Genomic DNA, 72,089 nt, shown 5'->3' on the forward strand with positions numbered 1-72,089 from the left:
TGTAAGATACTAGATACTGCGATTTAAAACCTTAGTTCTCACGTTAAGAATGGCATCCGGCTGTAAAACAGATTTTTGCGATTTAGAATCTCGTGTTAAGAAGGGCATCTAGCCGTAAAACAATTGTTCGTGATGCGAGACACAAGATACTGCAATTTAAAATTTAAGTTCTTGCGTCAATATGGCATCCAGCTGTAAAACCCCGATTCTCACGTCAAAAAGCGCATCTAGTTGTAAACAGATTCTCGCGACTTAAAATCCCAGTATTTTAACGTTAGCAAGGGCAACCGGCCGTAAAACAATGGTTTATGATGTGAGACACTAGGCACTGCGATTTAAAATCTTAGTTCTTACATTAAAAAATATCCAGCTGAAAAACCCCGATTCTCACGAGTTAAAAGCTTAGGCCTCGCGTTAAGATGGGCACCTAGCCATAAAACAGATTCTTGCTATTTTAAACTGCGATTCCTGCGTCAGGAAGAGCAACTAGTCTTAAAACAGATTCATGCAATTTTAAATCCTAGTTGTTTCAAGAAGGGCATCCGACTGTAAAACAGATACTTATGCCGATCTCTGTGTTAAGGTCATCCGGCTTTAAAACAGATTCTTGCAATTTAAAACTGTGATTCTTGCGTCAGGTAGGGCAACTCGTTTAAAAAAGGATTATTACGATTTAAAACTCCGGTTCTTGCTGAGCAGGAAAGGTGGAAAAGAAGCAGCCGTGACTTTTACAGTCCCAGCATTTGCGTAGTGTAAAATTAGCAGAGCCAACAACCAGATAGTTCGAACCCCGCTCTTTATAACGCTTTAAATCCTGATCCTGAAGTCAGGAAGGGCAACTAGTCGTAAAACAGATTCATGCGATTTAAAATCTTGCGTCAGGAAGGGCATCCGACCGTAAAACATATTCTTGCCATTTAAAACCCCAGTTTTGCGTCAGGAAGGGCAAATAGTTTTAAAACAGATACTTGAGATTTAAAATCTTGCGTCAAGAAGGGCACCCGGCTGTAAAACAGATTTTTAATCCCGGTCATGTTACGTGAGGAAGGGCATCCGGCTGTAGGAGTAGGAAGCAGCTAACTGCCTCTTAAGTGTTGTTTGAGCATTAAGCATTGGGTGTAGGCTATGTGCTGGCACCGGGTTACGTCTTTTGTTGTTAACATGGCAGGTTCGATCCTTGTTCCGCATAACAGGTAAAGCCGCTTAGGTAGGGTACTAGTCCCAACCAAAAGAACACTGTCTTTGAGGTAGTATATGTGTATGTTACAGAGTCAGTAAGAGCGAGGTAAAGAATGCATGCGTTGACTGAAATTGTACCCTGCTTTCCGGCTCTAGTAGCCTTGAGCAAGCAGCGAGGACACTGTGTGTATGGTAAGACACCTGTAACTTAAACAGTGCAATGGTTTTTTCTTGACCGTGTAGGCAATTCCCTTAGTATTGCTCTCCAGCATTTTGCTTGTGTAAGCTCCTGAGATAAAATATTATTATTGTACGGAGAGGGTAAAACCCGGAGCCGGCACATAGCCTACTCCTGTCGAAGGGGTCTGCTCAACGCTTAAGTCCCCATCCGACATGTGAATCACCATCAACAGCATTACATGCCCTCAATCTTTTAGAATTGAATGCAGGCTTTTAGCACACCCTCTAGTTATTAAAAATTGTATACTACTACCTACCCGAGGATGCAATATATAACAGTACGGAGAAGATAGAACCCAATGCCGGCACATAGCCTACTCCTAAATCTTAGCGCCCCCATCCGACATGTCAATCACCATCAACAGCGTTATATACCCTTACTCTTATAGAATTTAACGCAGGCTTTTCCCACACTCTTTAGTTATTCGAAATTGTATACTACCACCTCCCTGAGGATATAATATACGGCAATAGGGAGAGGGTAAAACCCGGTGCGACACATAGCCTACTCCTGTCCAAGAAGCCTGCACAAGGCTTAACGTCCTCATCCGACAGATGAATCACCATCAACATCTTGTACCCGCAATCATTCTTACTACTTCTGTGAATAAAATATAGAGATAGCGGGTTCGAAATCCTACTGTCAGCAGCCCTAAAATTGCGAATGCTAGGGGGTAGTTAACTGCACCTTGTCCTTTCCTGCGCGATCGTCAGTCTTTCTGGCAACGTGTAATTACATGAAACATAAGGATCTGGCCGGATGCCCTTCCTGATGGGAAAAGTTGCCAGGATTTGAATCACGGTATCCATCATTGCGTCTTGCGTATATGTAGGAACAAGGTCGTACGTATTTTTTGCTGAGATAATATGCCACTTCCGTTCACGTTCTAAGCAAGCGGAAACTCACAGTACTCCTTCCATCTGCTCTTACAACTTGGAGGAGACAACATGCGTACAAATAATTTATGATTTTTCATTCTCCTTTTTTTTAAATCATGTAAGTATGCCTGGTGTAGTATCTCGCAACATTCTTGTCCATGTGTGTTTCGAGTAACGTGTATGCGAATATCAGTGTTCTAGTCGTGTTGTGATGTATTTGCAATTACTAAGCGAGTAACCGAGCGAGTTGGTTACGCAGTATGGTTTTTAATTTTTACATAACGTATATTAGTGTTCTAGTGTATTTGCAATTACTAAGCGTCTTAGCAGTGCGATGAGCGAGTTAGCTACGCAGTATGGTTTTTTATTTTCGCACGAGACATAGCAAATCATTTAAAATGTTGCTATATCGTTTACTGAGCGAGTTAGCTACGCAGTACGGTTTTTATTTTCGCACAAGACAAGACAAATCATTTAAAGTGTTGCTATGTCGTTTACTGAGCGAGTTAGCTACGCAGTATGGTTTTTTTATTTTCCCACAAGCCAAGGCAAATCATTTAAAGTATTGCTATATCGTTTACTGAGCGAGTTAGCTACGCAGTATGGTTTTTATTTTCGCACAAGACAAGGCAAATCACTTAAAGTGTTGCTATATCGTTTGCTGAGCGAGTTAGCGACTCAGTATGGTTTTTTGATTTTCGCACAAGACAAGACAAATCATTTAAAGTGTTGCTATATCGTTTACTGAGCGAGTTAGCTACGCAGGAGGAGGAAAAGGAGGTTATAACAATCGCTATCTTACGCAAGCTGTTCAGAATTCTAGTCTTATTGTTATTTTTCTCTTAAAAAAGGTATACCCCAGACATGTTGTATCATGTTCTAAACACATCAGTCGATGTTCTGATCATATGTTGTATCGAGTACAGTGTTCCATTCTGTTCTTAATCACTTCTTTTGTATTATAATCTTCTTCGAACAAAAATATCCCCGGACATGTTCTAAACAAGTGTTGTATCGAGTACATTGTTTGATTCTAGTCTTTATCATTTATTTAGTGTTTTGAACACATCAGTTAATGTTCTGATCACATGTTGAGGTTAATAACATCGAGTGCAGTGTTCGATTCTAGTCTTGTTATGTTCCAATCTGATTTAATGTTCTAATCACATGTTGAAGTTAACAACATCGAGTGCAGTGTTCGATTCTAGCCTTGATATGTTTAAATCTGATTTTCTATATGTTTAAATCTGATTTTCTTAGAACAAAGGTATCCCCTGACATGTTATAAACACATGTTGTATCGAGTACCGTGTTCGATTCTAGTCTTGATCACTTATTTAGTTTTTTGAACACATCAATCAATGTTCTAATCACATGTTGAAGTTATCGGCATCGATTCAAGTCCTGTTATGTTTTAATCTGATTTTCTTAGAACAAAGGTATCCCCTAACATGTTCTAAACACATGTTGTATCGAGTACAGTGTCCAATTCTAGTCTTGATCACTTATTTAGTGATTTGAACACATCAATCAATGTTCTAATCACATGTTAAAATTAACGGCATCGATTCTAGTCTTGTTATGTTTTAATCTAATCTTCTTAGACTGAAAGGTATCTCGTGACAAGTTCTAAACACATGTGTACAGTGTTCGATTCTAGTCTTGATCACTTATTGAGCTTTTTGAACACATCAATCAATGTTCTAATCACATGTTGAAGTTAACAACATCGAGTGCAGTGTTCGATTCTAGTCTTGTTATGTTTCAATCTGATTTTCTTAGAACAAAGGTACCCCCTGAGATGTTCTAGCACATGTTGTATCGAGTTGTATTCTAGTCTTGATCACTTATTTAGTGATCTGAACACATCAATCAATGTTCTAATCACATGTTAAAATTAATGGCATCGATTCTAGTCTTGTTATGTTTTAATCTAATCTTCTTAGACTAAAAGGTATCTCGTGACAAGTTCTAAACACATGTGTACAGTGTTCGATTCTAGTCTTGATCACTTATTGAGTTTTTTGAACACATCAATCAATATTCTAATCACATGTTGAAGTTAACAACATCGAGTGCAGTGTTCGATTCTAGTCTTGTTATGTTTCAATCTGATTTTCTTAGAACAAAGGTACCCCCTGAGATGTTCTAAGCACATGTTGTATCGAGTTGTATTCTAGTCCTGATCACTTATTTAGTGATCTGAACACATCAATCAATGTTCTAATCACATGTTAAAATTAACGGCATCCATTCTAGTCTTGTTATGACCGGGCGAGTTGGCCGTGCGCGTAGAGGCGCGCGGCTGTGAGCTTGCATCCGGGAGATAGTAGGTTCGAATCCCACTATCGGCAGCCCTGAAAACGGTTTTCCGTCGTTTCCCATTTTCACACCAGGCAAATGCTGGGGCTCTACCTTAATTAAGGCCACGGCCGCTTCCTTCCAACTCATTGTCCTTTCCTATCCCATCGTCGCCATAAGACCTATCTGTGTCGGTGCGACGTAAAGCCCCTACCAAAAAAAGTCTTGTTATGTTTTAATCTAATCTTCTTAGAATAAAAGGTATCTCCTGACAAGTTCTAAACACATGTGTACAGTGTTTGATTCTAGTCTTGATCACTTATTGAGTTTTTTGAACACATCAATCAATGTTATAATCACATGTATCGAGTGCAGTGTTCGATTCTAGTCTTGTTATGTTTCTTTTGTAATCCACAAGTCTAAACATGCACAATGATGTTATCGCTGCACACTCTTACCCTCGCGATGCATGCTCGATAAAACTATGCCTTGATGGAGGATGAGGAGGAGGTAGAGGAGACTGAGGAGGTAGAGGTGGAGGAGGTAGCCATAACAGCCGTCGCCATCTTGTGTAGAAACCTCTAAGTAGTAATTAGCGTTCAAAAGGTCATCTTGTCGTATAGTCTCCTTCAAGATAGTAGATGAGAGGTAAGGTTCGCGAATGCACTAATGTTTAATGATGATAGCTAACAGATTTTTTTTTCAAATTATCCACCACCACAATTCAAATGTATGTACCTAAAGGTAGCAGCACGGTACTCAGTAGATTCAAGATGGCAGCTGGATAGAATGTCCAATTGCCGCATCACATGTTAAATGTATGTAGCTAAAGATAGCAGCACTATGCTTTGTTGATTAATGATGGCGGATGACAGCTGTCAAAAATGCATTTAGATTTTAAATTTCCCACCACCGCCACGATAAGGTTCAGTACCGTTAAGATAGCAGCACTGAGCTATGCGATCCAAGATGGCGGATGACAGCTTACGGAATTTTTCAAATTGCCGTCACCACATTTCAAAGGTAACTAGCTAAAGAGTGCAGCACTGAGGTTTGCGATGCAAGATGGCGGATGACAGCTGTCAAAAAAGTACGTGGCTTTGTCTCCCGATTCAAATCTCGCGCTAGTAAGGTTTAGTTGGCAGCACAGGTTTAGGCTGTCAAGATGGCAACAGTGAGGTTGGCGATGCGTTGTCGTCGATGACAGCTGTCTATAACACGTGTCTTTGTCCACAAATTCAAATCTCACGCCAAAATTCAAATCTCTCGCCAAAATTCAATTTTCCCGCGGGAGGAGGCCTCTGCGGAGGGCCTGAGGAGGAGGAGGAGGCCGTCGAATCCCTGACTCTACTACCACGATAAGTTTTAGTACCGTAAAGATAGCAGCACTGAGGTAAGCGATGCAAGATGGCGGATAACAGATGTCAAAACTCACGTGACTGTCGGAAAAGCACGTATCTTTGTTTACAAATTCAAATCTCCCGCTAAAATTCACATTTCCCGCCCGTAAGGTTTAGTGTCCTAAAGATGGCAGCACTGAGGTTAGCTATGCGGTATTGTTTAAAGATGGCGGATGCAGCTGGCAAGAAGCACGTGGCTTTGTTTAGAAAATAAAATCTCGCGCCAAAATTCAAATTTCCCGCCGTGCGGAGGAGGCCTCTGCGGAGGGCCGGTGGAGGTGGAGGCGGCAGAACTCTTCAGTTATACTACTAGAGTCAAATGGTTAGTACCACTTATGTTACGATTTATTTTGGCCTGCGTGATCAACTTTTCTCATCTGCCTCTTGTAAACGGATTTCACCTTTAACCCAGTAATTTGTATATGCGTCTCTTCATTCCTAGAACATCTAGACCACTCTGCAGTGGGGGCACAGGCACAGACTTTGAGGCTACACTCATGATGTTACTATTCCACTAACAAACCTGCCAAGTATTCCAGAATTTCCGTAAACTGTACGGATTTCGAGTGTTTTACGGTTGTACGGATGAACAACGTTATTGTACGGATTTTGAATATCCGCGCTTGTTTTCGCTTTTTGCGTTCAAATAGGTTTATTTGACTTTCGACAGTAGCTGGTAATACGGGATGCAGTGTTCCAAATTTGACCGGTAAATGTATCGATAAACACATTATCGATTACCACCGTGTTTTCTTCACCTGTTCGACTTCAAGTGCTGCTACATTCGCTGAGATATTCCCAAACAAGTAGCAGGCTGCGATTTTGATGAAAAGAAATCAGTGAAAGGTAGCAGGCTATGAATTTATACATAAGAACTTTAGTAACTGCGTCGTGCTTCGTAGCAGCTGAAAACTTCGTTTGTTTGTTGGTGTAACATTGGCGGTAGTTCTGAATCTCGTTGAAATATGTGACGAATTTGTAAGCGATTTAGTACTTTTAGTGGTGTTTATAATGAGTTCAAATAAGAAAAGATTTTATCTATCTTTTAGGGAGGCGTATTCTGCTGAATTTCCTTTTGCTATATGATCAAGGAAAGGCGAAATGTTCGCTTTCTGTTCCATGTGCTCGTGTGATATAAACGTTCCTTAGGAAGGAAGAACAGAATTCGTAAATCACGTTAAATCTGTTAAGCATGTATCCATACAAAATTTAAGGATGACAGGAAATTAATTTTTACCTCTTCTGGAGCCGAGAGTAAGAGCGGAATGCCGGTGCCGATCAAGCTGGTGCTCTGTTTGGGAAAACATTTCCAGGCTCTGAAATTGCAAAATATATGGCTGAGGTCGTACGAGAACCACACACATCTCGAAAGAAATTGCTACGGACTCAAGAAGTGAACTCGATGGTCACATGCAACGTGATCCATTTCCCTTAGCCTAAGATGAGAGCAATAATAGTAATGCTAAGCTTTACGCTGTTGCCATCGCCTGTTTTATGGCAAAGCAGGAAAGGATAGTTAGCTCAAAGTTGTCTGTCTCGGCCTTTGGTGGGTGTTTAAACAGGATGTAATATTTGTAATTTGGTAACTTCACAGTTAGGGTGTTACAAAACACCGATTCAAAATTGTGTTGTTTTAAGGGAAGCACAGTCATCTGTCTTCGTACTGGGTTGCTCATGCCATTTGATTAACTTGGCTGCTGAGAAAGATGCAAGCAGTTTGCCTGTTAAAGTTGATGAACTATTAGTCGACATCTTCTATTACAGTATTTAGAAAAGTGCTGTCAGAGGAAGGATCACCAAAGGAAATTCCAAGAGCTTCACAGCAAGGAAACGAAGAAGATACCGAAATATTTTTGCACAAGATGGCTATGATTAAGAAGGTGTCTGCAAAGGCTGTTACAGCAATGGGATCCACCACCTGGTTACTTTAAAGATGAGGTGCTTGTTAATACTCATTGTGGACGAACTACTAGCTTAACATCATTTACGATCCCAAAAGCCGAGCTTGGTAGTTGCAAAGACCATGAAAAGGAGAAAACTATTTATTCATCTGAATTGGTCGCTCCCAAGTATTTGCATGTGTCTCATAATTGGACAATCCTTGCTAAGGAATAAGAACGTTATTCGAAATCGTAGAGAAATTTATTTATGATTCTGTCATCAGGACTAAATAAGCCATAGTGTGCTGCCGAAGCGATTTCTGCGGGTAGGAGGAGTCTTACCCACTCTATCGCGTCTGGCACGTTTTCATTATAAAAAGGGGGTGCGAAATGAGGCAAGCCTCTTGTTCTATTCTCTACTTGCATGGTGAGGTGGCACCTGATGTGAGTGACTCTTCAGTATTCTTTGCTTCAGTGCTACAAAGTGTGACCAGTCAGTAATCGTTTGAATAGTGTTTATATAGCTGAAGTTCTATCAGTGATATGATTATGTAACAGTGGAGTGAAAGTTTATTGATATTAACAGAGTACGGCATTTACCCTTAACCATGACGGTCATATGATATGCGGAGTGCTCAAGTGTACAAATATGTGAATAAAGAGAACGTAAAGTCGAACGCTAGTAGGCTGTGCAATCGTGTAAGTAAGTTCACGAGCGTATTAACTGCCGGTGAAATAACATGAGAGCTCAATAACCGTGTAATGATGAATGATCAGTTGTAGGAGAAAGTGCGGCTCAGGGGCGATGTCGATATCGGCTAAGAAATTCCAGACGCAGCAGCTAATCTGTACTCCCCGATAAAATAGTGCTGAATTAGGCAAAGTCAAACCACATACGTAAGGGTAGCTTTGGACTTCTAATAACAGCGAAAGTGCGAACGTGACAATTAGGGCCTAAACTGTCGACAGTGGAATAGACAGGCGATAGTGAAAGCAGCGGGCTACAAGATATTACCGGAGGGTTCGAGCCTATGATTCTTTCTGATCGTAGAAATTATAATGTGTTGCCAATTATCACAATTATAATTAAGTCAGATTCCCTGATTGTGTTGTGTGCCAGTGACATCAGTCTCCGAGGAAGAAGAGAATCGACGGGAGGCCCGTACTTAATCAGGACGCCGTGGAACCTCAAGAACTTCCTACAGTGTACGAGAAGTCAAGACATCATGCCATCGACCCAGCGACAGCTGAACACAGGACTTCAGATTGCTGATGCAGTCGTAATGTGCAACTGAACGACTAGATGTGCCTTCTTGGGTGGGCTGTGGGGTGATCCGGACAGATGAGAATTGTAAAAATATTTGAAAGTCTATTTCCTGTAAAAATGTGAATATTTAATGCATGACAATTCTTTAGAAATGTAGGGTAGGATTTCGTTGTTCTCAAAGGGATGGTAGTAGTTATTGATAGGGTTAGTACATATATTTCTTTCACTGTCGGTGACCGTATTTCTTTATTTAATGTGGGAATTCATGCATGATACATTTAAGACCCTAGATTTGATTTACCGTGGAGCACCAAGGGAAATTAAAGGTATTTTTCAATATTCTTGGAAAATCACTCCATGTATCATCGATAATAAATACGAGTAATAAGAGTCATCTAAAAATATCAAGATTTTCTGTAGTAGATGCTCCATGTAATGTGTTCAATTAAGTATGGTGAAGAAGAAACCTCAATGTGACAAGTGAAGTGTGATAATGTTTGAGTTTATTTAGAACGTGAGTGTTAGCATATTTTGTCCCGAATGAAAGGGCTTATCTTTCTTCTATAATACGCGTGTATTGTTATGCCGAGAAGTGGGACCGAGCTACTCTAGCTGATGAGGAATAGATCGAGCGCGGTGTTGATGAAATATAAGCCTCTCCCCATATGAGTAGATGATATGCGCGATGTTGTTTATTCCGCGCCAATGGTATAAATTAGGCTAGATGCAAGCCGATGTGTTTAATTGATGCGTATGGCATACAAGGAATAATGCGATTTAAAGCGAGGCGCCGAGATGGCTAGATAACGGGACTGACAGAGTTCCTTCCCTTGTGTTGAAATTGAAAGTACAGAGCGAGTACAGTGTAAACAGGTGGCCGGTGAGATTTAAAACTCAGCCAGTATGGAGGGGTGTGGGAAACTATCGCCGCTGTGGGAGGAACTTGTTGTTAAAGGGCTCATTCTCCTTCTCCGGCATGAACATTACATGCAACCAGTCAGAAATGAACACCGTTGGGTAGACCTACAATTCCAATAAATGAGATAACTCCCTCATTTCTTTATGTTAATTAAAACGACTACGGATTTCAGAGCGGAAGTCACACTTCACAAATTGTCACGGGACATGAGTTCATGTCTCAACAGCACCAGAGGCAGTTATGCTGCTGCCACCAACTACGGGCGGATGCCTCCGCCCATGATTTATCTTGTGAATGTCGAGTGTATTTATTGCCTTCTATTCACAGGAGTGATATTTATTTGAATACTGTGTTGTTCTCTGGTTCACTAAATATCATTCGTTTGGGGTCCATTGTACTAATGTCCAATTCGTGTGTATATTTAAGTAACATCCCATTGGAACATACGATGTGTAATATTTGCTCATTTCATGCGATAGCGAGATAGGTGTTTCCTTTCTAATAAGTGATACGACTTTCACCTGGTTCATTCGACAGCTAATGTTAATTCTCGACGACTTGCTAATTGAATAGATAACTTAGAATGTAATACAAGATTCGCGATCATCCAGTGTACAACGGTACTAGTGCATAAAGCGTTTTGAATATCTTCAGAATGAATTGCAATTCTAGGGAAAGGTCTAGAGAGGACAGTTACACACTCAAGAAAATTTACAGTGTCTAGTTTATGGGTTTAATATGGTCGCATATCCATGCATTAATTATCCATGTGTTTTCTCAGGCATTAAAATTATATTTTAAAAATTTCATTCTTCTCGTTCTCTAGGCAAAATAAATTCCTCTCATAGTTAAGGCCCCCCTACTGTATAAATAGTTTACTGCCCTTCAGGACGTTTCACTGACCTGTTTACTCTACCGACGCAGTTAGTGTGTTATTCCAGTAGGAGAGATGAGGTTTCAACCCCGGGCCTAGTTCGAAGACCTCATCCTACGTATTCCATTCCAGTGTCATGTGGCAGGACGGTTTTAATCTAATTGATGTACTTACACCACAAAAAGGGTACACAACACACATTAAATTATTTTCATGTCTAATATTTGATAATAAACTTTACTATGGGCATGTGTACAACAATTAAAGCGCCCCGCATTGTGTCGAGAACTCAACTAGTACAGTTTGCGGAAACCTCCCAACTCCTTCTTATCCGGATGTTTCACAGGTGTGACTGACCGTGAGACCCAAGTTTATCTCCGCCAGTTTACAGTCCTCCCTTACCGATTACCGAAAATTAAATCGTCCGCAGTAATTCACAAGAGCTATCTATGAATCTGCTGTCTCTCTATGAGAAGTTCAGGACACCTACAATTATTTACATACGTTTTTCTTCCCCGACCGGGATGGATATCGTGGATACAATGTTATCAATATGTAATTTCTCCCCGTTCACCATTTACCACATGATAATATATTCCTTCCTCAAGCCAACTGCCTGTAAGGATTCTACAAGTCTATTTCGCCATATTAAGCTTTCTTCCTAATGTCGTCTGACGCAGATTGGCACTCTCGGGTAACTGAATGATGACTGACGCACTTGGTTGAGGAAGGAGTATTTATACATGTAGAAGGGACGCTCTGCTTGGCTTATATACTGTTGTGCAATCGTGACCAATGAACCGATTTCTTCGAGACTCACCCCAGAGATTCCATCCATTTTTCCAGTCGTGATGGTGTTTTTGCTAATTTTGCTGTTTCTTTAACGGGCGTAATTAATTAATTTACTGCATGAGGATTCCCGCCCATTTTGACTCAATGGCCTTGACACGTGTACATTACTTCTCCATTATGGATGTCAACTTCTCTCCAGGCGTAGTTAAGTAGCTTCATCAGATATTCTCCAAAATTCTTGATTACGTATTTCTTTGTAAATGATAGTGCTGAAATATCTCACAATGAGGGTTATTAATCTGAATTTCATTATTATTCACCCGAGGTCTTCCGAAATGTTCCGACCTCGTTTGATGTTTGGTGGGCCGCTTTCCGCTGTGGGTTTTCGCGCCACAGAATGCGAGATGAGCTTGCAATGAAAATACGGATGCACTTCATCTTGTAGTTGAAAATTCGTCAAGGTAGACTTATGGGCTTATAATCCACCTACAACGACGAAATGTTTACATATATTGTGGAAACATTTAAGTATTTCTTCAAAATTTGAAAGTTTGGAAGGATTTAGACATCACAACTGAACCATAATTCTACAGCGGATTCTCTTGTCAATCTTGTTCCTGACGTAGGTCTTCAATCCTCTACAATCCTCTCGCGCATTTGTTGCATATTTCATGGACAAAATCTCCTATTAAGGACCTGCACTCTGGACATTCCTGTTTTTTCTCTAAGCTTCTGTTGATATTTATAGTTCCATGGGGTGGCACTTCGGCCGGTTTTCACCTGTTAATGTAGCAATATTGACGGGCCGTAGGACCTTTTATTCTCCGGCGGTCATCTCCGCTGCTGGTATGGCGACGTCATCGGATTGTGTAATTTGTTCTTCTTGGGCATGGTTTACCTTCAGGTTCGCTGAATTAAGTATGACCTCCCTGCTGCCGTTCAAACTTTGAATTTTATAGGAGTTGTTCCTGAAACTCTTATCAATTTCAAATGGTCCAACGTATAAGCGAGCAAATTTTTGCGTAGATATTTCCCCGTGGTTTGGACATCATGGGTATCCTTACGAGCACAAATTCATTTTCCTCTAATAGACGGTGGAATTTTCCGTTTGTCACTCTACGCAACCTGCTGACGTAGGTGTTCAGCCGTTTTTTGTATACATAATTCCTGTCATTTTCGAGGATCACTGGGACACTGAACCATACCATGCCAGGGTCTCACAGGGTTTTAGTTAAAGTGAAGGACGGGTGGAATTCTCCTTATAGGTTCATGTACGGTGTCATTGACACAATTGACTATCAGGGTTAACACCGCAACCCACTTAAAGTGCTCTTTGGTGCGGTAAATACTGCCGAATTTTACAATTACCTGCATTACACTCTCGCTAGGATTTCTCTCACTATATCTAACACTACCGAGAATATGATGAAACTCTAAGTTCTGAATGACTGTCCTAAGCTGTGCGGAATTAAACTGGCGACCATGGCCTGTAAGAGGAAATTTCAGCTTGCCCATATCGGGGATAATATTACGGGAAATACATCTCAAAACAAACTTGGAGTTCGCTTTCTGCATAGGAAACAGTGTCATAAGTTTGGAGAAGACGTCAACGGTTACTAAGACAAACTTGTTGCCACGCTTTCCTTTCTCGAGGGACCCGTGAATGTCCATAGTGAATAGCTCCTTTGGTTTGAAGGCAAGAGAAAGATAGGTGCCGGTCGAATTAAATAAGGGTTTGCCTTAACCCGCTGGCATGTGTCGCATGTAATGATGATTTCACTTACGTTTTGCAAATTCACCCAGGTAAAGGTCTCTTGATGGTTGAAACAACCTTTTCGATCCCTCCATGACCGATAACTCTGTGCACGTGCCAAACTAATGCCTTTGTAGTTGCGTTGGTATTAAAATCCGGTATTTTACATGATCACTGTCTACAAACTTCACAAGTGTATTGTCCACAAACAAGTAGTTATCAGCGATCTTCTGGATGACAAGGTATCGTGGATCCTCAGCTGGAAGTATCCCTCGAAAGTATGAGATCATTTTTCCCCAAAGAAAGTGTCTCTTGATTGTAGATATATTAGCTGTCCCAACTCTATAAATAAATCTCGATTTTCCTGGACCAGATGCAGATGGTTTACCACATTCTCTTCCTCGTTAATGTTCCAGGTAAATAGGTCCGCCAGGACATTTGACTTCCCTGAGCAATGTTCAATCTCAAAGTCAAATTGTAGGATAAACAGAGCCCGCCTGGCCACTCTTTCACTCGCAAAGGTGGTCTTCATTATAAAAGTAAGTGCCTTGTGGTCTGTATTAAGGATGGTATGAAATCTATAAACCATCTTTTCCGGTGCTGCAATGCCTGAACAATGGCAAACATTTCCCGTTGCGTCTCACTGTACCTGGTCTCATGCGATCTTAGTTTCCGACTATAGAAGGACAAATAATTCCTATCGGTGGGCTGATCTGAACATTCCTGATATAAAAGTGCCCCGATTCTCACGGTGAACACATCCTTTTGTAAAATGACGGATTTCTCGCAATCGGGATAACTAAGCTTGACGCTGTTTAGCAGTAGCTCTTTGGTCTTTCTGAATGCTTCCTCACATTCTGGCCTCCATCTCCACTTATTGGTTTTATGAAGCAAGCGATGGGGAGCGATCCGCGAAAAATTGTTACATTCCAAGGAATTGCCTGACATTTTTATTTTGAGTGGCATAGGAAACTTGTCTATGGTCTGCAGTTTCACGGTTTTCGAGCGAACCCCTCGCCATCAACAACATAAACAAGGAACAAAACAGAAGCCTGATGCCCATATATTTTCCAACCGTTTCTTTATATCTTTAATGTTCTCATCAAAACTTCCTGAAGCTGACAAAATATCGTCCACATAACTCGTTGTCTCAGCTTTAATTTCTTCGCTGAGACGTGGATCTATTGCGCTTATGAGATCTGCATCGGCGTTCGTAAGTCCGAAGGGCAGGTGTTTGAAAAAATACTTTTTCTGATCAAAATTTAAGCCAGTAAACATTTTTGAGTTATGCTCTAGCCCGATGTGGTGGTATGATGATGTTAGACCTACTCTGATAAAACGTGATTTTCCTCTAAAATGTCTAAGAGTCTTTAATGGGCGGAGCTTGATCGTGCTCGGGGATCAAACTTTCATTGAGAACACGAGCGTCCAGGCACACACGCTGTGACCCATCAGGTTCCTGAACTTCCACTAACGGATTTAAATATGGTGTTGTGTGCTTGGAAGTTAACCCAATGTCCTCTATTTCCTTTATAATTTTGGCAGCTTGGTTGTAGTAATTATCTGGAATAGGATACGGTTCCCTCTTGAAAGGCGTCCAGTCCGTAACAGCTAAAGCATATTTTAGGGAATTGATCAGGTCTGAAATCGAACACTAATATATACTCCATCAAAAGTTTTCAAAGATGCTCCTCTTTCTCCACGGTTACTGGACATCCACCTACCTTTAAACCCCTCATGGCTTCAAAATTCGTGTGAACATCAACTTCCAAAACGTCATGTAGCTATTCCCGATGAATTCCTTCACCTGTACAACCTTGCTTTTACAAGAATTTGCCTCTATTCACAGGAGTTGAACCTTGGACATTATCTGCGCCATATTCAAATGTTCTGTCTTCTACCGATTCCTCATTTAATTGAACAAATTCATATCCCTCATCCTTCCTGAATTCAGTACTATTTGTACTTTATTCAATCACAGCATTAGTTTCTGGAATTAAATCTGCTCCTAAAATCACACTGTAGTGCATCTTGGACATGACCACAAGAGGATGATGGAACGTGGAATTTCCAGTCTGGAGATCTAAAAATGTTTGTACCTTACAAACAGTTATTTTGTCATGTATGACCCCTCGTATTTTTACATTCGGGACTGGAATTATTGGCAACTTATTTCGTTGTCTCAAATCGTCAAAAAGAGATTGAGAGATGATGCTGATACTGGCACCAACATCCACCAAAGATTTGACCTGAAAGTTCCATATGCATACATTGATTTGGGTAGTTTCTGTATTTTGGTGATATCCTGTTTCAAGTGGTCTTCAGCTAGGTCATCGGATGTAATGATTCAAGAGTCAGTTTGTGCAACCACCCAGTCATCTTTCGCATCGCATTGGGGTTGATGACTTAAATTTCATCTATTGGGATTTTGAAGTTTCTTCTACAGATGACGATTGTGAATCACGTTCGAAACTCGGCGCAAAAGGATTTAAGTTGGAATCCCCCTGATCCTGGTGATTTGCTCCGTGGTTCTCTAACCCTTCATCCCCAAAACAGTCTGCTTACTTCTTGGTGTTGAATGACACCCTTTCATTTTTCCCCTTGAGCTCTTCTCAACACTTCAGTATATCGAACCCGCTCTCGATACCTCTCATCGTTATGCCTAGAATTCCAGCCTCTGTTATTTCCCCAGTCCCTTCGGTTATTTTCATCATTCCTAAAGTGCCTGCGGTTACCTCCGTTTCCATAATACCGCCTCCAGTTAGCGTTCCCCTTCTGGTGATAATTCCAGTTCTCGCTACGCCCATTACATTCCTCATTTCTAGGATGTGAGTGTCCCCAATTGTTTCCAAATTTTCGTCTTACTTTGGTCGATTGTGGTTTTCCCTGGTCTGATATTTCCGGGTCTCCTTCGGGAACCTGACTGGTAGTATTCACGTGGTGTTCGTGGAATTGTCCTCCTCTTTGTGGTCTTTGGTTATTCGTGTGGTCTAACTGTCGGAGGATCATATCCGCTTATATGCGCGACTCTTTGATGCAACAAGCATCCTTTGAACCCCCGGAGGCAATTGATTTTGGATAGCTCGAACTAAATCTTACTCCGACGGCGGTGCTTCATGTTCGCGAAATTTAACAAGCTGAGCTGTAAAATATTCTGAGTACTTGGTAGGACCTACAGCTCTGTACCTATGTGAGTTCAGTTCAAGTCTCAGACTCTGCTGGATCCCTGTGCTCCTACATTTACTTAGAAACGCCCGTTGTAACTCGTCAAAAGTGTCGAAATGGCAACAAAAACATTTGAACCATAATAACGGCGTTCCTTCGTGGTATCTTTTGGCCACCCTTAACTGCCAATCTTCAGGAATCTTAGGATCACGAATATATTCCATAAGATCCTTCAGGTATCCTTTCGAAGTTAGATGTGGGCCTTAATTAAATTTCTTAGGTTGGTCCTCATGTGGCCTAATCATGTTTATGACATTCGTAACCCCTGAGCCTGGAGATCGACTGCTCTCAACATTCTGACTCTGACTACCAACTTTGGTATGATTAACATTTGGCAATTGAAAACCAAAATTTGGATTAGGAACTGTCGTGCGTCATTTAAAACTTTATCATCCTTGGTTTGCATGTCAGCCACACTACCGATCCAACTATTGACTTCATTCTTAATGAATCCGACTTTCTTATCCACTTCTCACAAATCCTGCTCAATACTACTGTTCCCATCATCGGACTCTCTGGTGTGCACGGTCATGTTCTGCCTAGTGCCACGCAAATAATTTCTCATTTCCACTAATTCCTCTTGAATTTCTTTAATAGTGGTTTTGGAATCCTCACTAGACAACTGGAGTTTACCTCGTGAAGTTGCGTTAGTCTCTTGTCCACTGTTTCGGTTTTCATCGTTAACGTACTGTCCAATTCCCCAATAATTTTCTCTGTCTTACAGACTAATAGTTTAATATCAGCTGATGCAACTTCACGCTGCTCCTTCACGACCGTTCAAATTTTCTCCTCATAATCTATGGACGTCCGCATCTCTATAATCTGTTGATTAATGTCGGCTTTAAGTTCCACAAGGGTATCGGTCAGCTGTTTATGTGCTACCTGGCAATCAACGAAACTTTTGTCAAGTTCCTTTTTAATCTCCTCCTGATTATCACATTATTTACGATACATGCCGTAGCTTTATCAATGTCTGTTTTTAAACTATCATGAATTTTGGCAAACTGTTTATAAAAATCATCTTTAAGATTGACCTGAGCTTCCGGAAATTGTTTGTACAGTTCTTTCTTAATTTCGACCTGGCTATCATCGAAACGCTGATTCAGTTTTCCTATCTCACCCTTATCTTCCTCTGAGTTCTAGGCAACTGGCCTGTGTTTCTTGACTAGTTGATCTACCGTGTCCTGTAATCCAACCTCTATACATCACTAGTATCTGGAATCCTTGACATTAAATCATCACTATTATCTTGAATTCTGGAATTGAAATAATCACTATTATGTTGAATCACAGACTTTAAATCATCCCTGGACTCTTTACGACTAGATTGTGTATCATTAATCCTACTCTTAACATCATCACTGTGAATTTTCATGTCCTCCAACTGAATTTTCATGCACCCCGCTCGCACTCTCTACCTTCTGAACTTTCATATCTTCCATCTTCTGCTTCAACGGATACATCGTCACCCGACTTTCCATCACAACAGCAATAAATACAAAAACGAGTATACTGGCTGTTCTTTGCAGCCAGGATACCCCACATCACTATGGAAATAATTCACTACTGCGTTTTCACATAAAAACGTTATTAAGTTATTGTACCGGGCGGTACACCTCCGCGCCGCTAATTCAAACATTGCGCCAGTTGAAACTCCTCTACTGGAGGAAGCTTCAACTTTAACTTCCACATTAATGCTAAGATTTCTCAGAAGATGTCATTACTATAAATTTTGAAGAGTTCTGAACGGTGTCTTTTCGATTTATTTTTGTTTTCCCTGTAGTAAGAAGTGTGAACATTCTCTCCTAGATGCCACTACTGAAGGACTACAATTGTGCACCCTAGTGCGAAGTGAAAGAACTGTTTTTTGGAGAAATTTTGTGTTCATAAGATTGTTCTATGTTAAATTTCTTTCAGTCATTTGTTTGGGTTGGCAGTCTAACCCTTCTCTTTCCGCTTGTTTTGAATTTAGCCAATCCCGAATTTCTTTAATTAATTTTCCACCAATAATGTGTTTCTTCCTCATCTGGTGTAGTGGTTTTCGTTGTTAGCCAATAAAATTTTGTCGGCGGGTTGTAATCATTCATGAAACGTCTCGAATCTTCCGCGAGGGTATATAAACTGCTGATTTTCTGGTCTCCTCGCCACTTCAGTAACATCTTTCCTTGTGTGATTATATAGCAGGGGGCGGGAAGCGCCTCTTTCTTCGGGCAGCAGTTCAACCATCAGGTAATGGCCTTTTAATAACTTCCTTGTTTGCTAGCTCAGCAGTTTAACCCTCGGGGCGGGTACGAAACTTTTATCATGTAACCTTCCTTTAAAATGTAAAAGACTCTTAGTATAAAGTTCTGTCTCTGTAACCACAAATTGGGATAGAGAGTGCCTAACCCTCTCGAGCTCCCATTCATTTTGTTTTGAGGTGACTACGTTTTTATAACAGTTTCCTTTATACTCGTAATGTCATAACTTTTTCAATTGTGTCACCTCCGTAGTATGGGATTAGCCCTTGCATAAGTGGCCTAGTGCCAAATAGGTTTTAAGAAGTGTATTAGGAGTGCAGTTACGCCTCCTCTCAAGTTGGTATTTTGAGGCCATGTCATTGTCCTGTTTCTTTACTGAATAGGCCTCAGTAGGTTGGGTAATTTTACCCCTGGTTTTATGTGTCCGGAGGACAGCTTGAAGGTGGAGTTTGGTATGTCCGTTGATGGGCTTGAACTTTGAGAGCGGGTTGCTCTTTTTGAAATTTGGTTTCTGTGTGCTTCGAGCAGGCTTTTCTGAGTAATAGGGAGCGAGTGCTCCTGGGCATGATTGGGGTTTTCTGCCCCTTTGTTAAACCTTATGTATAAGTAAAGTTGAGCTCATTGCTCAGGGATTGCGTTTCTGGAACTCGAAGCCCAAAATACATTAATAAACTGTAATTGTACATTCTTACTTTGTTGCTACTGAACTAAGTTCCTGTTGTACTTGTTATTTCTTGATCTCGAAAAAAAATATAACCTTGGTGAAATTTTAAATTAACTTTAATTTCGTAGGTTGAGACCTGTTCATCCCAGCACCTTCTTTCACCCCTGCACATACACAAAACTCCGTAACAAGTGGTAGCAGAGCGTGGTTGAATGGGTCTCAAATTAGCCCCTTTTGATAGCTAAACGCTGCTTTGCTTTCGAACTCTAACAATTTTCTCTGTCGCTGGACTTTTTCATTTTTCAAAGCTGTTAAATTTTGGTCATCATGCCCGGCCGTCGCGATGTCCTCCATCTCAACTATTTGCGCAAGGAGGAGTTGATTTATGAATTAACAATTAGAAATGTGCAATCTGGAGGCACGGTTGCGGTAGACACCAATAAGCTTAGAGAGTCCCTTGATTTGCCCATTTCCATCCCCACTTTGGGAGAGAAAGAAATTGACGACTCTCTTTCCACGATTACTGATAATACTACTGAGCTGGCATCTGTGATTACCTTTCTTGAAGAAAATGACCCTTCTCCTAATCAAATTAAACGTGTGCAAGCCAGGTTATTTCATTTTTCTAATAGAGTTAACGATCTGTTTTTCTGAAGTAGAATGACATTCAGAGGAAGGAAGCTAGTGTGGTTCTTGAAAATCTTTCTGAATTGTCCAGTAAGGTTACCCAATTGTTAACTGGGGAAGTTCCTCCCAAAAATGATCAACCCGCTACGGTAAACGTAGTTCAAGAAGAAGAGTCTTCCAAAGGAGAAGGAAATAGGAAAGCAGTTGGAGCTCAACAAATCTCCGCCCCATTAGACAACGAATCTGAGCGTCGTACCTCATTGAACAATGCACGTTCTGAATTAGCTTCTTCGCCACTTAAACCTTTACCTAATATGTCCCCAGGGTTCAGCAGTTTGCCTCATCCTTTAGCAATGTTGCTCAGAGGTATTTCTAAGTTTTCGGTTAACCCTACCAGTGACGTAATTTCATTCTTACGGTTTTTGGTTGAGTTTCAGGATCATGCCCTCGTTTTTTCTCTTTCTCCGTGTCAAGTTTTGCAGATAAATTACCCTATTCCATTGGTGTCCTCTCAGACAAAATAGTAAGAGCCATTGCTGAACAATCATCTATTGAAGACTTCCACGCCCACATGCTAGCTAACTTTATTCCGCCTAGGGCATGGTCCTCACTAATTCAGAAGTACTATTATCGTGTACAGCGGTTGGGTGAAAACTTGGCAGATTTCATCCAAGATATTAAGTTCTATACTAGGGTATTTGCTCTTCATTTTCCTGAAGACCAGATTGTTCAGGCTATAGTGGAAGGTATTTCTCCATCATACAGGTCATATTTGTGTTTTGCGTCGCGTCCTCAAACGTTTGCTGAATTAGAGGCTATGGCCGTCTCAGCGGAAGGAGTTAGATACGCCAATACCTTGAGTGTCGCGAAAGAACCCCGTCCATATTCTAGCAATTTTCGGCCTCCACCTCGCCGAACCGTCACTGCCCGTAAATATTATGCTTGTGGGTCGCCTGACCATCTTCGGAACAAATGTCCTTTAATTAAAACTAGTAGGACAAGGAATGGAGCAGGGTCGTCTCAAGGTTGTTTTAAATGCGGCGCGTTTTCCCATATCGCCTAGAACTGCCCTAATGCTAACAGCACTCCCTCCTGCTCAACTTCGAACAACAATCATAAGTCACTAGTGGCTTCGGCTGAGTCGGCGAACCCATCTTCCCGAAGCTCAGCCCCAAGTAAACATGCCGAAATTTCAGGGAAACTCAGTCTTCAAATGTATCTTTTGAAGGCCCTAAAGAATGTCTTAGGATTGCGGCGGATACCCCCGCACCTGTTCCATTTCTTAAGATTGAATTGAATAATGAGCCTGTAACGGCTCTATTAGATTCTGGCAGTGTTTCTTCCATTATTTCGGCTGAATGATATTCGAAATTGAAATCTGTTCGTAAATTTCCTGACTATTGTTCGTCGTCGGTTCAATACGTTTCGGCAAATTCTTCTCCATTAGAAATTGTAGGCTCCTTAAAAGCCAAAATTCGTATTTCTAAATTCACTTGGAAAGTTAGATTGTTTGTGGCAAAGTATTTGTCTTGCCCCATTATATAGGGAGCGGATTTCATGTCTTCTACCGGTTTAGTGCTCGACCTCCAGAGCAGGTCGTGCAAATTCAAATTTGCTTCTAATGGTAAAATCCCTTTGTTAAAGTGTAATTCTGTATCGTGTTCATCTATTTCGCCTACCCAGGATGAGATGTTGTTAGACCTTAGACATCTACCTGAGGAGCAGGCTGATAGTATTCGTAAGTTGTGTCAGGCGTTTCCAGAGGTGTTCTCTGATACTCTTGGTGTTATTGACCTTATTGAATACAAAATTAAGATCACGGATTCGATTCCTGTCCGTTTTCCACCTTATAGGCTATCTCCACCTAAAATGAAGGCATTGAAAGAAATCATCGATCAAATGTTAAAGGATGGTATCATCCTGCCCTCTAAGTCGGCGTATTCTTCGCCTATTTTTCTTGTCCCAAAACCTCAAGGAGGCTTCAGGCCTGTCATTGATTATAGGGCTCTCAATCGGAAGGTGGTGTTACAATCTGTGCCCCTTCCTGACCTTCATTCTTGTTTTTCATGGTTTCGTAAAGCTAAGTTCTTTACCATCCTGTATCTGAATCAGGCCTATAATCACATTCCTCTGGCTGAAGAATCTAAACGCCTTACAGCGTTTGCCACGGATTGGAATTTGTATGAATACAACCGCGTGCCTTTCGGGCTCCCCACGGGAGCAGCTGTACTTACGAGACTGCTAGATAGGGTCTTCTCCGACATCAAATTTGAGTACTTGTACCAGTATCTTGATGATGTCGTCGTATTTTCGGAAAAGTTTGAAGAACATCTAGATCATCTAAAGGAAGTTCTCAATCGCATAAGTAAGGCTGGGCTAACTGTGAAGTTGTCCAAAGTCGCCTTCGCTGAGCCTTCAATGTCATTCCTAGGGCATATTGTGTCGCCCGACGGTGTTGCAGTCGATCACTCTAGAACACAGGCCATCCGTGATTTCAAGCCTCCCAAGGACATCAAAGGTATTGCCAGATTCATTGGTATGGTGAATTTCTTCAGGAAATTTATTCCAAATTTCGCCAATAGAGCGGCGCCCTTGAACTTACTTCGTAGGAAAGGCGTCAAATTACAGAGGGGACCTTCTCAACAAGCCGCTTTTGAAGATCTTAAACTAGCTCTGTGTAATGCCCCTGTTCTCGCTATGCCCGATTTCTCCAAAAAATCATCGTCCAAACCGACGCGTCGTCGTCGGCGGTAGCTGCAGTCCTTCTTCAAGAGACTGAACTAGGGAGGCGACCCATCGCCTATGCCTCTAGGACTCTATCTGCTCAAGAAGCCAAGTATTCCATCTATGAGCTCGAAGGTTTGGCAGTCTTATTTGCCTTAGAAAAGTTCCGTCTCTATCTGGAACACGTCAGATTCGACTTGGAGACTGATAATCAAGCCTTAAGCTGGGTCTTAAGTACGCCGCGTCGTACTGGACGTATAGCCCGGTGGGCCATCCGAATTTCTGCCTTCCAATTTGACGTTAGGCATATCAGAGGTACTGAAAATGTTGTTGCAGACGGACTCAGCCGTATGTTTTCCAATGAAGTCGAGACCCATGAAATGGTTGATAGTTGTTCACCTCGTGAGTCCATACGGCCCGAGGTTAATGCCATTTTAACTGATGCTCCCATGTTGTTTAGGGATCTTGAGAAATATCAACGGGAAGATCCGACGCTGGCTCCCATTATGGAAAACATGTTGTCCCTTATGTGCTGAGGAATGGTGTTCTATGTTGCACATCGAGGCATGATAAAAAGATGAAGGTAGTGGTTCCAGCTGTTCTTGTGCCAATGATCTTCAAGTATTATTATGAGACCCCATTAGGGGGGCATTTAAGCATCTTCAAAACCCGGGAAAAGATCCGTGAAATGTTTATCTGGAAGGGTATGGACGGTGAAATTCGTGGACTAGTTGAAGCTTGTATATCTTCTTTGCTTAGTAAACCAACCATGTCCACCAAGGTAGGCCTTTTGTCTTCTCATCAAGCGCCGCGCCCCATGGAACGTCTCTACATCGATTACGTAGGACCCTTCCCCCTGTCAAAGGGGAATGCCAATAAGTTCATCCTTGTATGTGTAGATGGTTTTACAAGATTTTCTTGGTTATTTCCAACTAAACTGGCTACCGCCCAGTCCACCATCACTTGTTTAAATTCCATTTTCGCTTCCTTTGGTCCGTGTCAATATATTGTGTCTGATAATGCTAAAGATTTCACCTCCAATCTCTTTCGTAAATTCTATTTTGATCTGTCCATATCTCATGTGACAACTTCTGCTTATTATCCTCAACCATCTCTAGCTGAACGGGTTAATCGTAATCTGAGGTCCGCGTTGATTGCCTGTCATCATGAAGATCATTCTAGGTGGGACACGTTCCTACATTGCTTAGCTTTAGCCTTGAATTCAGCGGTTCACGAATCCCATAAGTTTACTCCAGCTTCTTTGATGTTCAAGTTTGTTCCAAACACGCCGCTCTCTAAGCTGTGGTCTCTGAGTGACATTCTACCTGAGACAATAGATCCTGATAATATTAAAGATCTTTGGAAGAAGGCTAAAGCCAATCTTAAAGTGTCTCATAAAAAGGTTAGGGAAAGATATGATCGTGGACGGAGACCCACCAAATTGAAGGTAGGTGACCAGGTGGTGGTCAAAAATTTTGTTCCCGTGGGCAAGCTTGCCCCCAGATTTCATGGGCCGTGCATAATCCTTGATTTTCTTACGCCGGTTACGTTGTTATTAAGCAATCCAGCCACCGAGAGGATATTTAGGGACCTGTCGCAGGTGAAACCTGTGTAACTTCCGCGCTAATGTAGCTGATTTTATATTTGTTTTATCGTTTTGAAGGTATTCGGAAGGTTATATTTTTTGGGGGTGTTTCATTTTGAGGCCTTCTGCCCTTGGAATCTGGTTCTTTGTATTTAAGCATTTATTGTAAAACCTTCCCCGACCAGTTAAACTGCCATCCTGTCCTTACCATGGACATTACCAGCCGCTGGCCGCTCAGCCACACCACAAGTACTGTACCCGAAAATCATTATGGTCCAACAAATTCTGCCGCCGAGATCTTAATGTTTCAGTGCCCCCGCAGCCGCGCGGCGCCGTGCCTCTCCTGGAGCAGAGCACGGGCCCGATCTACTTCAGTGAGGACAACCAGTGTACGGCGAGCCGGAGCCCTCTTCCCGGCCAAGGCTGATGTGCGGCGCACCACCTGCTTCTTGCCCGCGGTCTGTAAACATTCGCCGCGTGTGCGGCGTGCTTCATCACCACTAGGCCTCTCATGGTGCGGGCGAGCGGTATCTCAGGGTACTTGAGGTGTCCGAGCGGTCTCCTCTGGACACATGCAGCGGCGCCTGGTCTGGCCGTCAAACTTAATCAACATTGAATGTACTTAATCAGCTACATGGACAGTTCATATCAACAATTACTACACGTTTGGATACTACAATATTTGGTGGACTTAGAATTTTTTTTTCTTTCAAGAAGTAAAAGTTTTCCTTCTGAATTCAACTACTACAAGCATAATGACATTACATCAAAAGTTACTACGAAGAATTTTGAAACTGGATCAAACCAATCTAAGAAAACTTGTTTGTAAATCCTTCTGCAATTAATTTCTATTTCAACGGCATAACTTGGACTTTGTTTTAAAACAAAATTTGGTCTTCTTCTGTGTTACTCCTTGGAGGGACTTTTTGGGGGGGGGGAGGCCTGTACCGGGCGGTACACCTCCGCGCCGCTAATTCAAACATTGCGCCAGTTGAAACTCCTCTACTGGAGGAAGCTTCAACTTTAACTTCCACATTAATGCTAAGATTTCTCAGAAGATGTCATTACTATAAATTTTGAAGAGTTCTGAACGGTGTCTTTTTCGATTTATTTTTGTTTTCCCTGTAGTAAGAAGTGTGAATATTCTCTTCTAGATGGCACTACTGAAGGACTACAATTGTGCACCCTAGTGCGAAGTGAAAGAACTGTTTTTTGGAGAAATTTTGTGTTCATAAGATTGTTCTATGTTAAATTTCTTTCAGTCATTTGTTTGGGTTGGCAGTATAACCCTTCTCTTTCCGCTTGTTTTGAATTTAGCCAATCCCGAAATTCTCTAATTCATTTTCCACCAATAATGTGTTTCTTCCTCATCTGGTGTAGTGGTTTTCGTTTTTAGCCAATAAAATTTTGTGGGCAGGTTGTAATTCATGAAACGTCTCGAGTCTTCCGCGAGGGTATATAAACTGCTGATTTTCTGGTCTCCTCGCCACTTCAGTAACATCTTTCCTAGTGTGATATCAATCAATCAATCAATCAATACTGATCTGCATTTAGGGCAGTCGCCCAGGTGGCAGATTCCCTATCTGTTGCTTTCCTACCCTTTTCCGAAATGATTTCAAAGAAATTGGAAATTTATTGAACATCTCCCTTGGTAAGTTATTCCAATCCCTAACTCCCCTTCCTATAAATGAAAATTTGCCCCAGTTTGTCCTCTTGAATTCCAACTTTATCTTCATATTGTGATCTTACCTACTTTTATAGACGCCATTCAAACCTATTCGTCTACCAATGTCAATCCACGACATCTCTCCGCTGACAGCTCGGAACATACCACTTAGTCGAGCAGCTCTTCTTCTTTCTCTCAATTCTTCCCAACCCAAACATTGCAACATTTTAGTAACGCTACTCTTTTTTCGGAAATCACCCAGAACAAATCGAGCTGCTTTTCTTTGGATTTTTTCCAGTTCTTGAATCAGGTAATCCTGGTGAGGGTCCCATACACTGGAACCATACTCTAGTTGGGGTCTTACCAGAGACTTATATGCACTCTCCTTTACATCCTTACTACATCCACTAAACACCCTCATAACCATGTGCAGAGATCGGTACCCTTTATTTACAATCCCATTTATGTGATTACCCCACTGAAGATCTTTCCTTATATTAACACCTAGATACCTACAATGATCCCCAAAAGGAACTTTCACCCCATCAACGCAGTAATTAAAACTGAGAGGACTTTTCCTATTTGTGAAACTCACAACCTGACTTTTACCCCGTTTATCAACATACCATTGCCTGCTGTCCATCTCACAATATTTTCGAGGTCACGTTGCAGTTGCTCACAATCTTGTAACTTATTTATCACTCTATAGAGAATAACATCATCCGCAAAAAGCTTTACCTCCGATTCCACTCCTTTACTCATATCATTTATATATATAAGAAAACATAAAGGTCCGTTAATACTGCCCTGAGGAACTCCCCTCTCAACTATTACAGGGTCAGACAAAGCTTCACCTACTCTAACTCTCTGAGATCTATTTTCTAGAAATATAGCAACCCATTCAGTCACCCTTTTGTCTAGTCCAATTGCACTCATTTTTGCCAGTAGTCTCCCATGATCCACCCTATCAAATGCTTTAGACATGTCAATCGCTATACAGTCCATTTGACCTCCAGAGTCCAAGATATCTGCTATATCTTGCTGGAATCCTACAAGTTGAGCTTCAGTGGAATAACCTTTCCTAAAACCGAATTGCCTTCTATCGAACCAGTTATTAATTTCACAAACATGTCTTAATATAATCAGAAAGAATGCCTTCCCAAAGCTTACATACAATGCATGTCAAACTTAATGGCCTGTAATTTTCAGCTTTATGTCTATCACCCTTTCCTTTATACACAGGGGCTACTATAGCAACTCTCCATTCATCTGGTATAGCTCCTTCGGCCAAACAATAATCAAATAACTACTTCAGATATGGTACTATATCCCAACCCGTTGTCTTTAGTATATCCCCAGAAATCTGATCAATTCCAGCTGCTTTTCTAGTTTTCAACTTTTGTATCTGATTGTATATGTCATTGTTATCATATGTAAATTTCATTACTTCTTTGGCCTTAGTCTCTTCCTCTATCTCGACATTATCCTTGTAACCAACAATCTTTACATACTGCTGACTGAATACTTCTGCCTTTTGAAGATCGTCACATACACACTCCCCTTGTTCATTAATTATTCCTGGAATGTCCTTCTTGGAACCTGTTTCTGCCTTAAAATACCTATACATCCCCTTCCATTTTTCACTAAAATTTGTATGACTGCCAATTATGCTTGCCTTCACGTTATCCTTAGCTGCCTTCTTTGCTAGATTCAATTTTCTAGTAAGTTCCTTCAATTTCTCCTTACTTCCACAGCCATTTCTAACTCTATTTCTTTCCAGTCTGCACCTCCTTCTTAGACTCTTTATGTCTCTATTATAATAAGGTGGGTCTTTACCATTCCTTACCACCCTTAAAGGTACAAACCTGTTTTCGCATTCCTCAACAATTTCTTTAAACCCATCCCAGAGTCTGTTTACATTTTTATTTACCGTTTTCCACCGATCATATTTACTTTTTAGGAACTGCCTCATACCTGCTTTATCAGCCATATGGTACTACCTAACAGTCCTACTTTTAAGACCTTCCTTTCTATCACATTTATTTTTAACTACCACAAAAACAGCTTCATGATCACTAATACCATCTATTACTTCAGTTTCCCTATAGAGCTCATCTGGTTTTATCAGGACCACATCCAAAATATTTTTCTCTCTGGTTGGTTCCATCACTTTCTGAATCAGCTGTCCTTTCCATATTAACTTATTTGCCATTTGTTGGTCATGCTTCCTGTCGTTCGCATTTCCTTCCCAATTGACATCTGGCAAATTCAGATCTCCCGCTACAATCACATTTCTTTCCATGTCGTTTCCCACATAGCTGACTATCCTATCAAATAATTCCGAATCCGCATCAGTGCTACCCTTTCCCGATCTGTACACTCCAAATATATCAAGTTGCCTATTATCTTTAGAAATGAGCCTTACACCTAGAATTTCATGTGTCTCATCTTTAACTTTTTCGTAGGTTACAAATTCTTCTTTCACCAGAATGAAAACTCCCCCTCCCACCCTTCCTATCCTATCTCAACGATACACATCCAGTGCCGTGAGAAAATTTCTGCATCCATTATATCATTTCTCAGCCATGATTCAACTCCTATTACAATATCTGCTAAATATATATCTATTAAATTACTTAATTCTATTCCTTTCTTTACAATACTTCTACAGTTCAACACTAACAATTTTATGTCATCCCTACTTGATTTCCAGTTCCCTGTTCCCTTATCACCGCTCCCTAGGCCATCCCGTTTCCCTGAATGTACCTCCCTATTACCCTTCCAAACAAATTTCCTAACTTATACGTACCACTGCGGTTTAAATGAAGGCCATCCGAGCACAGATCCCTATCTCCTACCCACCCATTAGGATCTAGAAATTTCACTCCCAGTTTCCCACATACCCACTCCATAGTCTCATTTAAATCCCCAATCACCCTCCAGTCATTATCCATCCTACACACTATTCCACTAATAACAGTCTCCGCTTTCTTAAACTTCACCCGTGCTGCATTTACCAGATCCCACACATCTCCAACTATGTTGGTACTTATATCAGCTTGCCTTACGTTGTTGGTACCAACGTGAAACACTACCACCTTCTCCTTCCCCTCCTCCCTCTCTTCTACTTTCCTCAACATCTGCCTCAACCTAATTCCTGGATAACATTCTACCCTGGTTCCCTTTCCTCCACACACTTTCCCCACGTGTCTAACGATGGAATCCCCCATGACCAGAGCCTCAACCCTACCCACCTCATTTGATCCCCTCCCCTCCTGGTCATCCCTATCTTTTCTGATAGCTGCAGAAGCTACTTCCTCCTCCCTTTTCTCCTTCCCATGATCCTGTTGCACCTGTCTTTTCCTATCCTCTCTCTACATTTCCCTTTCCTACCTTTTCCCTTCCTCCTACTTCCACACATCTCAGCAACAGTTCCCTGTCCCTCATCTTTCCTCTGTTGTTCTACCTGGAGTGACTCGTACCGATTTCACACAGACACCTGTCCTGAATTGTGATCCTGAATAGAGCCCTTGGCCTGCAATCTCCTTCCCCTTAGAACATTAGACCACCTGTCTTCTACAACTCCTCCCTTTCCTCCCCCTCCCTCTTGTACACCTACTGTAACCTGTACATTGTTTGAGGGAGTCCTATCTTCCTTCCTGTCTTCTGTGAGAATCCTAATTATCTCCCTTCGGGAGCAGTTCAACCATCAGGTAATGGCCTTTTAATAACTTCCTTGTTTGCTAGCTCAGCAGTTTAAGCCTCGGGGCGGGTTCGAAACTTTTATCATGTAACCTTCCTTTAAAATGTAAAAGACTCTTAGTATAAAGTTCTGTCTCTGTAACCACAAATTGGGATAGAGAGTGCCTAACCCTCTCGAGCTCCCATTCATTTTGTTTTGAGGTGACTACGTTTTTATAACAGTTTCCCTTATACTCGTAATGTCATAACTTTTTCAATCGTGTCACGTCCGTAGTATGGGATTAGCCCTTGCATTAGTGGCCTAGTGCCAAATAGGTTTTAAGAAGTGTATTAGGAGTGCAGTTACGCCTCCTCTCAAGTTGGTATTTTGAGGCCATGTCATTGTCCTGTTTCTTTACTGAATAAGCCTCAGTAGGTTGGGTAATTTTACCCCTGGTTTTATGCGTCCGGAGGACAGCTTGAAGGTGGAGTTTGGTGTGTCCGTTGATGGGCTTGAACTTTGAGAGCGGGTTGCTCTTTTTCAAATTTGGTTTCTGTGTGTCTCGAGCAGGCTTTTCTGAGTAATAGGGAGCGAGTGCTCATGGGCATGATTGGGGTTTTCTGCCCCTTTGTTAAACCTTATGTATAAGTAAAGTTGGGCTCATTGCTCAGGGATTGCGTTTCTGGAACTCGAAGCACAAAATACATTAATAAACTGTAATTGTACATTCTTACCTTGTTGCTACTGAACTAAGTTCCTGTTGTACTTGTTATTTCTTGATCTCGAAAAAAAATATTACCTTGGTGAAATTTTAAATTAACTTTAATTTCGTAGGTTGAGACCTGTTCATCCCAGCACCTTCTTTCACCTCTGCACATCCACAAAACTCCGTAACAGTTATAATAAAATGAAACTCACAACTTTGCTACAGTTAACTTATTTAAATTTAATGACTGTGTCGTGTATCACAAAGTATTTAACAAAATAAATTTCTGACTTTCTGGTAAAGTAATACGGATAAATATCCAAAATTGTTTTGCATCCATGTAATTAATTAATCAACATGCCATAGCATAAATCCTGAATGTAATTCAACAGGATCACTTCCAAAATTTATAGCTGTGACATGGATGAAAATATGATAAAGCCTTAAGCATCAGCTTCCTCAAATGCATTGTGACTGTTATTATTATTAACTAAGTAGTAACGTATTAAATATTAGAACTCTCATTGGACATAATCTTCATCTGCCTTGTATTATTTATAATGTGGCTTAGGATTCAACATTATTTCGAATTACCGTTATTTTTTCGCGAAACACACTCCTTCATCGTGACGTAGGTTCCTTCATCGTCATCATGATATAGGCCATTTTACTGGCGAACAAGTTGTCAAAATCTCTTCGTCAAGTGACTTAAGCCCCACTGAATCCTTGTACTTACCGTTCCATCGTTGGTCGTCAGCCTCGGCTGCTTCAAGAGTGCGATATCGTTCTCTTGGATCTTAGGGTTATTGCAAGTTCTTTTTTTCTGTCACTTCATTGTCTATACGATACGGTTCAGAGAAGAGCATGAAATGAGGAGCTTACTAAAATATTTATTTAATGTAAATCACGACAATTGTAAAGGCAAGGAAATTCACTTAAAATTTTCACAACATGTTTTAACAATGCATAAACGTGATTGGTAAAATGTTATTGAAATTGTTTATGATTGTATTTCAAAGAATGGAAACGTGGTGTAAAATTCGTGGACAGCAAAATCCAGGAAACGAGAATAAAACCTGAAAATCGGGTACCATTTATCCAAACGGTAACTGAGAGTTATTTCACGCGATCCGTGGAAAATGTGACCTTCAAGAAGTAGAATTCCACATTTACATTTAATTAAGTATATCCACCAGTCGACACTATCCTAACACCTCCCGAAATGGATCCTTTATCGAACCAAGACTACTACCATTTGCTTTGGATAGGGTGCGACTTATTACTTGAAGCACTTTGTTCATTACAAGATAACAGCAATTGTCACAATCAGAAATAAAATTAAAATTCGTTTCGTGACACCCTTAAGTTACAGAGGAATCCCGATGTTGAATACGCATCACCCCAGACAATTGTTCAGAAGGAACCAAGAACACTTGATCCGATGGGATCTTACGTTACTTCGTTGTGAAGGAACCAAACTGCAAAATGCAGGTAATCATTGGTTCATTATGCATTTAGAAGAAAGGATAAATACTGAAGTTAAAGAAACTGATAAATCACTTGAAAATGTTCTTACTAAACCAATTTTCAGGTTACCAAACAGTTACGTCGTTAAATTCGTTAAATACAACTCCCAAATATAAAACAAGCAAAGGGAAATCCCTCCAGTTTTTTATACCTGCAACTACAATTACAAATCTGTCTACCTACACTTGTCCTATTAAACCAAATTATAAGTGATCGGTAGATCAAAGTCCCACTACATAATGTGAATAACGAGAAATGAAAAAAAAATATCAACAGCTGCCGAAGCGGAACAGCATAAATCCTACATATGTGAACTAAGTTTCAACACACGACACTATCAAATATACCGGACAGCCGAGCAATAAATCTTGAAGAAAGGACAAGCAAAGAGAAAATGAAAGTTCATCGAACTTGAACACATTCGGCTAAGCAGCAAGGACCAGTCTCTATTAGCCAGGTTTCCACGTGGGACATCCCTTATATTCATGTCGCTACTGATGCAACGCTATTATGGGAGGACCTTCTAGCTACTAAGAATTATGCCGAAACATGGCCTGCATAATGCCGTATCCACTACTGCAAACACTAACATCGTTCAATGCCTAACCTATGACTTGACTATGTACAGACGACGCCCTAATCCTGCCCTTGAGCCAAAGTTAGAGTGTCTGCCCATCCTTAAATTATGTAATACACGCAGCATCCTAAATCTATCGTTGAGCCAACGTTATGGTATCTACACATAATTCATACTGCCAGGCGAAATGGAACTACTTAACACGATGTCCGGATATTTACGTCTGATCCTCGTTTAAACTCTAGCACATGAAGTAAAAATCGCTACAAAATGAACTCGAACTTGGAAATATTACTGAGTCTGTGTCCTACAATAAAGCGTGAAATCAAATTTAAACAACATGTCCAATTAGTTTAATCTAATCCCCAACACAATCTCAACATATGCAGTGAAAGTCGCTAAATAAAAATAAACTCGACTCTCGTTTGATATTACGTAATATCACTGAAAACAGTAATCACTACCATCACGATATTCACGGCATAACTCGAGTGTGAGGCTCCAACTGACCTGCACTGTCAACACTTCAAACCGGTATCACCGTGAACTGTCCAGTGAAATAACTCCCCATTGATCTACGCAAGCTAAACTATCATTCTAATAAAATTTCTTTTTCACACCCGCAATGTTTCCAGTCTGCGATATTTTCGTCTCGTAAAGGTACAGAATAGAATTCAATTTTGACTAATCGAGTATTACCGTGACCGTGTATTTTGTTCGTGAGGTCGGCTATCACAAAATGCACTTCGTTTGTATCAAATGGAACCGTTATTGCCGTTACCTACTGTCTTACATAACAACAACTTGTACTTAAAATAGGCGTTACAACGCGTTTACTTGGATTTGACAGCCTTTATAATTATCCATCTTCCTGGATTGCTACAGCAAATCGTTCCCCTTATACAGCCTGTCTCAGAAATATTACATCTCAACCTATACACTATGTCCAAAAAATCCTCTCCGTCGAAATACAGGCCCTCATATCCTCGGCACCGTGCTTATTCTACATCACTCATAAAATACCCACTGACTATGCCTTGAACATCTTCCTAACTATTCTCATAATATTGCATTTCCATTACAAATCCGTTTCCTTCTTGATTTTTTAAAATACAAGGGATCCTATGATCAAACAACTTTATACAGATCTCACAGTTATCGTATTTTTCCTGACCTCGCGAGCAAAATAGCATACCGTGATTATCTCTATCACAAATACACGGTGTCACAAAGTTTAATTTCCCAAAAATTCCAACTTATGATTTACTTCACTCGATTTCGATATAAACCGCATATATCGCTTGACATTCCTGCTGAGCACCAAACTTGTATTTTATCCTGATGTGAATATTATTTTTGGATAATTTTTATATTTGACTTCAACACACTCATAGTGTTTATTTTATCCTGATCAATATTTTAATTTACCAGCCCGATCATTTTTTCTTTGATTTTCATTGCAATATTTAACTTCACTTTTAAACTTTTTAAAGAAATTTAAACGCATTTTAAAGGCTCGCGCGCTGACATAAATAATAGGCTATTCACTTCCACAGTAGAATAACGACAAGACATATCATCGTCGCCTCAACTCTTAAATTTACACACGCCACATATACAACGCAAGTCATGATTAATTAATTAATTAACTAATTTAAAGGGACAAGCATTTACATTACTAACAACAAAACATGGTACAGTATTTGAATTAGACAGACATCTAATTTCGTTGTTGGCATGGCGTTATATCGGCTTCATTTTATGCCAGACACCTTGGACTTAGCCTTTCATAATTGCAGGACAAATTCTTCGCTTAAACACTACCTTGTAAATACACAGATTCTGCAGTTCGCTTGAGCAACACAGTTTAAATTTATTTTATATCTAACACTTGACAATAAACTTGATTATGTACACTTATGCAACAGTTAAACCGCCCCGCTTCGTGTCGAGAACTCAACTAGTACAGTTTGCGGAAACCTCCCAACTCCTTCCTATCCAGATCTTTCACAGTTGTGACTGACCGTTAGGCACAAGATTATCTCCGCCAGACTACAGTCCTCCCTTACCGATTACCAAAAATTAACATCGTCCGCAGCAGTTCCCAAGAGCTATCTATGAATTTGCTGTCCCCTTGTGAGAAGTTCAGGACACCTACAATTATTTAACTTACAACTTTCTTCCCCGACCGGGACGGATATCGTGGATACAATGTTATCAATATCTAATTTTTCTCTGTTCACCATTTACCACTTGGTAATATATTCCTCCATCAAGCCAACTTGCTGTAGAGATTCTACAAGTCTGTTTCGGCCACTTCAAGCCAATGATGACTGACGTTCTTGGTTGAAGATGGAGTATTTATGAATGTAGATGGGGCGCTCTGCTTGGCATTATCTACTGTTGTAAAATCATTCCATTTGATGACCACCGAACCGATTAGTTCGAGATTCACCGAAGAGATTCCATCTATTTTTCCAGTCATTATGGTGTTCTTTGCAAATTTTTCGTATTTCTTTAATAGGTGTAATTAATTAATTCCGTGTACGAGGATTCCCGTGCATTTTGACTGCATGCCATTGAAACATGTACACTACTCTACCATTATTATCCGCACACTTTATCTTGGTGCATTTGTGTACGGGGGTAAGGAGTAAGGAGGGAGCTGTCCCGGTATCGATAGTGCTGCCAACTGAATGAAAATGAAATCTGAATTGAATCGAGAATATGATCGATCGATATGAAATTTCTAAACCGTTATCATCTTAAGCCAACAACTGTGTCACATAAACATTATATAACATTATAAAACATTTCTCGATGCGAATCTTGTTCCTAGCATGAATTCTATACTTTGGCTTTGTTGTGTAAACAACAACAGTACTAGTACGTAAAGTGTACGCCAGATGTCGCACAACGATGCTCAAGCGATTCATAGTTTGTGTTTCAAAGGTTGCCAGTACGAATCTCGAAGATCGCCGAGGTCGACCGATTCAGCACTAGGGTGTAAATGCACCAAGATAAAGTGTGCGGATAATATGTATGCCAACTCCTCTCCAGGCCTAATTAAATACATTTCCACCCTGTGCGCTTTAGCTTCATTAGATGTTTCCAAAATTTCTTAATCGCTTATTTCTTTTAATGACAGTGCCGGAATCCCTCGCAATGAGGGTTATTATCCAGAATTTCATTTTTAATTACCCGAGGTCTTCCGAAATGTTCCGACCGCGTTCGATGTTTGGTAGGCCGCTTACCGCTGTGGATGTTCATACCACAGAACGCCAGATGAGTTGATATAAAAATATGGATGCCATTCATCTTGTAGTTGAATTTTCAACAATGGAGAATTATGGGTTCAGTACCTCGATAGTTGTTGCAATCCTTCCTGTTTCCTTGCCTATGGATAGGTGCAATTACTGCCTTGTCCAATCTGAAGTTACCTTACCAACACTCCGTGCTAATCTTATTATTCTGTGAAGCCATTTCGTCCCTGCCTTACCACTATACTTCACCATTTCAGGTCTAATTTCATCTGTTCCTGCTGCTTTATGACGTGATTTACCATCCTTTCCACTTCCTCAAGCGCAAATTCACCAACATCATTTTCCTCTCCCCATGAGCTCCATAGTTCGCGACACGACCATGAAGATTTCCTTTTACATTGAGAAGATTTTCAAAATATTCCATCCACCTGTCCCGTGATTCCCTGGGATCTATTTTCAGTTCACCTGAATTACCCCAAACACTGTTTTTTCTTTTACCCTCCCTTTTATTACTGTCCCGAAATATTTCTCTGCTGCTTTACGTAGCCTTTCCAGGTTATTACCAAAATCCTCCCACGACTTCTTTTCGGATTCAGGAACTCTGTGTTTTGCTGTGTTTCTTTCATCTACGTACAATTCCCTGTCTGCATCAGCTCAGATTTGGAGCCTTTTCTGATAAGCCTTCTTTCTTCGTTTACAAGTTGTTCTCACTTCATCATTCCACCAAGATGTTCACATTTCCCCATCTTTACTCACAGTTGTTCCTAGGCATTTCCTTGCTACTGCAGCATCCCTGTATGCCACCCATTCTCTTACCATATCCTGAACCTGCATACCGTACACTGTCCGTAACTTCCTACTAATTATTTCTATGTACTTCGGTCTAATTTCCTCATCCTGGAGATTTTCTACCCTTACTCGTTTGCAGACAGTTTTCAGTTTCTCTACTCTAGGCCTAGAGATACTTGCAGTAGTTCACTGCAGCTCGGGTATTGGTCCGTTTCATCGAAAAATCCCCGAAAAGCCTGTACATTCCTAACATTTCCTGAATTTGAAGTCAGTTGATATATAGTATATTATGGATATGGTACCCCTAGCTTCCCATATGTAGCGTTGAATAGCCTCATGCTTGAAGAATGTATTCTTAACTGCTAAACCGATACTAATACAAAAGTCCAGCAAACGCTTCCCATACTCTTTCGCTTCCACATTTACCAATTACCCTTACGTATCCTACTGTTCTATTTCCAAGTCTCGCATTGAAATCGCCCATTAGCACTATTCTTTTCTTGCTGTTGACCCTGACAACGATGTCAGTCAATGCTTCATAAAACTTGTCAATTTCATCTTCAACTGCACCCTCACTTGGTGAATACACTGAGACAATTCACGTCCTAATTCCTCCATCTGCCAAATCTACCCACATCATTCGCTTGTTTACGTGCCAAACAGAAACTATGTTGCGTGAAATAGTAATCCTCTCCCAGACTCTGCCCTTCCCTTTTTAACACCCGTCAAGTACACTTTATAATCTGTTATCTCTTCCTCGTTTCTCCCCTTACCCGAATATCACCTACTGCTAGCACATTCAGATGCATCCTCTTTGATGACTCAGCCTGTTCTACTTTCTTTTTTCCATAAGCCCCATTAATATTGATAGCTCCCCATCGAATTCCACTTCGTTCGCCAAGCTGTTTCCAAGGAGGCCCTCGCCTGTCAAATGGGAGTGGGATTCCGTTACTCCCATAGTTTTGAGACTTTCTTAAAGTGTTCTGAGCTCGGTAAATTCATGAAACAGAATGCTACTCTGCTTACACATAATCCAAGTGAGGATCTCTCCTCTAACTGGTTAGGGACCACCGGTGTATTGCATAGCCCTAGCGGCCTGAGCACAAGGAAGGCCATGACTCAATATGTCCGAGATTCCCACTCCCATTCCGCAGCAACTGGTATTCCGACACTCAGGATCACTTACTAGGCCGCTCAGCCGTTGCCCATGGTTCACGAACTAGGACGTGACTACAGTAAGCCAGACCACGAATCATATAAGTATACATGTTTAGTTTATTTTTGACTGTGACCTGCTAGTTTAAGGTGTAGAAAATAGGGCTTGTGTACAGCGTTCTCTTTCCAGTGTTAAGTTAAAACAGATGAGCACTAATCAAGGCGTAACTTTGTGTAAGTATTTAATTTCAGGGGTGATCATAACATGTATTGGAATTGTATTATTATTATTATTATTATTTGTAATCTCCCACTTGCCGTCCTTTTTCACTATGTCTCAATAACTCATGCGCTTGTTGTTTAACATTTTCCACTTTAGGATCTTCTCGATTTCTGTGTTTGAAATTTGGCAGGTATGCACTAAAAGATACTCATTTGGCCTCTGAAGTTTTTGAAATAAATGGAACTTCTTTCCTTCCTTTACATTGGAGCAGTATCCACTACGGTGCATTTCAATGTCCTGTTGTCTCAAATTGCGGTTTAATCTTCGATTCTCATGCCCCGTTAGCTGTAGTGTCAAAGGAACACTAGTAATAATATTCAAGGATATGATAGATTGCATTTGGATTTAAATATTTCAGGGTATGAGAACATTTTAATAAAACACTACAACCTAAGCGATATTCTTCGTCGCCGTTGTTACGTCTTGGTGAAAAGAAAGCGTCAAGGTTAGGGGAAGAGCCGGCATCTGCTTGTTATCTTACAACTTGTCCAAGATTTCATCAGGGAGGAAAAGCAGGACCAGTATGGAAATAGAAAGAAAAGATGGCACATTGGTGTATATACCTGAAGAAGTAAGGGAAAGGTGGACAGGGTATGTAGAGTGCCGATATGTGTATGATCAAGAAACAAATTATAAAGAAATGGAAGGTGAGGCAAGAGTAATAGAAGATGGAAAACAATAAAGCGCTTTGGGAAGGGGAGGTAGAAAAAGCTCTGAAATAAATGAAGAGTCGCAAAGCAAGTGGGATTGATGGATTACCGATAGAGCTTTTTAAAAGTCGTAGAAGTAAGGGAGTGAAAGCGCTAATATCTCTGTAATAAGATATATGAAAGCCGTGAATGGACAGATGATTTTAATTCGGTAGTAATGGTACCGTTTGAAAAAATCAAAGAAATATGAATATTTTAGAAGCATCAGTGTGATCACACATGCAGCCAAAGTGTTACTGAGAGTACTGAACAGAAGACTTCATCGAAGGTTAGACAACTGTACCTCTGAGGAACAATATGGCTTCATGGGAGGTAAAGGAACAAGATTTGCAATTGGACTATTAAGAACGTTAGGTGAGAGATACATTAAAAGAGGAAGAGAAATCTGTGCTATATCTTTGACCTGGAAAAAGATTTTGAGAGAGTACAGTGGAAAAATTTAATGGTTATTCTGAGCAGCAATGGAGTCGACTGGAAGGAGAGAAGGCTGTTTCAGAATCTGTATCTAGAGCAGAAGAAAAGAGTGCAGATAGGGAATGAGATGACAGAGGAATCCACAATTAGAAGGGGAGCAAGACAAGGATGCAATTTCTCCTCCATACTTTTTAACATGTATTTGCAAGAGATTATCCAGAAATACATGAATACGAAAAGAGGAGGGAATGTTGGTGGTGGCTGATGGCATGGTCCTACTGGCAAAGAGTGAACGAGCTATGATGGCGGTGCTAACATATCTTTTTTGCTACTTGTTTTAGGTCGCAGCGACACAGATAGATCTTATGGCGACGATGGGACAGAGAAGGGCTAGGAGTGGGAAGGTAGCGGCCGTGGCCTTAATTAAGGTACAGCCCCAGCATTTGCCTTGTATGAAAATGGAAAACCACGGAAAGCCATTTTCAGGGCTGCCGAGAGTGGGGTTCGAACCTACTATCTCCCGAATACTGGATATTGGCCGCACTTAAGCGACTGCAGCTATCGAGCTCGGTTCTAACATATCTAAATGCTGCCTTTGAAGAATTGGGAATGAGAATTAACAAGAAAAGGACAATAAACTAACATTTTCGGCTTATCTTTCTAGAACATTTTACGAGCTTCCAATATTTATGCATTTGAAATGTCTCTATCTATATCCTTATATTCTGCTTCTCTTACTGCTCGAAATTGTGGCCTTAGCACGACCTTGGTTCTGGAAATATCCTCTTCACATTCTTTTAACTCGCACTTCAGATCGGTAACATTTAAGCCGTTCAAACTAACTTTCGTGAAGGACATCGTTCCTTGTATTGTCGTCCTTACATCGCACTATGTGTTAACGGTCACGAATTGTCCAAAGACTATCCCACTTCTGACGCCAGTTGTTACATACGTTGGTACCGGTAACGTACGTCAATTTTCTTTCCGTAGGAATATCTTTTCCAGTAAATCTCATTACAACTTACAAATAAAACCGTACGCCGTGCGTGTTGGCCTTGCAGTTAGGAGTGCGCAGCAGTGAGCTTGCATTCGGGAGTTAGTGGGTTCGAACCACACTGTGGCAGCCTTGAAGGTTTTACGTGTTTTCCTATTTTCACACCCAGGCTAATGCTTGGGCTCTGCATTATTTAAGGTCACTGCCGATTCCTTCCCACTCCTAGACCTTTCCTACCGTATTTTTGCCATAAGGCATGTCTGTGTCGGTGTGACATAAAGAAAACTCTACATGTTAATACTAATAATTTTAATCAAAATAACGTACACCAATTCTCCAATCTTCGTTCATTCACAAGTACATAAATTTCCTTGCCTTGGCATACAGCATTAGGTTCAAATTACAGAAAAATGATTATTCTCACTTCCACCGCACATTTTGTCTCTTGGTACATTTCTTCGTAATGGTCGTCAGTTGTCTCGCTGTCCAGCTGCTACTGATATACTATGTTGGTGTCACAGTAAATAATATTAATAAACTATTAGCCATGTTTAAGCGGGTCTTGCTGACTGTTGGTAAACAATGTTCTAAACTATTTAGTACCTACAACACTGGGACGACAACAAGGGCTTTTATATAGATTAATTACACAGCTGCCATAAACCACAGTGTGGTTGAACAAGATCAAAACTCCAAAGCATATGCCGTCCGTTATGTAGGAGAGTAGTCTTTGACGGATTTCAACAGATGAATGATTGTCGATTATAAGAGCTTGTACTCCTTTCGGCTAGACCTTTACTCGTTCATTCTTTAAATGAGGTAGTCCATGAGATTGTACATTACTAAATTTCTGAAGGTTATTGCACGTCATCTTGTTATGTTACACGTTCGAGAGAAACGACGCAACACTTCAGGGAAACAAGCAAGAGCTTTTGAAATTCACAACTACACTGAGTTCGACTTGAGATTATCTACACCCTGAGGAAGGTGACGGTCATTAAGCCCTCTGTATTGCATATCAGTTAGTGAACTGTTCAGTAGGAGTTCCTCTGGGGGTTGATTGGTTGACTTTTGAATTATTGATCACATTGTTTCAATTCTTCATTCTAGTCCGAGTCCAGAGTTGAGCTACGCAGATCATCCACCCCAGGACGGTGGCCGAACACTCAAGAGACAGTACGTGGATCGTCCATTCATCTGCGATCACTGCGGAAAGCTGTTCAGTAGCCGAAGATGCCTGTGTGAGCACGTGATGATCCATATGGAAAGGGCGCTGCACGTATGCGGAATTTGCCAGAAATCTTTTAGATGGAGGAAAACCCTGAGAGCGCACTTGCGGTTGCACACTGATGATGAGAAATTTCAATGTTCAGTTTGCCAGAAAAGAGAAAGGACGTCGTATCATTTGACCATTCATTTGCGGACACATACAGACGAAAGGCCGTACTGGTGCAATACTTGTGAGAAGGCATTCCGCACTAAGAGCAACCTGACTAAACACATCCAGGCTCATACAGGCGCTAAGCTATTTTTGTGTAATATCTGTGGCAAAGCCATTTCATCTAAACCTAATCTAGCCATACATATGCGAACACATACAGGAGAGAAACCTTACTGTTGCAATATCTGTGGGAAGTCCTTTAACGGAAAAGACATTCTAACAAGACACGTACAAACTCATACAGCTGAGAAACAGTACTGGTGTAATACTTGTGGTAGGGGTTTCAGTATTAAGAACTGTCTGGTTAAACACATACAAACTCATACAGGCGAAAAGCCTTTTTTCTGTAATATCTGTGCCAAGGCCTTTCACCTAAAAAATAATTTAGCCACACACTTGCGGATACATACAGGCGAGAAGCCGTATTATTGCAATATTTGTGACGAGTCCTTTATTCAGAAACCCGCTCTAACCAATCATTTGCGAACTCATACTGGCGAGAAGCCTTACTATTGTAATATTTGTGGCAAAGCCTTCAGCCTTAAACGCAGTCTGGTTAAGCATATGCAGACACATACGGTAATGAAGCCAATCTACAGCAATATCTGAGATGGGGCCTCCCCTATCTCTTTTCTTAAATGAGCACAAAGAAATTGGAAAATTATTGAACATTTTCCTTGGTAAGTTATTCCAGTCCCTAACGCCCCTTCCTATAAACGAATATTTGCCCCAATTTGTCCTCTTGAATTCCAACTTTATTTTCATATTGTGATCTTTCCTACTTTTAAAGACACCACTCAAACTTATTCGTCTATTGATGTCCTCCAACGCCATGTCTCCTCTGACAGCTCGGAACATACCACTTAATCGAGCAGATCGTCTCCTTTCTCCCAAATCTTCCCTGCCCAAACTTTTAACATTTTTGTAACGCTACACTTTTCTCGGAAATCGCCCAGAACAAATCGAGCTCCCTTTGGATTTTTTCCAGTTTTCTAATCAAGTAATCCTGGTGAGGGTCGCCTACACTGGAACCATACTCTACCTGAGGTCTTACCAGAGACAAATATGCCCTTTCCTTTACATCCTTACTAAAACCCTTAAATATCCTCATAACCATGTGCAGAGATCTGTACCCTTTATTAACAATCATATTTATGTTGTTACCCCAATGAAGGCCTTTTTGATATTAACACCTATGTACTTACAATGATCCCCGAAAGGAACTTTCACCCCATCAACGCAGTAATTAAAACAGAGGACGTTTCCTATTTGTGAAACTCACAACCTGACCTTTAACCCGTTTATCATCAATCCATTGTCCAACGTCCATCTCACAACACTATCGAAGTCACCCTGCAGCCGCTCACAATCTTGTAACTTATTTATTACTCTGTACAGGATAACATCATCTGCAAACAGCCTAATCTTTGATTCCACTTCTTTACACATATCATTGATATATATAAGAAAATATACAGGTCCAATAATACTGCCTTGAAGAATTCCCCGCTCTGTTTTCTAGAAATATAGCCACCCATTCAGTCACTCTTTTCTCTAGTCCAGTCGCACTCATTTTTGCCAGTAGTCTTCCATGATCTACCCTATCAAATGCCTTAGATAGGTCAATCACAATACGGACCATTTGGCCTCCTGAATCCAGGATATCTGCTACACCTTGCTGAAATCCTACAAGCTGAGTTTCAGTTGAATAATCTTTCCTAAACCCAAACTGCCTTTTGTCAAACTAGTTATTAATTTCGCAAACACTTCTAATATAATCTGAGAGAATGCTTTCCCAAAGCTTACATACAATGCATGTCAAACTGACTGGCCTGTAATTTTCAGATCACCCTTTCCTTTATACACAGGGGCTACTATAGCAACTCTCCATTCATTTGGTATAGCTCCTTCAACCAAAGAATAATCATCAAGTATTTCAGATACGGTACTATATCCCAACCCATTGTCTTTAGTATATCCCCAGAAATCTTATCTATTCCAGCTGCTTTACTAATTTTCAACTCTTGTATCTTACTGTAAATGCCATTTTTATCATAGGTAAATTTTAATACTTCCTTAGTGTTACTCACATCCCCTGTCCGGACATTATCCTTGTAACCAACAATCTTTACATATTGCTGACTGAATACTTCTGCCTTTTGAAGATACTCACATACACCCTCCCGTTGTTCATTAATCATTCCTGGAATGTCCTTTCTGAACCTGTTTCTGCCTTAAAGAACCTAAACATACTGTTCCATTTTTCACTAAATGTTGTATGACCACAAATTATGCTTGCCATCCTGTTTCCCTTAGCTGACTTCTTTGCTAGATTCAATTTCCTAGTAAGTTCCTTCAATTTCTCGATAATTCCATAACCATTTCTAACTCTATTTCTTTCCAGTCTGCACCTCCTTCTTAGTCTTTTTACTTCTCTTGTAATATAGAGGATCCTTACCATTCCTTACCACCTTTAAAGGAACAAAACTATTTTCGCATTCCTCAACAATTGCGTTAAACACATCCCAGAGACTGTTTACATTATTATTTACCATTTTCCAGCGATCATTGTTACTTATTAAAAACTGCCTCATGCCTGTTTTATCAACCATATGGTACTGCCTAATAGTCCTAATTTTAATACCTTCCTTTCTTTCACATTTATTTTTAACTACGACAAAAACAGCTTCGTGATCACTAATACCATCTATTACTTCGGTTTCTCTATAGAGCTCATCTGGTTTTATCAGCGCAACATCCAAAATATTCTTCCCTCTCGTTGGTTCCATCACTGAATCAGGTGCCCTTCCCATATTAACTTATTTTCCATTTGTTTGTCATGCTTCCTATCCTTCGCACTACCTTCCCAATTGACATTTGGTAAATTGAGATCACCTGCTACTATCACATTCCTTTCCATATCATTTCCAACATAGCCGATTATCTTATCAAATAATTCTGAATCAGCGTCAGCGCTTCCCTTTCCCACTCCAAAGACATCAAGTTGCCTATTATCTTTACAGGAGAGCCATAACGCCGATCTAACAAACTCTTTCGGCAACATACGTGCGTGAAGCCATACTGGTGCAATATCCGTGCAAATCCTTTGAGCATAAACCGAATTAACCATGCACTGCGGACTCTTACAGGAGGGAAGCGATACTGCCGCAATATCTGTGACAATGCCTTTCGCATTAAGGATGATATAACCGAACAGTTACGTACACCTACAAGCAAAAATCGCTTAAAACGGTACTGGTGCAATATATGTAGCAGTGCTTTTGCCATAGAAATAATCTAATCTGTTATATGGACGCATACAGGCAAATTGCCGCAGTGGTGCAATATCTGTGGCAAGGCCTTTAGCTATAAAGCGTATCTAATGAAACAATTTCGGTTGCATGTAAGGTAGAATCCATACTGGTGAGGAAGTCCATCACCCAGTAACGCACGCTGTGAAAACATATTAGAACAGGTACGGGCTAAAAACAAAGCGAGTTCTGAACAATATCATGAGGTATCCAGTCGTGGAACTTAAAAGTGCCCATGTAGACTCAAACTGGCGATACGCCTCACTGCTGTATGTTTTGTGGCAAAGCGTTCTCGAACGCAGCTCCATGCTGTCCATAAGAACAATAATTGTCTAATGATCTTCTGGCCGCGGAATTGATCAAATAAAGAACTGTAGAAGTTTGTAAGACTCAAACATTTTAAAAATTCGCAAATAAAAAATATGTTTAATATCCATCCTACGTTCGTTATGAATACTCTGCACACATACACAGTAAGATAGAAAATAAGATACATAAAAATAGTCATTTTTTCAGTTGATTCAAGAACGTAGCCACATATTTGTCTGGGAGAATGTTCCCTGTATACGAGCTTTAAGTGGCCTGTATCAAATGTCGACCGAACAAACATATATTGTATTTGAGAATATGTGTGTATTCACCATTTAATGTACCTAATAGCAATAACATATATGCAGTACTGAGTATAATCCTTCGCTTGAGATATTTATTACGCAACAGTACGGACATCAGAGAGTCAACTTGCTAAGAGGTAAAAATTTTATTTTCTACGCCAATTTAACCCTGCGGATGTCGCTCTCATTTTCATATTAAGAAAGTTCTCATTTACATCGGCGCATTTATTAGAAATAAGTAAAATTTCTGGATGATGTGCGCTCTATATTTTGTGTTATAAAGATTATTAACATACTATAAGAGATGCATAATTTGCATGATGATATCCATGTCATTATTCTTTGCTTTCCTTTACAGTGCACAACAATAGTCTTTTCCATGTTTTCTGGTTAAATCGGTGGCGTTAGTCTGTTCAAACTACTTCCAGTGCGCAGAATTATGTCTACATCTACGGATGTGACAGGAGATTACCTGAATTTGGGAGCGAGTGCAGGTGTTAAATATTCTGGTAGATTCTCATCATCTAAGGTTTTCTTGGAAACATTTTAGTTCATACTTCCCGTCCTCCAGGATGCAATACACGTGTTTCTAACTTCTTGACTGATCCCTTTATGATTTCGAAGTGTGTCTTGATAGATACCTGTGCTCTTTTAACAATTTCGTTGCCGAAAGATTTCACAAATTAGTTAATCTTTTTTGGGATTGCTTGTAGAACAGGTTAAAATATCCATAATAAAAATCGAAACCATGCATAAAGAGTGGGAAATTTGAAATATACGCACTAATCATATATATACATGCATTATTTAACTCAATACCTGGTCGAATTTCACCTTCAAAGGCACTTCCTTGTCGGTTTTGAAGCTATACGTATCGGTTTCTGCATAGAAATCCTATGTCTGCTCATCATAGACTATAACTGTTTAATATAATGGTGTTAATGAGTCCTTGGTGTGAGGCTAGTAATGTAAATCTTTGATGATGTTAGTGAGTCCTTGATGTGAGGCTAGGAAAATTGAAATGATTCTGTACAACTTAAATCATTGAAATGAAATCATATCATTATCTTTGTACCATTAATAATTAATATAATTATATAATTATTATATGTATGAAAGAAAATGTCCCTAATCTTCAATCAGAGCATTCCGAAATATTTACAAATCTTGTTGGGAAATAGTACATTGCAGCGTCAATTATTTCTCTTCTTGTATTTATATCTATATTTATTTTGATGAGGGAAGATTTTTATTATTCAGGGATTCTGCTTTACGGATGCATTATGTAAAAGATAAGTACTAAGTCAACCACATTGTGTGCTAAGTTATTTATTAATATCTATTACCATATATTAGCTCAAATGGATATTATTCATCTTACAAATCTTAAAAATTAGTTTAATTACGTAAATATGTCTGATTTTATATTCAGTTGTTTAATTGATTTCAAATTCCTCACTGATTATTTATTAAAATAGGTATATAGCATTTTTGACGAAGACTATCAATAATTTAACCTGGAATTATATATGAAGAACTTGTAATATTTGTGCGTAGGAATAAATCAGTGCCATGTGCTTCTTCAGCGAATATTCTATATTATGGTAAAGATATGGGTTAATTTCTAATAAATATCCTACTCAGCCTTCCCTTAATTAACTATTTCGATGATCTACTAGTTCCTTAAATCCTTATGAACTTCATCATACTTTTTACACATTTTGGATATTGATCACCTGTCAGTGATTACACATCGTGGTATCAAGTATATTACTGACCCTGGATTGCGTCAATATTCTTATTTTTATATTCACAAGAGATTATTCCATTCCTTATCGACGAATCAACGTATCTCATTGATTTATTCTTCCTCATATTCATTCAATATTCCTATATCACTTTTTCATATCTCAGTGTTATATTTCTTCTTTCTCTTGCAGATAATTCTCATCTATACCTTAACTTGACGCACATAATTTTCTATTCATCATTTGTTCACTTGATTAATCCATTTCTTCTCAATCTCAGCTTCACTTCATATTACTCTCATATCCTCATATAATTCAATTCTGATTTTATTCGGCACTATACTATCTCAACACTACTCACTTATAATCTTAACTATTCTATCGATATAGATCTCATAATTCAAATATATATAACCTCTTCATTTGCTTAAATGTCACTGCAATAGCACTTACATGTTGTTCACTTCACACATATCCCACATATGCTCGTCTTGTGAGGGAAGACATAGAGATAGAGCTGCGCCCAAGTAACATCAACAGGGAAGATGGCTTCAAGTTATCAAATACATGGAGACCTGTACTGCAGAAATACATGCATAACACCACCATGGCACTCAAACTGTCGACAGAGGGCGGTGCATCAGTAACTTCCCTCCCAACCACCACAGCACAGCGCCACGATCCTTGAGTCCAGTTAGTGGGGTAGGCCGTGGATAGTACGGGCATGACTTCCACGTTCCTTGGGAGAATTTCTTCGCTCACTGTCGGAGGCAAAACTTCACATGCCCAGATGAAGGCCAATGCAATTTGGCTGAAAGTTTGGATTTATTATTAATAAATATATATATATTGGCTTTAATCCAGTTCATTTATTTCTTTATGTTAATACAATGAGCCACGAAAACTTACGTTCATTGATTTCTTATGTTATTCAGATGACTGTAAATTATCCCTGCATTTCGACACAAGTATATCAATTCGCGAGAATCTAACATATCTGAGCTAATTTGAAGATCATAACGTCTAAATATTTATTCACTAACAAATTAAAGATTATATAAAAACCTGCAACATACATACATACATTATCATTATAGAATGTTATGCCTTTCAGCGTTCAGTCTGCAAGCCTCGGTGAATTTACTAAACGTCGCCACAATCCTCGATTTGCAACTAGTGTTATGGCCACATTTAGTTCTATACCTCTTATCTTTGAATCGTTAGAAACCGAGTCTAACCATCGTCGTCTTGGTCTCCCTCTACTTCTCTTACCCTCGATAGCAGAGCCCATTATTCTCCTAGGTAACAATCCTCCACCATTCGCCTCACATGACCCCACCACCGGAGCCGGTTTATGCGTACAGCTTCATCCATCGAGTTCATTCTTAAATTAGCCTTTATTTCCTCATTCTGAGTACCCTCCCGACATTGTTCCCACCTGTTGTACCAGCAATCATTCTTGCTACTTTCATGTCTGTTACTTCTAACTTATGAATAAGATATCCTGAGTGCACCCAGCTTTCGCTCCCGTAAATCAAAGTTTGTCTGAAAACAGACCGATGTAAGGATAGTTTCGTCTGGGAGCTGACTTCCTTCTTACAGAATACTGCTGATCGCAACTGCGAGCTCACTGCATTAGCTTTCCTACACCTTGATTCAATCTCACTTACTATATTACTATCCTGGGAGAACACACACCTTAAGTACTTGAAATTATCGACCGGTTCTAGCTTTGTATCACAAATCTGACATTCATTTCTGTTGAATTTCTTACCCACTGACAACAATTTAGTCTTCGAGAGGCTAATTTTCATACCATACTCATTGCACCTATTTTCAAGTTCTAAGATATTAGACTGCAGGCTTTCGGCACAATCTGCCATTAAGACCAAGTCATCAGCATAGGCCAGACTGTTTATTAAATTTCCACCTAATCGAATCCCTCCCCTGCCATTTTGTACCTTTCAGCAGATGATCCATGTAAACTACGAACGACAAAGTTGAAAGATTACAGCCTTGTCTAACACCTGTAAGTACCCTGAACCAAGAACTCATTCTACCATCAATTCTTACTGTAGCCCTATTGTCAACATGAATGCCTTTGATTGATTCTAATAATCTACCTTCAATTCCATAGTCCCCCAGTATGGCGAACATCTTTTCCTTCGGTATCCTGATATATGCATTCTCTAGATCTACGAAACATAAACACAACTGACTATTCCTCACGTAGCATTTTCCAATTACCTGGCGCATACTGAATATCTGATCCTGAAAGCCCCTCTGTTGTCATAAACCACACTAATTTTCACCCAACTTCCTCTCAACTAGTGATCGCACAAGATGCCAGTGAATACTATGCCTGGTATACTAACCAACGAGATACCTCGATAGTTGTTGCAATCCTTCCTGTTCCCTTGCTTAGAGATAGGTGCAATTGCTGCTTTTCTCCAATCTGAAGGAAACTTACCAACACTCCATGCTAATTTTACTACTCTATGAAGCCATTTCATCCCTGACTTCCCACTATACTTCACCAATTCAGGTCTAATCTCATCTATTCCTGCTGCTTTATGACAATGGTGTTTATTTACCATCCTTTCCACATCCTCAAGCGTAATTTCACCAACATCATTTTCCTCCTCCCCATGAGTTTGGCTGTTCGCAACACCACCAGGAAGATTTCCTTTTACGTTGAGAAGATGTTCAAAATATTCCCTCCACCTCTCCATTGAATCCCTGGGATCTATTATGAGTTCACCTGAATTACTGAAAACACCGTTCATTTCCTTATTCTCTCCTTTCCTAAGATTCTTTATTACTGTCCAAGAAGGTTTCCCTGCAGCTTGACCTAGCCTTTCCACGTTATTACCAAAATCTTCCCATGATTTCTTTCTGGATTCAACAACTATTTGTTTCGCTGTTTCTTTCATCTACGTACAAATCTCTGTCTGCCTCGGCTCTTGTTTGGGGCCATTTCTGATAAGCCTTCTTTTTACGTTTACAAGCTGCTCTCACTTCATCATTCCACCAAGTTCGCCTTTTCCCATCTTTTTACACAGTTGTTCCAAGGCATTCCTTGGCTGTTTCTACTACAGCATCCCTGTATGCCACCTATTCTCTTTCTATATCCTGAACTTGCTTACTGTCTATTGTTCGAAACTTTTCACTAATCATATCCATGTTCTTATGTCTAATTTCCTCGTCCTGGAGATTTTCTACCCTTATTCGTTTGCAGACAAATTTCACTTTCTCTACCCTAGGCGTAGAGATACTTAATTCACTACAGATCGGATAGTGGTCTGTATCACCGAAAAATCCCCCGAAAACTCGTACATTTCTACCAGATTTCCTGAATTCGAAGTCAGTTAAACAATAGTCCATTATGGATCTGGTACCCCTAGCCTCCCATGTGTAGCGGTGAATAGCCTTATGCTTGAAGAATGTATTTGTAACTGCTAAACCCATACTAGCACAGAAGTCCAGCAAACGCTTCCCATTCCTATTAGCTTCCATATTTTCCCCACATTTACCAATCACCCTTTCGTATCCTTCAGTTCTATTTCCAACTCTCTCATTGAAATCGCCCATTAGCACTATTCTATCCTTGCTATTGACCCTGACCACGATGTCACTCAATGCTTTATAAAAAGTTTTTACTTCATCCTTATCTGCACCCTTACATGGTGAATACACTGAGACAATTCTCGTCCTAATTCCTCCAACTACCAAGTCTACCCACATCATTCGCTCATGTACATGCCTAACAGGAACTATGTTGCGTGCAATGGTATTCCTGATAAAGAGCCCTACCCCAGACTCTGCCCTTCCCTTTCTAACACCATCAAGTACACTTTATAATCTCCTGTCTCTTTCTCGTTTTCTCCCCTTACCCGAATATCACTTACACCTAGCACATCCAGATGCATCCTCTTTGCTGACTCAGCCAGTTCTACTTTCTTTCTTCCTTAAGCCCCATTAATATTGAGAGCTCCCCATGGAATTCCATTTCGTTCGCCAAGTTGTTTCAAAGGAGGCCCTCGCCTGTCAAATGGGAGCAGGACTCCGTTACTCCCATAGGTCCGAGGCTTGCTTAAAATGTTTTGAGCTCGGTAAATTCATGAAGCAGAATGCTACTCTACTTACACAAACTCCAAGTGAGGATCTCTCCTCTAACGGGCTATGGACCATCGGTGGATTGTATAGTCGTAGGCGCCTGAGCAATAGGATGGCCACGACTCAAAATATGTCCGAGATGCCCACTCCCATTCCGTAGCAACAGGTATCCCGTCTCTTAGGACTACTTACTAAGCCACTAATCCGTTGCCCATGGTTCACGAACTAGGACGTGACTACAGTAACCCACACCACGAACCAAGTACATAGCTTCCGCCAAACTTCCTCCTTAAATTACTTGAGTTTTTCTCAAAGTCTTGAAATGCTGTACGTGATAAATATCTCTAGATCAATACGACCGTTGCTCAAGTTTAGCTCTTTCAATTTTCAATCTTTTAATAGTAGTGTTCTAACAATTCTGAACTCTTACTTGTCTTATTCACTGTCGCCTTGATCTTTTCTGCCTCGATCACGCCATATACTTTATTTCGTTGATATAGATGACTGAGTTTATGCACCGCATTTAACTTTTCCGGCTAATTGCGTCCTTTTTAGTTCTAACAAGCTATCAATTTCGGACAGTGAGATGGCATATTGTTTGCCGTGCGTTGATTGAAATATATTGCTTGGGATATATTTACACATTTTATATCGTGTTAAATGTGCCTTTCTGCTGTCGTAAATTACTCGCCTTTCTTTGTCTTCACCGGAATGTGTTTTCCTTCTCATATCTTAGATATATGTTTATTTATATAAGCCATATTTTACCTAATGTAGCATTTCTTCTTCTTTTAGCTTTCATCTCATACTCACTACCAGAATTGTCTTTTATATATAATTTCTTAGTCCTCTTTATGATATAGCTTTAAATTCTCCGCATAATGTACACTTTTATACGTACCATTCATGTTTTCAATTTCATATGCGTTACTTCCAAAAGCTCTTTTAATGATACACTGACTGACAGAGCAAATGCAACACCGAGAAGGAGTGGTCAGAACTTTATGCCAATTGCAGGGTAGACTGACGTCACTGAGGTATGCTCATGATGTGAAATGCGCCGCTGTGCTGCGCACGTAGCGAACGATAAATGGGACACGGCGTTGGCGAATGGCCCACTTCGTACCGTGATTTCTCAGCCGACAGTCATTGTAGAACGTGTTGTCGTGTGCCACAGGACACGTGTATAGCTAAGAATGCCAGGCCGCCGTCAACGGAGGCATTTCCAGCAGACAGACGACTTTACGAGGGGTATGGTGATCGGACTGAGAAGGGCAGGTAGGTCGCTTCGTCAAATCGCAGCCGATACCCATAGGGATGTGTCCACGGTGCAGCGCCTGTGGCGAAGATGGTTGGCGCAGGGACATGTGGCACGTGCGAGGGGTCCAGGCGCAGCCCGAGTGACGTCAGCACGCGAGGATCGGCGCATCCGCCGCGAAGCGGTGGCAGCCCCGCACGCCACGTCAACCGCCATTCTTCAGCATGTGCAAGACACCCTGGCTGTTCAAATATCGACCAGAACAATTTCCCGTCTATTGGTTGAAGGAGGCCTGCACTCCCGGCGTCCGCTCAGAAGACTACCATTGACTCCACAGCATAGACGTGCACGCCTGGCATGGTGCCGGGCTAGAGCGACTTGGATGAGGGAATGGCGGAACGTCGTGTTCTCCGATGAGTCACGCTTCTGTTCTGTCAGTGATAGTCACCGCAGACGAGTGTGGTGTCGGCGTGGGGAAAGGTCAAATCCGGCAGTAACTGTGGAGCGCCCTACCGCTAGACAACGCGGCATCATGGTTTGGGGCGCTATTGCGTATGATTCCACGTCACCTCTAGTGCGTATTCAAGGCACGTTAAATGCCCACCGCTACGTGCAGCATGTGGTGCGGCCGGTGGCACTCCCGTACCTTCAGGGGCTGCCCAATGCTCTGTTTCAGCAGGATAATGCCCGCCCACACACTGCTCGCATCTCCCAACAGGCTCTACGAGGTGTACAGATGCTTCCGTGGCCAGCGTACTCTCAGGATCTCTCACCAATCGAACACGTGTGGGATCTCTTTGGACGCCGTTTGCAAACTCTGCCCCAGCCTCGTACGGACGACCAACTGTGGCAAATGGTTGACAGAGAATGGAGAACCATCCCTCAGGACACCATCCGCACTCTTATTGACTCTGTACCTCGACGTGTTTCTGCGTGCATCGCCGTTCGCGGTGGTCCTACATCCTACTGAGTCGATGGCGTGCGCATTGTGTAACCTGCATATCGGTTTGAAATAAACATCAATTATTCGTCCGTGCCGTCTCTGTTTTTCCCCAACTTTCATCCCTTTCGAACCACTCCTTCTTGGTGTTGCATTTGCTCTGTCAGTCTGTGTAAATGGTCCATCAAATAGATGTATACATTTAAGAATATTCTAGCTGACGCATTGGACATATCGGTCTCCTGATCAACACTAGATCACCTTCTTTCAGTGGTGGATGGAATTTTTTATGTTGGGTTCTTCTCATCCTTCCCTAGGATTGTCTATATATCCGTTCTCAAACCGTCTGATTTATTTCTTCAATATTCAGTCTTTCTTCGTTTACTTGCCCAAAGATTAAATCCCATGCTCTTATTGGATATATATTGTGATGTACAACACTTAGTACGTGACCTGTTGATTCATTTTTCTCAATTATGTGGATTACGTCGATCCATTTCCAGTGGCAATCTGAACAATATATCCGAAAAAAAAATAATTTCCCTCATATACCTCTCAACTGGATTAGATGCTGGATGTCTTACGGATCAGAAGATATGCTTATTTCCAAGTTCATCGCTTCGAAAAATCGTATTGATGTAAATTGTGTTCCCCTGTTTTATAATACCTTAGCTGGCTTTCCCATGCTCGGCAACACTTCTTCTCAAACATAGGAGTACTTGCTTGGGATTGGCCCGTTGAATTGCCTGTAATGACACATATTTGGAAAATATATCTGTAATAACCACTATAAATTTGTGTCCTTTCCTTGCGGTTGATAGCTTCCTGAAAATATATTTTTTTCTTTAGCAGTATCGATATAGGTTGATGACTTATCAAGTAAGTATTATGTTTTGCTCTTTGGCATGTCCCAAATTTTTATTACACTCTTCACCATCCTTCTCAATCCTTTCCAAGTGAACCTTTCAACCGTTGCTTGTGTAACTTTATCCATGTCATCGTGCCCAGTAATCCTGTACACGTGCCAAATACTATTCCTTTGTATAGCCTGAGGTAGCGCAATGCGCATCTTATTTTTATTTTTGCCTACTGAAGTTATCAGCATTCCACCCTTCAATGTATATGCTCGTGTTAAGTTTGTTTCTTTACTATAGCTTATACTTTGATATAATTTTTCGTTTGTGCATTGTAAGTTTCTTAAATCTTCTAATTGCTCTAAATGTTCTTCATCCTGTGGTATCAATTCGATATTTTGAACTCTTCTTTTTCTACTGGATTTCGGCTAAATGCATCTGCCAGTGCAGTTATTCTTTCCGCTAGAGTACGCTATTTTATTCTGGAATTGCTGCGTAAATAGCATCCGTCTAGTTATCTTTTCGTTTGTCATTGCAGCTTTTAATCCGAATATCAATGCCTTATGCTCTGATCTTATTACACTAAGGTATCCATATATGATTTTTTCCACTAATGTAAAGTATGAACGATTGCCAACAGCTTTTGCTCTGTTGTAGTGTAGCTTATGTCGTGGCCTCTCAACCTACTCTTAAAGGCCAAAGAATACGTTTTTGAGGACTTCATAGAAATGTACCTATTCCTATAATTGAGGCATCCGATTAGTAGTGGGGCAGGGATGATTTGAGGCCAATGGGAACAATAGGAAGATGATATGACGAGATAACAGTTTGCGGTTGGAAATAACGACTTCCGGTTAGCGGTTGGCAATAACGCGGTTGCTGCCATTTTGGTTGTGGTTTCCTGTTTCCACAAATCCGCCATCTTGGGCGTTGGCCGTTGGTTGGCGCCAAGGTGACGTAGGTAGGGCGTTGACCGTGGTAGTGATAAAAGGGGGAAGCTGCGAGAGGGGCAAATATACAAAAAATGGCCGCTATACATGGACTCTTATGGGAACTAACTCTGAGAGGCGGGACAGAGGAAAATGTGCAAGATGGCCGCTATACATGGTCTCTTATGGGGCGAACTCTGAGAGCTGGGACAGGGGCAAATGTGCAAGATGGCGGCATTACATAGGCTCTTATCGAGAAACCTGGCTCGGGGAGATATAGGACTAAAGGTGACGGCCTAGGGACGATTGCACAAATTGGCGGCTATACATGGGCTCTTATAGAGAAAGCTAGCCCAGGGGCTGCTGCGCTAGATGGCGGCCGCATACAACTTCCTAGTGCTCGGGCCCCCGAGGCAAGATGGTTGCTATGCATTGGTTATATGAGACTAAATTTGTAGAGATGGACCAGGAGCTGATGACGATACATTGTCCTTATACGCCTGTCTCTTCAGAGCTCTCCCCGATTTGTAAAATTTGGGGCTAAAATGCAAAAAGTTGAATATATCGGAAACGGTCCGTCGTAGGGCAAAACGGACAACATTTTTCCGCCATATAACCGGAAACGCGCTGTTGGGAACATGCTAGCATAAGAAAAAGTAGTGTAATGATGAGATCAACGGTTCGGTTCGTACTTCATCTGCTATAGCCTGATATGTTGTGTCTTGGAGCAACTTTTTATAACTTAATCTGTTTTTACTCAAATTGACGTTAAACGTAAGAAATGTTGTGTCTTAACCCTAGAATCATGTTTAGACACAAAATGTGATGATTTTAAGGTGCAGTCAATTTTCACCCCCTAACAAAAATGACTCTGGCTCCTAAACGGTTCATCCGAAAATTATGATTCCTTCACCTAAAATATTTTTTTCTAGTTGCTTTACTTCGCACCGACACAGATAGGTCTTATGGCGACGATGGGACAGGAAAGGGCTAGGAGGGGAAGGAAGCGGCCGTGGCCTTAATTAAGGTACCGCCCCAGCATTTGTCTGTTGTGAAAATTGGAAACCGCGGAAAACCATTTTCAGGGCTGCCGACAGTGGGGTTCGAACCTACTATCTCCCGAATAACATTTTTTTTTTTAGGATGCTGTTTCACATAAGGGGATGTGAGGCGGTGTAAGGGGGTGAAAAACCTCGTTTCCCTAAAAGTGACCTTAAACGTAAGAAATGTTGTGTTTTAACCCTAAAATCATGTTTCGACTTAAAATTTACAGATTTTCAGCTATGCTACATTTTCAAGCCCTAACACATTAAGGGCTATAGCTCCTAAACGGTTTAACGAAAAATTCTAATTCTTTCACCTAAAATTAATTCCTGGAAAGATATTTCAGATAAAATTAAGCATAAGGATGTTTAGAAAATGAATGAAGATTTAATTAAGTATACTAGAATAGTGTGCATCATTCTTACCTTGTGCACAGTTCTTCTTATTGGATTTAGTCCACCTCAATCGTCTCTACTTTCACCCCGACGCTTGAAGTGCGACAACATACTGTGAGGAGGTAGCAGAAGAAGCAGCGTACGTTGACAAAAATTCATTGGGCAAATACGCGATTAGATGCTGCATATGACGTAAACGTTTATCCTTACAATAGGCTGCAATAGCATCACTCAATAGCGAAAATTAAATAAAAATTAGGGCATCGAACTCGGGTTTAGGTAAGCGGGATTTACATTTACACTTTTGTTTTACCTGTTCGTTTGCAGATCTACCTCTTTTTAATATAAGTATACGACGGAGACCAGCGTTGGTGCTCATAGAATGGATCATCGCCTCCTTCACAATTTCCTAATTCTATTCTACAAAAATAGCACCGTACAATGTTTTGGTGCCAATGAAATAGAAACCAGTTGCTGCTAATTTTGAAGGAGCAATGGATTTTAATGTGGCGGCCTAGGGGCACTTGCGAAAGATGGCGGCTATACAAAGGCGGCCCAAGAGCGCTTGCGTAAGATGGCGGCCTAAAATAGGCTATGATGAGGCGGCCTAGGGGCGCTTGCGCAAATTGGCGGCTATACAAAGGCGGCCTAAGAGCGCGTGCGCAAGATGGTGGCAGTACATAGGCTCTTATGAGAGGGCCAAAGGGCCTATTGCGAGGGATGGCGGCTATACAAAGACGGCCTAAGAGCGCAAGATGGCAGCTATACACAGGCTCCTATGGAGAAATCTGACCCAGGTGACTACTGCGCAAGATCGCGGGTATACATAGGCTCTTATGGCCTCCTCCTCCGATGGGGCATAATAGGTCAGGTCATGGTTTTATGTCTCTATCCGACAAATCAAAACATGCATAACCATGACAACGCAATCTTATGCACGTGCAATTATGTTTTTAACCCGCAGCAATGACGTCATCATGGTTACGCATACTTAGACTTGTTCGTACTGTAGTCTCAAGGACTGAACTCTCGAGAGCTGCCTCAGGGTTTCACAACTTGTAACTTATGACTTATTAGTTTGATCAGCCTGAGGCAAGTGCTGCTTTGCTGATATACTGTATTCGTATAGACCTATCATTGTTTTAGTAGTTTAATAAAAACACTGGTCTTGTAAACCAATATTAAGATTTTCTTCTAAAACTGCCTAGAGCTGCCTCAGGGTTTCACAACTTGTAACTTACGACCTATTATTTCTACCAGCCTAACTTTCGGGAACTGAAGCGAGGGCTACTATGCATGATGGCTGCAATACTGTATTCTCATGGACTGAACACTAGACAGCTAACTTTTTTTGAACTGAGGCAGGGGTTACTAGGTAAGATAGCTGCTGTACATTGGTTATATTAGACTAACTAAGGAGCTGGGTTATCGCTCATCCTTCTAACAATCTACACTTCATAACTTTAGTCTATCACAGGAGCTAGTAGTGATATATGAGCTTTATGTAGCTAACTTGGGGAGAGTTGTACTAGGGTTTTCACGTATTAGGCTAATGCGCGGTTTTATCCTCCTAACCTAATGTCCTTCCTAACATCAGTCCAGCGCAGGGGCCCTTGCGTATATAGATTCTTATGGGACTAACCCTGCGGGGGGAGCTGCACTAGGGCTCTCGAGGAAGGATAGTCGCTCAAAGCGAAAAGCCTAATTAGAATGATGAGATGTAGTTAAACATAGAATGTTGCTATAACCTAACTTTGCTATCCTGTTAGAATTGATAAAGTTCATTCAGTGTAGGATTGCTAAATGCTGAACCGAAAAAAATCGTGCTACACATAATGGGGAATGGAACCGTGGGGTCACGTCTTATCAGAAGAGCAAAATGGAAAAAGAACTCTTCCTCCTCGTCCTTACATCGCCCTCCCCACCGCACGCGCCTCCTCCTAGGGGTAAGGGGCTAACGGGTTAAACGGCTAGTAGGCTAAAGGGCTAAAGGACAAAAGAGCAAAAGGTCACAGAGGCTTACAAATTCGTAGTATTTAGAGTGCCTCTCCTCTCTTTATCCGGGCTTGAGACCGGCTCTACATCTTAAAACCCTAAGGAAAGAATAATGTTGGAAATGAGTCTGTACCAATATAGCTACTGGATCCACTATATGCTACAGAAGGATGACTTAGGTGAGGGCTGGGAATGTAGGAAGATTTTTAAGCTGGTGTACCGTCCAGAGAGAGCTTACAGGTAAGGTCTATTAGTCTAGAGCTATTAGAGCTATTAGTCAATAGTACCTACGCGACGTAATTCCTGCTCTGTATCATAAATATCTGGTTTATACTCTGTGTAACCTGCATCGTGATAGGCTCTTGGCAGCTGCAAACGTTTTACGAGTAGATTAGTGTCTTTACAGTATCTTACGTCTACATGGGGAAACAGAGGCTTGTTGTGAAATTTAAGCCTAACTGCAGACAGTTGATGTGTAGGAACTTGTTTTGATGCAATACGAGCTTCTGCAGTAGAGTTTCCAGGTACAAACGTGTTTCGATAGCAATGAAGCGTTGAAATCTTCTTCTACTTTATCTTGCATCTTACTTGAGATGTTTGCACGGCGACAGAACGTGCGGTAGGCTTAGAAAATGAAGTAAAATCATGAAGCCTCCAGTGGCAAAGAAATATTGAGATATTATTTTTCTTCTTCTTCTCCTTTTTCCTTATTTTTATTATTATCAGCATCCTGATCCTTATAATCATCATCACCATCACCATCATCATCATCATCTTGCCTCTCTTTGTCTCGAAATGTGTGCTTAGTAGAACTGGTAGCAGGCCTACACAACAAGGGAGAATTAAAAACCTCTCGCAGAGGTGGACTTTTTTTAAAAGTCAGTGTTTGTTTGACTACGGTTGAGCTCTTTGTATTTTCTTCTCGATGTATCTACATTACGCGCGGTTTCGTGACGTTCAGCGTTGTATGCGTTCCTAAACTCTCTTCTACAATGTTTTCTTTGAAATATTGTCCTACATGATATCTGATGACGTCTCTTGTGATAGCCTCGGGAAAATGTTTTCACAAACCCTTTGCAAATATAGCTAGACATGGGTTTTTCCATGACAGATTTTACCTACTGCTAATAGTTTCTTCTTTAAAAGATGCAAGTTAAATGTACTAGATATTTGTTACTGTCTACTTCCACGATGTGAACAGCTTAACGATTAACAGTAAACTGACACAAAAGCGTAAAATGCGTTCAAACTATCTTATGCACCTAAGTGTGGAGATTAGAAGGGAAGAGGGAAGGAAGCGTCCGAGGCAATGTGCTGACAAGATAGCAGCTGTCGTTAAGGTGGCAGCACTGGGGTTAGCGATGCTCTGTTGTCCATAAATGTCAGGTTAAAGTTCGACAAGTTAGCCGCTGTTATCTTGTTAGCTGTAAAAAGTAAAAGGGCAAAACGCTTCTCCTCCTAATAAAAGGGCAAAAGGGCTGTCTCCATCAGTAAATTACATGTATTAAGCCTTACACTATTGTTCCTCGTCCTATCAGTACAATGTGTAGCCGCTATCTCCCTATGTATAAAGCATAAGTATTAAATATTTTACTATTTTTCCAAGTCTCGTAACACTATTCTGTTCCAAGTTCAATTCTAAGCCCTTTTGCCCGTTTGCTAGGAAGAGAAGCCCTTTTGCCCGTTTAGTTTTTACAGTTAACAAGATAACAGCTTCTATCTTGAACGCTACCTGACTTTTATGGAAAACAGAGCATCGCTAACCTCAGTGCTGCCATCTTGACGGAGCCTAACCTCTCTGTTGCCAGCTTAACGACGTAGAGGGCGCGGAATTTAAACATCTGTCAATATGACAGCGGCTATCTTGTCAGTACATTGCTCATAAGAACCATGCCTCTGTCGCTTCTTTCCCTCTTCCTTGACTATCCCTTCTAATCTCCACACCTACACTGCATAAGGTGCCCCATTTATGCCCAGCGTTGCGTTTTCGCAACATTTGTCTTCCGTCCGTTTAATATCATGTAGCTAGTATTATAATAAAGAACAACAGGATCTATCAGCTCCAACTATAATTTGAATGTCGATTCAACATCGCAGGCAGTGAATTGAGAATCCCGTGTATCAATCGAAGTGGCAGTGGACTGTTATAAACTTATGTCTATAGAAATGGAAAGTAGTAAGCGCCCGCTGTTACACAAACGGTAAGTTATCACCTTAAAAATGTACGTAATTCGTTGAAGTTAACAAATAGTGAATAACAAAACTTAAGGTAACAAGTATACAGCTTGTGAGATATGTATTTATATTCTTCTGGTCACAAATTGGATTAGAATACGACCGTTGCGTTTTCGCTACACTGGGCAGATACGATACGTATTCAAAACTACAGTATATATTTCTTTTATTTTACAGAAACTCGAGTGTCAATGAAATTCTCTCTCTATTAGAAGAAAATGAAGATGTTGACAAGGCTCATAGCATTGATATGTTCATTGCTCCCCGTGATGTAAATGAAGATACGGATGAAGATAGCGGTGACGAAGAATTTGATGGGACATGCGATGATCTTCCTGGCAGACAGCTAGCTGCAGAGACCGAAACTCTTCTTAGACGTGCAGATGAGGCCGTTGTTATAGGTGATGAGTGCAAGGATAGTGGGCTCAAATTGTCATACAGTAATTCTAGTGCCTTGAGCGGGAAGGTAAACAATGGCAGGGGAATTCCTACAATGCATGCTTCTGCTAACACTCCTCTTACGTTGGTAACAAAACCACAAAGAAAGAGGACAGCTGAGACTACGACCAATTGTAGAAAATGGCAGAACGAAGACTTGCCACATCAGAATTGCATAAGAAATAAAGTTCTACAATATGAACCTCCAATTTACTAATGTATAGACCCCAGTTTATTTATCAGCCATATACTTCACTCCAGACGAACTTCTTGACATTATTGTAAAGGAAAGTGTGAAGTATGCTGTTCAGAAGGGAAAGACAAACCTTCAGCTTTCCATTGAGGAATTGAAAGTGTGTTTTGGTATTTTAATTCTGAGTGGTTATATACCTGTACCTCGAAGGAGGATGTATTGGGATGAACGGCCTGACACAAGAAACGAGGCTGTGATTAATTCTAAGAGGCGAAATCGATTCGAGGAGGTTATGCGTTATCTCCATTTGAATGACAATACGTCTCTAGACACGAGCGACAAAATATCAGAACTCAGGCCATACCTAGATTCCCTCCGAAACTCGTTTCTAGAGTACACCATTTGGCAAAATCAATCTACCTGTGATGAAGCCATGATTCCCCAATAGGGGTGCCACGGTTTTAAGTAGCATATAAAAGGCAAACCCGTTCGCTCTGGGTATAAAGTTTGGTGCCTCAATAAATCCCTGGGATATCTGATTGATTTTGATATATACCAAGGAGCAAAAGGGCCTGAAAACTGTTAAAAGGAGGTTTAGGTGGTAGTGTACTTCTAAAGTTCACCGAAAGTCTTCCTAGGGACATAGCCAGGAATGTACTTCCACACCATGGCACTGGTATCACAGGAACTATTAGAAGTAACAGAACTGACAAGTGTCCTATAAAATATGTCTCTGTTATCAAGAAAGAAGAACGGGGAACGTTTGACATGAGATATGACAGCAAGAAACTACTTGTGTGCAGAATGATTGACAATTCTGTTCTAACTCTGGTATTGGACTGTGATGGTGTTTATCCAGTATGAACAGCAATCAGATATTCCTTCAGTGAAAAGAAGAAAATCTCGATTCCTCAGCCTTTACTAATAAAACCATACGAGTACATGGGTGGAACTGACAGAATGGACCAAAACGTTAGTACTTGCAGAGTAAACATACGCTCAAAGAAGTGGTGGTGGCGGCCAATATTTCTTTGGGGTATTGATGTGTCAATCCAGCATTCCTTGATTTTCCACAGGATTTCAACGAAATCTACTGGAGTTAGTTCTATGGATCTCCTAGAATTTCGACGTTGCATAGCATTAACATTACTACACACGCATGGAACGCCAAGAGTGAGACATGGTCCAGTTGCTACTCCTACCGGCGGTAGAGTGTCTACCGAGCTTCGCTTCGATAACATCGGACACTTACCTGAAACTCAGTGCAAGAGAACGCGGTGTGCCTTTTGTAACTCACCTACTAACAATCGATGTGTGAAATGCAGATTAGCTCTTCACAATAAATGTTTCAGAGAATTTACTTCCGGAAGGTCACTAAAAATGACACTTCCTTCCAGCAAATTTTTGGTATTGTTTGTATTTATTCGCGAATATACGTGTTCATTATTTGGAAAAATCTTCACACAGACAATTCTTATCAATTTCACCGAAAGTGTCAGTTTTACTATTAATAGATTGCATCTAAACGGTAAATTTCATATTCCATACATGGACTTCATTGAGATTCTGGATCTTCCCAGTGTTGCGTTTTCGCAACATGTAATTTTGAACACATAGAGCTTTATTACAGTGTAATTTTGAGTTATTTATGTTTATTCTTAACCAAGTAGTCAAATTTATAAAAATTATCAAAATAGTAAATAAAATAGTTCTGCGTATAAAACGGATAAAATAGGTTAAACGCTTTTGTGTTAGTTTACTGTTAATCGTTATGCTGTTCACATCGTGGAAGTAGAGGGTAGCAAGTATCTAGTAGATATTACTTCTATCTTTTAGAGAATAATCTGTTAGCAGAAGATAAAGTCCGTCATGGAAAAACCAATTTCTAGCTATATTTGGAAAGGGTTTGTGAAAATATTTTCCCGAGGCTATCATAAGAGACGTCATCAGAGATCACGTAAGACATTTTTTCAATGAAAACATTGTAGAAGAGAGTTTAGGAAGATATAGCAGATATAGCAAGATATAGCAGATATCTTGGATTATGGAGGTCAAATGGACTGTATCGTGATTGACCTGTCTAAAGCATTTGATAGGGTGGATCATGGGAGACTACTGGCAAAAATGAGTGCAATTTGACTAGACAAAAGAGTGACTGAATGGGTTGCTATATTTCTAGAAAATAGATCTCAGAGAGTTAGGGTAGGTGAAGCTTTATCTGACCCTGTAATAATTAAGAGGGGAATTCCTCAAGGCAGTATTATCGGACCATTATGTTTTCTTATGTATATATAAATGATATGAGTAAAGGAGTGGAATCGGAGGTAAGGCTTTTTGCGGATGATGTTATTCTCTATAAAGTGATAAATAAGTTACAAGATTGTGAGCAACTGCAACGTGACCTCGAAAATGTTGTGAGATGGACAGCAGGCAATGGTATGTTGATAAACGGGGTTAAAAGTCAGGTTGTGAGTTTCACAAATAGGAAAAGTCCTCTCAGTTTTAATTACTGCGTTGATGGGGTGAAAGTTCCTTTTGGGGATCATTGTAAGTATCTAGGTGTCAATATAAGGAAAGATCTTCATTGGGGTAATCACATAAGTGAGATTGTAAATAAAGGGTACAGATCTCTGCACATGGTTATGACGGTGTTTAGGGGTTGTAGTAAGGATGTAAAGGAGAGGGCATATAAGTCTCTGGTAAGACCCCAACCAGAGTATGGTTCCATTGTATGGGACCCTCACCAGGATTACCTGATTCAAGAACTGGAAAAATCCAAAGAAAAGCAGCTCGATTTGTTCTGGGTGATTTCCGACAAAAGAGTAGCGTTACAAAAATGTTGCAATGTTTGGGTTGGGAAGAACTGAGAGAAAGAAGAAGAGCTGCTCGACTAAGTGGTATGTTCCGGGCTGTCAGCGAAGAGATGGCGTGGAATGACATTAGTAGACGAATAAGTTTGAATGGCGTTTATAAAATTAGGAAAGATCACAATATGAAGATAAAGTTGGAATTCAAGAGGACAAACTGGGGCAAATATTCATTTATAGGAAGGGGAGTTAGGGATTGGAATAACTTACCAAGGGAGATGTTCAATAAATTTCCAATTTCTTTGAAATCATTTAGGAAAAGGCTAGGAAAGCAACAGATAGGGAATCTGCCACCTGGGCGACTGCCCTAAATGCAGATCAGTATTGATTGATTGATTGATTGATTGATTGATTGATTGATTGATTGATTGATTGATTGATTGATTGATTGATTGATTGATACAACGCTGAACGTCACGAAGCAGCGCGTAATGTAGCTACATCGAGAAGAAAATACAAAGAGTTCAACCGTAGTCAAACAAACACTTTTTTTTAAAGTGCACCTCTGCGAGAGGTTTTTAATTCTTCCTTGTTGTGTAGGCCTGCTACTAGTTCTACTAAGGACACATTTCGAGATAAAAGAGGCAAGATGATGATGATGGTAATGGTGATGATGATTATAAGGATCAGGATGCTGATAATAATAAAAATAAGGAAAAAGGAGGAGAAGAAAAATAATATCTCAATATTTCTTTGCCATTAGAGGCTTCATGATTTTACTTCATTTTCTAAGCCTACCGCACGTTCTGTCGCCGTGCAAACATCTCAAGTAAGATGGAAGATAAAGTAGAAGAAGATTTCAATGCTTCATTGCTATCGAAACACGTTTGTACCTGGAAACTCTACTGCAGGAGCGCGTATTACATCAAAACAAGTTCCTACACATCAACTGTCTGCAGTTAGGCTCAAATTTCACAACAAGCCTCTGTTTCCCCATGTAGACGTAAGATACTGTAAAGACACTAATCTACTCGTAAAAGGTTTGCAGCTGCTAAGAGCCTATCACGATGCAGGTTGCGCAGAGCATAACGCAGATATTTTTGAAATAGAACAAGATTTACGTCGCGTGGGTATTATTGACTAATAGCTCTTCAAAGTAAATACCTTACCTGTAAGCACTCTCTGGACGGTACACCAGCCTAAACACCTTCCTACATTCCCCGCCCTCACTAAGTCATCCTTCTGTAGCATAAAGTGGATCGAGAAGCTATATTGGTACAGACACTTTTCCAAAATTATTCCTTCCTTAGGGTGTAAACTACACCTCTACATGTAGAGCCGCTCTCAAGCCCGGATAAAGAGAGGAGAGGCACTCTAAATGCTACGAATTTGTAAGCCATTTTCCCTTTTGCCTTTTTGTTCTTTAGCCCTTTAACCCTTTTGTCTATTAGCCCTTTAGCCCATTAGCCTGTTAGCCCTTTTGTCCATTAGCCCTTTAGCCCATTAGCCGTTTAGCTCATTAGCTTTTTAGCCCTAGGAGGAGGAGGGCGATGTAAGGAGGTGGAAGAGGATGAGGAAGTGTCATTTTGCCTTTTTGCCCTCCTGATAAGACGTGACCCCTAGGTTCAATTTCCTATTATGTGTAGCACGTTTTTCTTCGGTTCAACATTTTGCAATCCTACACTGAATGAACTTTATCAATTCTAACAGGATAGCAAAGTTAGGTTATAGCAACATTCTATGTTTATCTATAAACCGGGAGGTACACCTCAACCCCGCACATTTAAAAGAAGCGCCTTAAGTAACTGTATCGAATAACTCGTGAAACTGGTAATACATACAGTTGAGACATTGTTCAGAAGATGTCACTATTGAATAACTGAGTAATTTGTTATTATATAGTTTCCTAAACTGACCTGGATTTTTTGCTTTGTTTTGGTGTACATCAAGAAGTTTGAACATTTTTCATAGATGTCTCTACTATAAAAACAGGTCATGCACTCTGGTGCAAGGTGAAATAATTAATGTGTTAAAGAAGTTTTGTCTTTATAGGTTTTCTCAACTAAATTAACTTTCATTTATTTTTATATTTCAAGGTTTGCAACACTTCCTCCTCATCCCGTCAGCTTTGGATTCTGGCCAATCAGAAATATTTTGTATTTAATTTTCAACCAATAATACGTTTCTTGTAACTTTTGATTCTGCCAATAAAGATGAGAGGATGTCCGGATTTAGTCCAGAGCTTTCTCGAACCCTCCACTCGGGTATATAAGCTACGGCTTTCTCGAGCTACCTTGTCTTATTGATCGTCGAAGTTCTGAGTGTGTGTGTTACGACAGGAAGCGAGCTGCCTCATTCTTCGGCAGGCAGTTCATCGGCCTAGTTAAAGGCCACCAGTTCTCTATATCTGTAGCTATCTCCGCAAACTCTACCCGAGGGGAAGGTCTTAATCTTCAACTATGCAACTATCTGTTTTCTAAAATGCAAACTTTCTTCCTGCTAACGTAAAATTTCATAAAGTTTTAAACTGTAAATCGGGGATAGAGAGTGCGTTACCCTCTGGAGTCTCCCTTCAATTTACCTTGAGGTGACTAAGATTTTGTAACTGTTTCTCTTCTTGTGAAACTTTAATCAACATTCCTTCTAGTCAACTCAGTAGCTTGGGATTAGGCTCTGCATCATCGGGCCGCGAGCCCAAGTAGTGTTTTATACTTGGTTTTCTTGGAGCGCAAGCGTACGCCTCCACACACTTTGGTTTTGGGCCAGTAATTTAACCTGTTCTTCTTTTCCACGAAGGCCCAGTAGTTTGGGTAATATATACCCCTGTGTACAAAAATAGTAAATTGTAGGTTGGGCCTAGAGAGGCCAGAAGTTTCGTGTAATGTTACTTTGAGGAGCTGTAATAAATTGGGAGCATAGCCTCCTAGGTTGAAGTTAGAGAGTATGTAAGCTTTTTCCTGAGTTTCCTGTAACATTGAGGGGTGCCTCTGGAATGCTATTAATTGTAACGGTTGGAGCAAAGTGCTCTGTCTTGAGAGTGTCTCTCCTTGTCTATCTAAACGCTACATTTGCGGCGTTGTAAACTTAAAGCTCATAAATTGTAAATTCTCATATATCTGCATGGCTTTGTACCTGTAACCTTGTTATTTCACTAAGTGAAAAGTTTTGTTAAGTTTGAGATTTGAAAAGAAATATAACCCTTATTTTAAAGTTTTAAATTAATCGTTGAATATCGTAGATAGACCCATTCCCACCAGCATCCTCTTTCACCTCTCTCTGTTCCACGGAAACTCCGTAACAAGTGGTAGCAGAGCGTGGTTGAATGTGTCTAATTTAAGCCCTTTTTGACGGCTAAACGTTGGATCAGCTCCGAACTCTTAAGAATATTCTCGGTTGCTGGGAATTTTCCAAATTTGTAACTTTTCTGTCAACATGTGTTGTCCTCACGGAGTCCTCGCTCCCGGGTACTTGCACAAGGAGGAATTGATGTATGAGCTCCTCATTAGAAAGGTCCAAACTGGAGGCACGGTTGTGGCAGATATTGCCAAACTTATAGAGTCCTTAGAACTGCCTATTTGTGGAAAAAGAAATTGATGAGTCTCTATCCACCATCACAGATAGTACCACCGAGCTTGCGCCTGTAGTTAGGTTTTTGAAGTGAGCGACCCTTCGGCTAACCAACTTAAAAGAGCACAAGCTAGACTGTTTGATTTTTACAATAGGGCTAGGGACCTATTGTCTCTAAATTTAAAGGAGGATCATGCTAACGAGGCTAGCAATCTGGTTGAACATCTCTCAGATATGTCTAATAGGGTTAGTCACTTGTTGTCTGGGGCCGCGGCTCCCATAATCGACCAAGTCCCTTGGATAAACTTGGCTACTGAGGAATATCCTTGTAAATTTAGTGAAAGTAGGAAATCTGTGGCAACCCCACAAACATCTGCCCCATTGGATACTGAGTCTGATCATCCTAGAGAAGTTCCACCTCTCCTTTTGAACAACGCGGTGTTGGACTTCTCAACCCCCTATGCCGTCACCGGTTTCAGTAGTCTACCTCACCCATTGGCTATGTTACATAAGGGCATTTCAAAATTTTCAGTGAACTCAACTAACGAAGTAATTCCCTTTCTAAGGTTCTTAGTAGAATTTCAAGATCATGCGTTAGTGTTTTCCCTCTCTCATTCTCAAATACTCCTTATTCTGCAGGCGTCCTATCGGACGAAATAGTCGAAGCCATACCGGATCGATCATCAATACTTCCACGCCCACCTATTGGCTAACTTTATTCCGGCTAGAGCAATGTCATCCTTGATACAAAAGTGATATTTCAGAGTACAGCGATTGGATGAAAATCTTGCAGCCTTTATTCAAGATATTAAATTTTACACCAGGGTGTTCGCCCTTCATTTCTCTGAAGACCAAATAGTGCAAACTATTTTCGAAGGTACCTCTCCACCCTATAAGTCTTACCTATGTTTCGCGTATCGTCTTCAAACCTTTCCAGAATTAGAGGCTGTAGCTGTATCAGCCGAAGGTGTAAGGTACGCCGACACCTTACGAGTTGCTAAGTAGCCCCCTCCGGCTTCTAATAGTTCTGGGCCGAATTTTCACCCCCCGAAAATGTTATGCTTGTGGTTCAACTGAACATCTTCACAATAAATGCCCATTGATAAAATCGAGTGGGACTAAGAAAGGAGCAGGTTCATCTCAAGGTTGCTTTAAATGTGGCTCTTTTACTCACCTCGATAAGAATCGCACTAATATCAATAGCACACCCTCCTGCTCAACTTCTGGTGCTACATCCACGAACCCTGATAATAGGAAATGACTAGTGTCATCGGCTGAGTCAGCATGTTCACCTTTCCAAGGCTCAACCCCTGTTGAGCCCAGTAAAAGTTCTGGTAAGGCTGAAGTTGCTTCTAATTAATCATTCGAAGGCCCCAGAGAATGCCTCAGAATTGCGGCAGAGACCCCCGCTTTTTGCCATTCCTTAGGATTGAAGTTAACAACGAACCTGTCACTGCTCTATTAGACTAAGGGTGTGTGAGTTCCATTATTTCGGAAGAACGGTGCTCTAAATAAAAAACTGTTCGTAAATTTTCAGATCTGTGTACCACTTCTGTTAAATGTAACTCTCCATTAGAAATTTCAGGTTTCATTTGGGCTAAAATTCGTATTACAAAATTTACCTAGAAAGTGAAATTGTTGGTCGCTAAGCAATTGTCTTGCCCTGCAATATTGGGGGCTGACTTCATGTATTCTACTGGTCTGGTGCTCGACATTCAGAGCAAGTCGTGCACCTTCAAATTTCCTAGTAATTGTCATATTCCCCTTTTAAAATGTAATTATGTGCCATGTTCAACTGTTTCGCCTACCCAGGGTGAGATGTTGTTAGATCTTAGACACATACATGAGGAGCAGGCTGAAGGTATTCGAAAGTTGTGTCAGTCCTTTCCTGATGTATTATCTGATACTCTTGGCGTTACTTACCTTATCGAATATAAGATCGAGTTAACAGATTCTATCCCAGTTAGACAGTACCTTATAGACAGTGCCTTCCTAAAATGAATGCTCTTAAGAGAATCATCGATCTGATGTTAAAGGATGGTATAATTGGACCTTCTAAGTCGGCGTATTCATCGCCCATTTTTCTTGTGCCGAAACCGCAAGGTACCTTCAGGCCTGTGATTGATTACAGGGCTTTGAACCGTAAGGTGGTGTTACAACCAGTGCCTCTTCCTGACCTCCACTTTTTTCATGGTTTCGAAAAGCCAAATTCTTTACCATCCTTGACCTTAATCAGGCATATAACCATATCCCTCTAGCCGAAGAATCTAAACATCTAACAGCTTTCGCTACGGATTTGAACCTGTATGAGTACAACCGCGTGCTTTTTGTGTTCCCCACGGGTGCAGCTGTTCTTACTTGGCTGCTAGATAGGGTCTTCTCGGATATCAAATTTGAATATCTGTATCACTACCTCGATTATGTTGTGTTTTCTGAGACCTTTGAAGAACACCTACAGTAGATCATCTAAAGGAAGTACTCAATCGCCTTCGTAAGGCTGGGGTGACTATGAAATTACCTAAGGTAGCTTTTGCTAAACCTTCCATGTCGTTCTTAGGGCATATCGTGTCGCCCGATCGTGTTTCCATTGATTATTCCAGAACAAAGGCTGTCCGTGATTTCAAACCTCGTAAGAACATCAAAGGCATTGATAGGTTTATGGGCATGGTGAATTTCTTCAAGAAATTTATTCCTAACTTCGCTAACAGAGCGGCGTCCATGAACGTATTGTGGAGGAGAGGCGTCAAATTTGAATGAGGACCGTCTCAGCAAGCCGCTTTCGAAGATCTGAAATTAGCTCTTTGTAACGCCCCTGTATTAACCATGCCGGATTTCTGTAAGAAATTCATTGTTCAAACAGACGCCTCGTCATCAGCGGTTGCCGCTGTCCTTCTGCAGGAAACGGAACTCGCACGACGACCCATCGCCTATGCTTCTAGATCTTTATCGGCTCAAGAAGCCAAATATTCTATCTTTGTCTTGAGGGTTTGGAAGTTTTGTTTGCACTACAGAAGTTCCGACTCTATCTAGAACATGTCAAATTTGACCTAGAAACGGATAACCAAGCCTTAAGTTGGGTGTTAGGTAGGCCTCGTCGTACTGGTCGTACAGCCCGCTGGGCCATCAGGATTTCCGCATTTCAATTTGATATGAGCCACATTAGAGGATCCGAAAGTGTAGTTGCGGATGGACTAAGCCGCATGTTTGCACAAGAAGTGGAGCCCACTGAACAGGAATATAGTTCTTCTCTTCCCACAGCCGTACCTTCGGGTATTAATGCCATTCTGACTGATGCCCCTATGTTATTTCGGGATATCGAGAAATATCAACGTGAAGATCCGAGCTGGCTCCTATAATGAACACCCCTTCTTCCGGGGTACACGTCGCCCCTTATGTGTTGTGGAACGGGGTTTTGTGTTGCCCTTCTAGGTACGATAAAAAGATGTAGGTAGTGGTTCCATCTGGCGGTCTAACCTAAGTCGAGCGTGCCGGTAGAACGGGAGTGGAGTGAGAGCGGTGAGTGCAAGAGGGAAGAGGGAGATGATTGGTGTGGAGCAGTATCGGGTAGTTATTGGAAGATGGAAGAAGAATACAGCCAAAAGAGAAGAAGGTAGTGGCAGCGGTGGTTATGGTTGTGTTAAGGCCCGCTCACACCTAGCGGAAGGGAGACGCGGAGAAGAATTTCTCTCGTATGCACTCATATCTACCGGAAGCGCGCCTCGCATTTGGACAGCTGTTATCATCTGTCACAGTGGTGTGTGAAACGTGACTCAGTCGAACGCAACTAAAATGGATCGCTTGATAGCTCTTGCTCTGTTGGCTGAAGATGCTGAAAGGGAAAAACAAGGGCAAAATCGAAGATTTTGGGTTCACGACAAAAATTTATCCA

The sequence above is a fragment of the Anabrus simplex genome, chromosome 5 (assembly GCF_040414725.1).
Source record: "Anabrus simplex isolate iqAnaSimp1 chromosome 5, ASM4041472v1, whole genome shotgun sequence".
Taxonomy (NCBI): Eukaryota; Metazoa; Arthropoda; class Insecta; order Orthoptera; family Tettigoniidae; genus Anabrus; species Anabrus simplex.